Here is a 72,089-nt window from a genome sequence, read left to right as displayed (position 1 = left end):
CAAATCAGTTACTACACAACCCAAAAAGATAGCAAACAACACAAGTAGAACTAAAAAATAGTTACTACTTCAAAAATAGAGGGATAAGCTATTCGTTACTCACTCCTAGCTCCGCAACAGTTCTTTGACTGTCTTTAGGGTCCCTTTTTGTTGCCAACCTGTTACACCTCTTAAACTACACACTCAATACACGAATTAGTATAGTTTGGATAGCACAATAAATGACTATACTAACCAACAACCTATTCAACCAAGAATGTCACATGTAAGACAGACTTATACCAGAAACACAACTTTCAGTTTCACTTTTAGGCCAATGTGATCAAGATTATAGTATTCAAGTTCTGAACCCTCAAAGTAACAATCACTCAACTTTCAGATTGTATTTCAAAACTACATGATTGAATAAATCACAACATCAATCCCACTATAATCAAACAAAGATAAAACAGATCACATTCAAACAAGTTTCGAAAGTAACAATCTTGTTTCAAAAAACATATTTTAGCAAAACTTTGTAAACGATGGCAGTTTAACATCAAACAGTTCAAGGTTTCGCACAAACAGAGAACAAACAACCTAGATTAAGAGTTAGGGGAAAAAGAGTTTCAGTCATTTTAACAAAACAGAGAACAACTCTCGATTTTCAAGATTTGGGAAAAAAACAAAGGACAAATCACGATTTAATTTCTTTAACAAACATAAAACAAAACGAGATTTATCAAATTCGAAAAATAGTGAGTTAGCCACCTAAATGCTCTGATACCACTTTTTATTACTAATCCAAGATCCAATAGGCTATATTCTCTCGAAATCAAATCAAAATCGAAGAAAATTTAAAGAAAACTTCGATTTATTACGGAAGCAACAGTTCGGATTCAGTTTACCCTAATATCAAACCAACCGACACCGAACACACATCCAAGACCCAACCACAAATGACACGCCACGGAAACGCAATAAACACGCTAAACCAAAACCCAATCTAAGAAAACATTGCCGAAATTAAAGCCTAAAGAACATCGCAGACAAGTTACACCGCGAACCAACAATAAGGCACAAATCGAGCAATCAAACCGTAGAAAACACCAAAGGGAAGGCGCGCATCGAAGGAGAAGAAGAACTCCCAACGCCGGACAGATTCACCGGAGAATGCAGGCGTGACGACGAAGGAATCGCCTAGGGCACGAGAGAAGAATCGAGAGAAAGGTTCTGTTCTGTATTGTTCTCTGAATGAATGAATTAAGGGCTGGATCGGTTTAAGGGCTGCATTATATATATATATATGAAGCAGACCCGGTTCAAAGCCATAAACCGACGGGTCTCTCAGAGATTGGGTCGGATAGTGGGTTGCCGGGTCCGGGCTTCAATTTTGGGCGGGTCGGTTGTGTGCATTCTAGGTCTCAATAATCACAGGCCAAAATATATAACAATTTTTATAATTAACATTTTTATAATTAAAATTTAACAAATTAAGTCATAAAAAAAATGCTATATATGTGACCAATGTGATTAGGTGAACCAAATATTAATTACCAAGTATATAACAATTTTTATAATTAACATTTTTATAATCACACGTTTTTACATAAATAATTATTTTAATTTTAATTTGTACATATTAATATATAAGTATTTAATTTGTATATATTAATATATAAGTATTATGTGTGTATTATTGTTGAGTACAAAAAATGGTGGATAAGATTTGTGGGAATGGACCTGCCAAATTAGGTTAAGATTTATTAAAAAGTCTAGTGGGCTTTTGAAAGTCCAAATATAGTTGCAATAACTTGGTCGGACGAGCTTAAGGTCGTACGGTAAGGTCAGACCTGGTCGGGTTAATCCCAAAGGTTGGACGGATGATAAGACTGGACCTGGTCCGGTCAATTCCAATGGTTGGACGTAATGAGGTCGGGTATTGAAGTCGGACATGGTCGGGACCTAATAAGGTCGGACATTAAAGTCGGACCTAGTCGGCACAAATCCCAAAGGTCGGGCATAAAAAGGTCGGACATTGAAGTCGGATCAAGTCCAAAGGTCAGGCGTAATAAGGTCGGACACAAAATGGAGATAGTGCAAGGTCGGGCAGTAAAGTATTTAATCTGCAGGACGGGTGAAAAGGCAGTTCCTGATAGTGAAGGGTTGCTTCAACTGGTGAACGGTTTTCAAAGGTCGGACGTGGTAGGACGGTTGACACACGTGTCAATAGGAAAGAAATTATAAGGTGGTTAACAGCGGTTATGGTAACCGACTAGGCAACGGTTCGAACCACATCTTCAAGGGGTTATTTAAGGATTTCGTACTGTACAGAGAAGGGATCTTCAATCGACAAAAAATTCAAGAGAATTGCTTTTGGGGATCATCACTTTATTTTCCAGTCTTTTATCATATTTTTCTATTTTATTTTATGTATTCTACAGTGTTTAGAGATCCCTAATCTCAGGCACTCATCTATCAAATTCGAAAATATTTCTCTATTTTCGGATTTTACTTTTTATTGTTGAAAAATTGCATCAACAATTATATATGACATATATATATGTGTAAATATGATATATTATTTTAGATTATTTTAGATTTATTTTGAAATTTAAAATAAAATTATTGTAGTTGTAACAGAAATATGCCGCAACAAAAGAAAAAATGTTGACCATACCAAAAATACCATTTGTTACGGTAATATCTGCTACAAAAAATAACTTTTGTAGCAAGAAAATTGTAGCGACTAAGATTTCGCAACAAATAACTATTTTTTTTTTTGGTAGTGTTTAAAAAAAAGTTATTGTATTAAAATAAGTTGTAAATTGTGTTGTTTTTATTTGAATTTGCTCGAAATTGGTTTTCACATGCTCAGTTTCGGTCCATTTTTCTACGAGATCTGTTGCAAGTAACATTTATTATTACTTTTATAATTATTTTTCAATTTTTATTATAATAAATCTTACTATTTTTAATAAAAAATACAATTATTATGTATTCAAGAAGGAGTTACTTTCAACATAAAGAATCCATTTTTTATTGTCCTAAAGCAATATTTATACGGTTTTTTAGGTGATTGTTTTTTGTTATGAATTAACAAATTTGCCCTTAATTGTATGGTAGAGATTAAAAGTAATAAATGAATGAAGGATAAAAATGTAAAATTTTTATTTAAAAAAAGAAATAGGACAATAGTTATTGAACGCCCCAAATAAAAAAATAGGACATTAGTTTGCGAACGGAGGAGTAGTTAAATATTGTCCAAAATTTTTTGAAATTTCAAAATTTTATATTCTAAATTTAACATAAATTATCTATATATATATTGATTTATTTCAATTAGTTTCAATTTTTAAAATAATAAATTAGACGTTTTCAATATATTAAAATTTATATAAATTAATATTTAAGAATTAAAGTTCGAAGTTATATAAAAATATTATTAGACAATAAACATGTGTATAAATAAATAAATAAATAATACTTTCTCCGTCCACACACAAAGTAAACAATTATTTTTAGTGCAGTGTTAAAGAAATAATAGTATTTTAATTATAGTAGACCGTTAAAAGTAGTGTAATGACATTTTTGCCCTTGTTTTTTGGTGTAAAAATAATGATGTGATATAAAGTATAAGTATTTGTGGAAAAAACAAAGTGAGGTATTTAATTAAATGTTTACTTTGTAATTGGACGTCCGAAAATAGAAATATGTATACTTTCTAGCTGGACGGAAGAAGTATATATTATTATGTACTAAAAGTATATAGAAATAAATAAATTATTGTGGATTTTATAAAATATTTAAAATAATGTGTTGTTGAATGTGATTTACTGTAAAGGAGTGATAAATATAGTAATTTGAATAATGAGATTGATATCGTGCGGATGAGAGAGATAAACTACATAGTAAAGTAAAGACAATCACAACAGATGTTTTAAGCGTAAATCGTTTTTCATTGGAATAATCGGTTCGTACTTTTTTTTAAAAAAATATATACTAATATTGTCCCAATTTAAAGGGGTTATTTGATTATTTATAATAGAATAAAAAAATAATAATAACTTATTAGTGAGTAAAAATATATAAGATAATTTAATACATTTGTTTTTACAAAGTACAAATAAAATAAAGATATGTTTATGATGTGTAAAAATAAAAATATTTTGGTATTTACATATAAAATACTTTTACTGTATTAAAAAAAAATTACTTTCGAGTGGACAAACTAAAAATGATAAAAAAAAATATATATTTTGAATAGAGAAGGAAATTTGAACCTCATTGGTAAATCGTAGCAATAGCGGTGACCGGGCGAAGCATCAAGGTGGGTGGGTGAAAGAGAAAATAAATAAAAAATAATTTTTTAAAAAAAAATGAAAAAAAAAGAATTTTAGGCATCTTTGTTTGGGAATATGAATTTTGATTTGATATTTAAATAGTATAATTTTTGAATTTGAATAGTAGTATAATATTATATAAATATATATTGATGTAAAATTAATATTTAAGATAATATAAAAAATAAAAAATAAATATTTGATTTAATGAATTTTGAAAAAAAAAATATTGATGAATAGTAAAACTTTGTAAAATTTTACAACCGAAAATATATAATTAAAGAATATTTTTATAAAAAATATTTATAATTAAAATTATTGTATGTTAGTATTAAAATTTTGTAAAAATAAAAAGTTATTAATGATATAAAAAATAATAATATAATATTATTTTTCTATATTAATATTTTAAATATTACTATTATTTTTATTACATAATTATATTTAGGTTAAATTATTTTTTAATTTAATTTATGACTTTTTTTAGGCTGTAACTAGATCATATATTGTATTAGTTCCACAATTAAAAAAATTTAACATAAATAGTCATCAAATATCGGAGTTGGTGATATGACAGTGTTGTAGTGTTTTGACATGCTGGAAATTGTGTGAATGATATGTGGACAATGTCGGATTTAATACAAAATCTATTTATGGTCGTAAAATATTTTTCAGATGTTTTCCATATGTCATTCATACAATCTTCGACGTCCTACAATACTGTCACGTCAATAACTCTGACGTCTAAATCATTTCTACAAATCTTTATAGTAGTGAGACCAATCCAAAAGAGTCTTATGGTTTTAAATGTTAAAGGAGATCACGAAAAATCATGTCGACCTGAAATCGAAACGAAAAAAATGGGGTTGGATCAAGTCGAGTTTTGGATTGACTTGATTACCCGAAATATGAAAATTAAGTCACCGAATAACCTGAAACTCAAACTCGATCTGGTTTGAACCTGATTTTATAATTATTTTTTTCAAATTATAATATGATAAAAAAATATATATATAAAAAAAGTTAAAATTGTAATATATATAATAATAATAATAAAAAATAACAAGTTTTCGTTACACATTTGGTTTTTTAGATAAGTTTGTCCAGCTCCGATAGGACATATTCATATCTGATGTGCTGCCAGCATGCTCTCCCACAGAGCATACTCTACTCGTCCTCTTCGTTCATCACCAACGTCAGGATCTTTTTTGATATCATATGTAACGTTCTCGGAAGCCGATACGCCCGACGCCTAGGTCTCGCCTGCTTGGAGGCCCAAAACAACCGTCCCTTGTGCGCAACAAACCTAGGCATATTATAAAGTATGAAAGAATTATGTAGAACTCGTACATCTACCACAACATATGTCGTTAATCCTCTTTACCGAACAAATGACTCGCACACATGAGATAAGATTGACTATGTCAAAAAATTTTAGACCAAACTGTCAACCCGTAACAATAGACTCATTTAATTTGAACATGAGTTTTAACGTGATATCAGTGTTTATGTTTTGTATTTTTAATAAAAAAAATTGTTTAAAAAAAATGATTGAAAATAGTAAAAATGGTATGATTTAATTATTTTTCTTATAATATATATATATATAGAAAGCTAATACATATATTTTTTTTTATGATAAAATAGTATTTCAATTGAAAAAAAAAAAAGTATTTAAAAGTAGATTTTAGAAATCAAATTTCAATCATACACTCTATGTAAATGGAGCCAATATATATATATATATATATATATTGGTAAATGGAGCCAAAATATTTGTTAAATAATATTTTGTAAGAAATATAATATTTGACGATAGCATCTTAAACTATTATATGTTTTATATTAAACTATTATATGTTTTATATGTATTCGAAGGAGCTTGATATACTATTGAAAATTTTCAATATCATAAGATTTTATATTATTTTTTCACTTTTTTATTGATGATTGTATATAACTATCTTTAATCATTATTATTATTATTATTATTATTTTTAATCAAAGCTAGCTACACATTTAATTATTTTTCTTTTTATTTTTTATTTTTAACAAAGCTAGCTACACATTTAATTATTTATAGATAATTATGTATATTATAGTATCTTAAACTATTATATCTTTTATATATATTCGAAGGAGCTTGATATATTATTTAAAATTTCCAATATCATAAGATTTTATATTATTTTTTCACTTTTTTATTGATAATTGTATATAATTATTTTTTAATTATTTTTTTAACAAAGCTAGCTATACATTTAATTATAAATAATTATGAAATTTATAATGAGATTAAAATATATAATTATATTTTTTTTAAAAAAGGGACAAATTATGTGGAATGAACAAAAATTAAAAATATGGATAATTTATGTGAGATTGAGGAAGTATTATTTTATATAAAAAAATAATAATATATTTTTATGGAATTATGTTGATAATATCTTTTTATGAAATTATGTTGATTTAATAATTTTGATTTATGTTTAAAACGCAAATAAAAAATACACTTTTAATATTGCTTTTTTCTTTTTTTTTTTTTTTTTTACGTTGATTGCTCCATACATAACACAAATATTAGCGAGTACTACTAATTAAAAAGGCTGAACCACACCAGCCGCTGATCCGAACGGAAAGCCAGCCGTTCACAGTGAGCGACTGTTAGAAACCAAGTAGGCATGCCACCGTGAAGATAGAGACCTCATTCCAATTTAATGATATTGATTGATTTAATTTTCAGGTATTCCATGTTGGTATGAAATTTTGTTTAATGAATGGATGTTCAGACAACCAACTGATGTTAAACTGTCTACTACGCTATCCGCTGAAATGAAATATATAAGCTGTAAAAAGTCTTTTGAAAGATAAAAATACAATTCAAATCCTGCAATTTTTTAGAGACAAAAAACACAAGAGAAAATATGCTATAATTGACTTGGAAAGTCAAAAAAGAAATGAAAAAAAAAAAAAAGAAGAAGGGACACTCAATCCCTTTTGATCCACAGACAAATTAAATGATCAATAATCTGTTTGGAGAACTGCAACCTTGTTCAAGGTCTTGGTTCGAGGCCGAATGTTTTGGACAATAAAAAAAATCAAAGATAAGACAAAATGTGTATCTCACTATGATATTGTAACCAAAGACAAAATGACTTTGTCCAACAAGATTCTATGCAAATAGGAGGTCAAATATGAAGAAAGAAAATGTTTCTAACACCTATTATGAAAAGAAGTAACATTTGGCTCTCTTCCCCGTAGGACATTTATGACAAAATAGACATGTCAAAATTCGACTCTTATGGCCAGAAACATGTCTTAGGATATATCCAAAGTTGTTTGACCCATTAGAAGCTTGTGGTATCAATTTTTAATTCGCCAAATGAGGACTTGTATATTTTATATATACATGCCTCATTGGATTGTTTAGGTTAAGTTTTTTATCACTTATTTGAGAGAAAATTATAGTATTTTCGTGAGCATAGTGTGAGGTGAGAGTTGAGAACCTTGAGAGTTCATTCCACCTTGTGAAAGGCTGAAATCACATGTTTAAATAGATTCAGTTTCACTTCTAGTTGAGAAGGAGCGTTTTCATTTTTTTTGAGAAATTTTTGTGTGAGGTTAGACCATGTTTTGAGTGGAGAATTAAGTAGGATTTTTGTCTATTATATTGGGTCTAAACTTGATCGAAACTGCTGAAGATTTAAAGCTGAAAGAATATCCTGAAGGGATCGATGTTGTCTACTGTGTCGACAAATTGCCAAGTGTTTGTTTGGTGCAAGGGGATCCAAGGACAGTTGAAGGAGGAAAAGGCGAAAATGCCTACACCCTCGTCGCATCTCAGATCATAAGCCAACGGAGGTTGCGGCTATGCATGCTTGCCTTTGCGGAGGAATGTGCACTTGTATGTGGTAGGGAAACCAATACATTTTAGTTGAGCATTTGTAACTAGAGATTTGTGGAGTTTGTGTGAAAAGTTTTTGTATCTTGTTTCTGCTTTACTCACAATGGAATTGCAAGGGTTGGTACCCCCAGACGTAGGCCGGTTGAGGGCCAAATTGGATAAACAAACTTCAGTGTGTTGTTTGTTTCGTTTCATTTTGCACAGATCTTTCTTTAATATGTTCAACGTGCAAAAGACAAGCAGACGACAATATTTGAACACAACAAACTTTGAGAGTTTGCATTTATTATTGCTGCACATATCATTTGTGTTCAGTTTTGGTTTTTCAAATAGGAAAACACATTTTTGTGGAACCGTCACTCTCAATTCACTTTGGGTAGAAGAATATGTATGTATGTATGTATGGGTATGACATATACATAAAATAGCATATATACACAAAATCATCCATACTCGCACATAAAATAGCTACTTTTTACCAAAAATTTTACATATATATATATCCTTACATTTCACTGTGTCTTTATTTGCGTGCTTTCATCTTCTCATGTTTCCAGCCATTTCATTTCTTTGTGTCTTTATCTCTCTCACCCTCTCTCTATGTATATCATGCTTAAATCTTTTAGAGTTTAGGGGTTGAGGTTTAAGGTATAAGGATAAGAATTAATGAAAGGAAAAATAAAGCTAATAAAATAAGAACGAAAATAGAAATTAAACTGGAATTAATAAAAAGAAAGCTGTAAAAATCTAGAAAAGAAATAAATAAAAATAATGCATAGAAAAAATTAAAAGAAAGAAGAGGGTTACTATGAATGACGTATGTTCTTCTCTTCTTTATCTTGTTTTTATTTGAAACTTGTTAATTTTTTGTTTGGATAAAATATTATCTCACTTTTTCCTCCAAAAAATCTAACTACTTTTTCCACCTCTCAGCCAGGTCCTAGTCACCTCCATTGGGCTGCTTCCAGAGCTGGGTCATCTTGGTCAATGGGCTGGTTGGACGCGTAGGCCCATTTTTTAATTTGGGTCGCATGTTGGGCCGCGAACCTTCATTTTGGGTTGTGCCAGTATTGGGCCGGCCCAATTAAATTTTGGTGTGTAAAAGTGTCATCCACAAAATCATCTGGACAAGAATTAACTTTTGGTCCTGATGATTTTGTCAAATACTTGGTGTTTCCATGCTTTCTCGGCCTGTCCGACTATTTTTTCTGCTTCTGAAAGGTCATTGTTAACTTGTGCCTTCCTTTCAGCTCCCAAAGAGAAGTATAGAATATTGTAAGATGTTTTCCATTGATAAACACCTTTAGATCCTCCCCTTCAAGGTCCATCAATCTATATGCGCCACTAGATGACTTAGCCGATACGATAAACGGCCCTTCCCATGTGGAGACTATTTCCCGATTCTCGTTTTTTTGGGATCTTCTAGAAGGATGGCCTTCTATACTATGTCTCCTTCCTGGGAGTTTTGGGGCCTTACGTGCTTCCGGAAGGTCAATTCGGCCTTTCTTTTCTGATGTTGAATGTATTCAAGAGCCTACAACCTCTCTTTGGGCAAGGCGTTAAGATCCTAGAGCAAGGCTTGGTCCTGCTCTCCCATTGACAGTTGGTTCATCTTCAAAATTCGGAGAGAAAGCACTGTAATCTTAACAGAAGCACAATACCATGGTCGTAAGTATGCCTTTAAAGGGGCTTCCGATTACAGGGGATTTGGCATTCCGATACGCCCATAAAGCCTCCTCAAAAGTGTCATGCCAATCTCTCGGATTGTCCTCCAACGCCTTCGTGATAATGAAATCAAGATTTTTTTTTTTGTTGCCACGGTTTGCCCATTAGCCTGTGGGTAATACGGAGAGGAATGAAGCAGTTGGATCCAGTATTGGGCTGTAAAGGGCTTAACCTTCGCGCTCATTAATGTGGTCCCTTGGTCGGTGGTTATTGTCTTGGGAATGTCATACCTGTGAATAATGTTATTCTTAATAAAATGTATGACTTGATTATGTTGTACCTTGGCCAATAGAACAATTTCCGCTCACTTCGTGAAGTAGTCGGTAGCTACGAGAATGAAGTAATGCCCCTTGGAAGATGAAGGATGAATCTTGCTGATGATGTCCATCGCCCATCCATGGAAATGCCAACGTTTAATAATCGAATAAAGTTCTTCCATAGGGACTCATCGAAGCGGCCAGTGACGCTGACATGTTGGACATCTCCGAGCATAATCCATACAATCCTGCGAGATTTGTGGCAAAAAATAATCATAATTGAGGATTGTCCACATCATAGCAGGTCCAGCCCTATGGGCACCTCCAATACCTTTTTGGACCTCGGACATAACCGTCATAGCGTCCTCGTGACCCAGAAAATGTGCTAAAGTCCCATCGGATCTCCTCCGATACAACTCTCCATCGATCTAGGTGTATTTTAGGAATTGATGGCTCATTCTTTTAAAGCGACCATCCCAAGGTCTGTCTAGCAGTGGGGTTCAGCAATATGGATTCTGGGCCGACTGTACACATTCGTATCTTGGCCGTATTTCTTATCTTTTAAATCTAGGAGCCCACTGCGCCAAGTCGTTTACCTCTAAATTCTCTTTCCGAAGTAAATCCTCTAGCATCACCTCTGTGAGGTCCTGAAGCCATGGCTCTTTATACTTGAACTCCTTAAGTGCTTGAGGGCTACCCAGCTGAGAATATCCTCAAATAACAACCTTCTTGGCATATTTTGCGACCAAGAATCGAAATGCTAATAGCAACACCTCGTACTTAGCTTGATTCTTCGTAAAACCTTGCAGAAGTTAGTGGGAAAAAATGCCATACTTTTCCTTCTGGACTGGAGATCACCACGCCTTCTCTGGCTACTCCCAAGGTGTTGGATCCATCGAAAGTCACCAGTCAAGACTTCAATCTCACATAGTCCAAAAGAAGGGTTTGAACCATTTCAAGATGTTTGGCCAAGAAATCTGCGATGGTATGTCCTTTCACAGCCTTAAGGGGTTGGTATGTTAATGTGAATAATATCAACTTTAACGTCCATTTAACTAAACAGTCTTGGAGGACCGACCTGTTTAATAAATAGCGTAGAAGGTCGAATTTACATATGACTTTAGTTTCAACCGACATCAAATAATACTTCAATTTCGTGCATGCATTATATAATGATAAATAAAATTTCTCGATATACGAATAATGAGTTTAAACATCATTTAGGGTCTTACTATGATAATAAATAGCTCGCTCTCGACCTTCATCATCGTCCTAGGCAAAGAGACAACCCATTGTGTCATCCGTGGCGACTATGTACAGCTTCAACTCACTTCCATTGATTGACGACATTAACACCAGAGGTGATGATAATGCCTATTTAATCTGGTCCAGAGCTTCTTCCTGGGTTGTGCCCCACTCGAACAACTCTTTATTCCCACACAGTAGCACCGATCAGGCCTTCATTTTTCCCGGCAACGTTGGCGATGAAACTCTTCAAGAAATTTACATTTTTCATCAAGTTTTGTAGCTCCTTAACATTGCGTGGGGGCCCAAGGTCCTGGACAACCTTGGCCTTATTTTTTTCAACTTCGATGCCCCTTTGATGAACCAAATTCTAGGAAATTTCCTGTTTGTACTTTGAATGTGCACTTTGTCGGATTCATTTTGAGGTTGTGTTGCCTCATCCCCATAAAGGCCTTTCGAAGGTCTAGCAGGTGGTAATCAAATGCCTGAGACTTCACTACCACATCATCTATGTATATCTCTATGCAAGTATCGATCAGATCGTGGAATATTGCGTTCATCACCCTCTGGTAGGTCGCTCCGTCATTCTTGAAGCCAAAGGGCATAACTATCCATTCGAAGATTCTGATTGCGCCGAGGCAGCGGAAAGCTGTTTTATGGGTGTTTTCCCCGGCCAAATATATCTAGTTATAGCCAGAGTACCCGTCCATAAAAGAAAGGATCTCATATCCATCAGTGGAATCTACGAGCATGTCGGCGATGGACATTACGTATTCGACCTTCGGCGTTGCCAAATTGACGTTCCAAAAGTCAATGAAGATCTGGATCTTCTCCTTCTTCTTCACTACTGGTAAAATATTGGAAGTCCTCTCCGGTACTTGCATGTTCGGAGAAAGTTAGCTTTAAAAAGTTTTTTGACCTCCTATTTTACCTTCGACAACAATTCTAGATTGAAGTGCCTAGAGGTTGTTTGTGAGGCCCATACGATGCCTTGGTGGGTAGTTGGTGCTCCATCAGGCTCCTTGACAGCCCCAGTATCTCGTGGTAATCTCATGCGAAACAATCCTTAAACTCTCGAATCAAAGCAATTATTTTCTCTTTCTTCTCGACATTGAGCAGGGCACTGATCTGTGTCATCCGAGGGGTTGTTTCATCCCCTAGGTTGACCTCCTCCAACGGATCCTGTGCTTCGAAAGGTGGAGCAGCCCTTTGAATCAAAAAATAAACATCATCTTCAGCTTGATCGCAAATAGGCGGTTGGGAGGATATCCCTGCCTGCCAGCCGAAAGGGTCAGTGGCATGATGTCCAAACCATATGAAAGGACAACCGGACCTACCTGATCTTGCCTCCAAATCCTATAGAATTAGGTTTCCAGACATGATAAATACCTTAGTTACTAGGTCGTGCGTCGGCCTCGACTTTAAATTTAAACCCCTTTATGGTTATATTACATTCTTTCCACATTCTTGCATCCTCTAGTATCATGGACAACAGGTAGACATTGGGGGAATAATATACAACCTCTTTGGAATGAACCTCCATAGCTGGATCAGCCTCGGCCTCCATTTCAAAATATAAGCTTCTGGTGCAACATCGAGGGGATCCACTGGGTGGTGTGGATCCAGTCCCTCCCGAGGATGGCCGAGTAAGTTGGCCTTCATTCGATGACAAAAAAAGCCATCTGATCCGTCCTTGTTGTGACTGTCACATTGGCCACCAATACACTTGCTGTTGTATGTGCGTTTCCGGTGAAATAAGTCGTTCTTATTGTTGTTGGGACGAGATCATTCCTATTTTTTCCGATTTTCCTCAAGGTAGATAGAGTCAACACATTGACGGGAGCTTCTTCGTCGAATAGGACCTTGCTGACCGTCCGCCCGTCAAGATGTACCATGAGGAATAAGAGTTTCAAATGGCGAGTATTTTCGTCCGCCAACTTCTGAAAAATTACTGGTTCAAGACCCTTTTCTAGAATGTCGGCATCTTACTCCACCCAATATAATGGACCAGCTCCTTCCAACATCACATCCCCTAGAGATAATCAAGCTAAACCTGAGGGGCTTAGAATTCTCGGGGCAACACCCTTATCGTGTTAACATTGAAATCAGACTCATAGAGCAAAGCTCGTTCAAGGTCTTGGTTGGAAGCAATAATGCCCAAGCTAGCCTCCGATGCCTTATCACAATCAAGAGAGCCGATCATCGGCTCGTTTTCTGGAATCTGGTCCTTCCCTAGTGTTACAATAAAGTGTGGCTCGGTAAGATATTCAATCCTTGCTAAAACACCTTTTGGTCTCTATTTCTTTCGGGCATGAAGCTGGTGAGAAGGTCCCTCGACCAAGCTTCAGCCTTCCAGCGAGAACTTCTTATGGGTCTCGGGTCTGCTGCCCCCAGCCTGACCTTCATGGTCATCAGCCTGCTATCCCCCAGTGTGATCCTCTTGGGAGAAGCGAGCGGCCAAACATTGTCATTGTATTCTCTTTTTTGGTCATAGTAAGAGGTCACACCACCCGCTCCTTCTAGTTTCTGATCCAACTTCTATCGTTTGGGGCCTTCCCAAAAATACGGGTTTAATGTGTTGTAATTACCACCTAATCCACTGAGGTCACTAGCAAAACCTCACCGCCTTTTTCGAAGCTCACTTCGGCGACCGTATTGGTGGGAAAAATTTTGTCCCACACTGAGATCCTTCTCGGAGGTTTGATCAATTTTCTGAGTCTTTCGAACACTGATTTTTGAAGGTCTGCTTTCATATAATTTGCTCCAGACCCCAAATTTGAATTTCTGGACCTGGCTGGGTGCACTCAAATGACATTTATCGGCGCGGAGAACAACTCCGTGTCTACTTTCATGTTCGGCTTATCGGCCAGCTTGAGACAACCTTCTTTTATAGCCTTTTGGACCGTATTCATGAAGAGAATGCAATTATTGATCCGATGGTCATATACTCTATGCCACTTATAAAAAGATTTTCCATTTAGCTTCTCTTCAGTTGGAATCTTATGGGCCACTTTGAGGCAGAGCTGGTTGTCTTTCAATAAGTACTAAAAAATCTGCTCTGTTTTCGCAATGTCAAAAGAGTAGGATACCTTCAAATTCACCTCATTCCGTCGGGGCGGCTTAAGAGCCGGACATGTATATGCCTTCCCTTGAGAAATTTCGGCTAGGAAAGTCTCCTCATGTTTCTCCTCGACTTCGGCAGCCTCTTCTTGGGCATAGAAACAATGATTTCCATTATAGGACTTCTGATTTCCCGCTGTTTAAGCTTCTTTCACGAGCTGCTCGGCCTTCGCAGCTTTGGATGTCAGCTGTATTCTTGGAGGGCCAGTTTATCACGCAGCCGGTGCGTCATGTTGTCGATTTCCATGTTCACCACATAGTTCTCTGGTATGCGGACTTGACACCTATTTTTCAACCTCCTAAAGCATTCCAGGAACTGCTCCACATATTTTTCACCATGCTGACGCAAATTTGTCAAATCTGAAACGGTCACTTCTGGAAAAGGGTTGTAGAAGCGCTCATAGACCTGTCAAAGACAGAAAAAAAAAAAAGAAAAAAAAAAGCTGGAGTTTATACCAATTATTATTCATGTATTCTCCTCCGCACTGAGGCCTAAATTTAACATGCTCGATGGTGGAGCAGAAATCTTCCCCTAAAAACAGCGTGAACTCGGGGATTCGAGCATTGCAGGACAACAGATGATCCAAAGGAATGTAGTCCGAGAAAGGTTTTTTGTAGTGAGGCCTAGCCAGTAGGCAGATGGGATCATCATAAATCCTCTTAATTGCATCTCGATCGCCTGGGAATTTATAATTGGAGGCGGTGACGATGACACTTCTGCTTGCCCCCTAGGTTGTTAGGGAGCTGCCTGAGCGTGCAGCGAATTGCTCACTGCCGGCTGTGTGAAGGCCTGATGAATAGGTCCCATTGTGAGAAGCAGACTCTAGAGCCTTCCACAACTTCTCTAGAGACTGGAGCTTGCTGCAATGGTGGATTCTCGCGGGCTGGTTGGACCGGATGTTCGTAAGGTTGTTGTGCCCCGAAACCAGTTGAGAACCGACCTTCTGTAGCAGCCCCCTGCCCCCAGTGTATTGGGATATTACAGGGACAGCTCTCCCTGGTCCTCACATCGTTCCAGAAGGTGTTGGGACAAAGGAAGGTGCTGGAACCGCTGTCAGCGTTGCCCCAACATTGGAAGTCCCTTGTCCGGCCGTCGGATTTCCTTGGAGGCCCTGAACTGGAGCTGGAGTACCAAAAGAGGCTCCGGTGAATGACGAATTCGGATGCCGATGTGGAGCTGATGGGTCTGACCCGAAAGTCATCCCAAATCTGTCTATCGGAGGCAGCCTGAAGAGGGTTTGCCCAGCCGGCGTGCTAGATTCTCTGAGCTTCCGAGCGTTGAACGGAGGTTTTCCAGATCTGGTACCCTTACCGAATATAGTAACATGACTATATTTGAGCGCTTGGGAGGTCGGATCCACTGCGGAGCTGACTGTAAGGCTGGCGGGAGGCTAGATATCCGGTGGGTAAGAACTGGCCATCCGGGCCTTGCCTTTTCAAGCTTCCTCCTTCTGTACCAACGCAAATTCAGTCCGGATAGTGGGCTTCAGCATGTCGGTAATGTACCTAGAAAGTTCTAGAGCAGATTCGTGTAGGGAGGATTGAATTTTCCTCCGGATCTGCTTCTGGAGTACACTGGCCGAAAGGCTAATAATTGGGTCTGACCTTCCAACCGCTGTAGAGGCCTTGTCGCATGGAACAGCCTCTTACACGGGGCGAGATGATGAGTCGCCGACAACTTCTTTGTTTTTCGACATCTCTATGGTTGTCAGCAGTTTCAGTTTTCTCTTCCGAATTTGTACGCAAAATTCACGACACGTCGGTGTCTCACCAAGCGTGCCAATTATGTTGTCATAGAAAATCACCTCCGGCGACTTGATCGGAAGCCTGCTAGAATCGATTTATTTGAAAAGTCCCCCGACCTCCTCAAGTTAGTAAGAAAGAAAAAGATCATGATATTTGATGTGTGTTCTTCTACTCTTGATCTTGTCTTTATTTTAATCTTGTTAATTTATTGTTTGGATAAGAATTTATCCCACTTTTTTCTCCAACAAATCTAACCATCTTTCCCGCCTCTCGGCTAGGTCCTGATCACCTCCATTGGACTGCTTGCTAAGCCATCTTGGTTAATGGGCTGGTTGCCGTGACGAAACTAACATCTAAATTACGGAAGGCAAAATATTATTATTTATTTAATACTTATTTAGATAGTTTAGTGGGAAAATTATATATAAATACATAAATATTAATATTTTTAACACTAAAAAAATTATTAAAAAATTGAATTTGAGAGGTCAATTGCCCCTCAAGTTCTAAAGTAATTCCATTGGACGGGAAGGCTCACTTGCTGATTTAGGCCGGATGCTGTGCCGCAAACCTCCTTTCTAGATTATGTCTTTATTGGCCTGCCGAATTAAGTTTTTGTGTGTACAGTATAATTTCTCTTTAAAGTCAAGAAGCATTAAGCATTACCAAACAAGGCAGTCGAGTTCCCAGCACATCAAGTGCAGGTAATAATAATAGGCTCCAAAAAGGCTTTAAAAAAGAGCTTTCACGTAACTTTTGGTGCTTTCATCTACTACTACTAATAATAATAATAATAATTAATATTCTTGAAGCATTATGGCTGACATAGACGCATATAAAACAAACAAGTGGCAGACGACGACGGATAAATAGATAGATATAGCCAAACTTAATTAATTAAGGCGGCATGAGCATGACCTACGCTACACTACAGCTTCAATATAATATCAGAGAAAGTAAGGGTGTGTTTGTTTTGGGAGTATGGATTTTAAGTTGATATTTGAATAGTAAAAATTTTAAATTTAAATAGTTGTATGATGTGATATAAATAGGTGTTAATGTGATGTTTTGAATGTAAAATTTACCTCACAATCTTTTGTTTTACTTCCTCTTCGAAATATGTATTTATTTAGATTATATATGGGTTAATTAAGTAGCTAGCATCAATTCTTTTATTTAGTAATTTTTATTATAATCTCTATAAAAAATATTTTTAATATTCTAAGTATTTGGAAATTGATAAATTCTATTAATTAAATATAGATATTGCAAAAATGATATTTATATATAATATTAGTGGTGTTTTATTTATATTTTTATAAGCAATTTTTAAAATTATAATTTAGTAAAAATTGTGTCAGTAGAAAATTTAAGATATCTTAACAGATCTAGAGCTAAAGTCAAATTTCATTAACCTGTCATTGTCATTTTAATATAATTAAATTATAAAATAATTTTTTCATTCGAGATATTATGCCGTATTTTTATCCGTTAACTTATGCATAATTCATTTATGATACAAAATTATTCACCCACAATTTTATTATCCTTATTTCTTAGTCTCCATGTCCAGATAATATAATATAAAAAGTCCCAAAGAATGAAGTAAAAAATAATGTATAATCTACTTGTTTATTTTATATTGAACAATATATAGTTATATCGGTTAATTTAAATATTACTATAAAAAATTTAATTTATCATCTTCTCAGTATATTTATCTTTCTAATATTAAATATTTCTAAAAAAAAAAAAACATATAAATAAAATCACATTTTTATATATAGTTATTATTAGATTAAAAGTTTATTATTATTAAAATAATAAGATAAATAATATTATATTATTATTATTTTGCAGTTCACTCACTTGCCCTTCTTTTCTTATATTTTTTATTTTATTTTATTTATTATTTAAGTAGTGAGCTCCATAAGAAAAATAAAAATAAAAATAAAAAAAAGTATGTGATGCCACGTGCCAATACAAAATCAACGCTAAATATATATGTATACTAGTGGGGTGCCGCGCTATACACGGACATGATTATAAATTTTATTAAATTAATTATTATTATTAAAATCTTTTTTCTTTCCATTTAAATTATACATCATTTTTATTTGGGTCTCTCCTATTTAATTTATCTGTATTTAAAATATATATAATTATATATTTAAAATAATTTTTAATTTTTAATTAAATTATTTAATTATTTTAATTTTAAATTATAATTATTTTTTACTAATACATTTCTTAATTACTTGCTAATTATTAAAATGAACAAATTAATTGAGATGAAAAGAATAAAAGTTAATAACTTTTATTACAAAATATAAATTTTAATAATAATAATAATAAATATTGATATATATATATATATGATAGATTTCACATATATAAAATATGTTTATTTATTTATTTATTTGTTTTATTTTATTTTGCTGGTATATATATAAGAAAATCTTACATAGACAAATATATTAAGAAGATTAATAAAAAAATAATAAACTATAAATTAATTGATGTCAAAAATAATATTCAAAATTCAAATAAATAATTTGTATATTTATTACTCCCTCCGTCTCATATCTATATATCTATTTGCTTTTTGTATGGAGTTTTAGAAATATTAGTATTATATTGAGATAAAGTATAAATAAAGGTAAAAGGATTAAATTAACCATATTAGTATTGTATGATATAAAGGTAATGACATTTGTATAATATATTGTCAATTAGAAGGGTATTTCTAAGGTTAGATAAACTATACAATTACTAAAAAAGAAAATGGATAGTTTGTTATGTGACGGACCAAAATAGAAAAATGGATAGATTGACGGAGGGAGTATTCCTTTGCAATTAAATTATAAAAATAAAAATAAATTATTTATATTTGTAAGTTAATAACATATAGTAGTAATCTATCTAAATTTGATTGCATATAAATTTTAATTTTTTTTTACAATTTATATTTACAATAAAAAAAATAGTTTGACAATAATGCTTTTATTTTTTGTAAATTTTTAATTAAATGATAGAAATAAGTAACAAAATGTCAAAATTATAGAGTATTTGTTTATTTTATTTTCAACAATCTATTTTTATTGTTCGTTAAGAATAACGCATACTTCTCTTATTGGTTTGAAAGCTAAGACTTCTATAATTAATAACATTCCAATACAAAATATCAAATTCTTTTACTAAGGGGGTGTATTCCATTGGGATTTTAGATGGATTTCTAAGGATTTGATTGAATTCTTTATGGATTTATATGAATTTTGTAGGATTGTAAAATAATTTTTTTTGTGAATATATATTAATTATATAAATTTATATCAAACAATAAATTTTATAAATATAATAAATAATTATTAATAAGATAATATTTAATACTAATAAATAATATATAAGTATTAATAAATAATATATACGTATTTACTTTTTATGTAAAAAATTATATTAAAATAAATAAATAAATAACTTATGATTTTTTTAAAAAAAAAATATATATAAATTAACAGTTTAACAAAAAAATATATATTTTAAATATCTATTTTACCGTTATCATCATGTTAATATAGTGTACTCGATAATTGAAAAGAAAAGACGACTATAATACATATTTATTGTGATAATAATATTTTTTAAAATTATATTTATAATATAAAAATATATATTTTAAAAAAAATTCATAATAATTTGTTAATATATTTTAGTTTTAAATTACTATTTGTATTAAAAATAATAATAATAATAAATATTATCGTATTTATTGATCACGTATACAACAACAACAACAACAACAACAATAATAATAATAATAATAATAATAATAATAATAATAATAATAATAATTTTAACAATCCATTAAAATCTGTTATGGTTAAAAGAGATTCTTTTATATACAAAATTTCCACAAAAATCCATTAAAATTCATAGATTTTCAAAGTCTATGGATTCTTGAATATCTCAATATTTTAAAAAACTTTTAAAAGTCTACGTTGAATACCTCAAGATTTGAAAAGACTTTTAAAAGTCTTTGATTGAATACCTCTGAATTTTAAAAGACTTTGAAAAGTCTTGATTGAATACCTCTAGATTTTAAAAGACTTTTAAAAGTCTTGATTGAATACACCCAGATTTTGAAAGTCCAACAAAATCCTACAAAATCTATATTGAATACACCCCATAAGTGTAACTTTATTACATATCACAAATATCGTAAAATTTATTTTTATTTACATCAATACATTAAGGGTGTATTTGTTTGGGGGTTTGGATTTTGAGTTGGGATTTGAATAGTAAAATTTTGAATTTGAATAGTTGTATGATGTGATATAAATAGATGTTGATTTGATGTTTTGAATGTAAAATTGATTTTTTAGTATAATATAAAAAATAAAAAATAGGTGTTTCATTTGATGTTTTTTTAAGAAAAAAATGGAATGGAATAGTAGATTTAAAATCCAATTCCCCCAAACAATTGTAACAATTTCGATAAAAAAAATATAGTGGCAAAATAATATATACATACAAAAGTATAAAAAATTACTATTTCTTTCGTCTCACATATAATATCACACATTTCATTTATTTATGTTTCATATCTCATATATTCTCATATTTACACTTATTGTAACATTATATCGGATAGAGACAATATTAAAATATAATAGAAAATTTTCCAAAAAAATATACATTTATTTTTATATATTTTATATATTTTTCATTTAAAAATATCACTTTTATTTTATTTATATCAAATTCAATAATTATTTTAATTTAAAATTTGATACACAAAAGAATATCAAATAAATAATATATAACATAATACTCTATTTGTCCGTCAAAATCATATGACCGTTCTTTTTTTTTTTTTGTTGTCGGCTAAACTTATATACAATCTATTTATAATAAATAATTTTATTCATTTATAATTTTATTACCCTTATTTTAACAAATAATAACTAAATTGTTATTTTTTAAAAAATTATTCAACTATTTTTTTATCAATCATTTTAATAAATTTACCATAATACTATCATTTTATTTTTTATATACATCACTTTAATATTAAAATTTCATTATTTCTTAGTCTCAATTTCTAAACAACCTACAATTTATAGGACGAAATGAATATAATACATACTATCGCAACCCACATTTTAAAAAATAATCTGAATTATTTTTTTATTTGATGTGATTTTCAGGACTGCATTTTCGTCTCGAGTCTCATGTAGTATTAAAAGTGAAATGTCATGAAATGATTAGAATGAAAAAGGATATGAAATCCACATGCAATTTTTTAAAAAAATAGACAAATAAAATAAAAAATAAATCCCACACCACAAAAAAAAAAAGAAAAAAAAAAAAAAAGAAAAGTGGATCCTATACCAAAACATTAAATAGTACTCTATCTTTTGTATACAAATAATATCATTTCTATTTTATCTATTTTATAACAAATGATTTTTTTTTATATTTTTAGTAATATTTATTAATTTAAAATATATTTAACAAATATAAATTAATTTAATTGACTTTATAATATATAACAATCTACTCAAAATTCTTTTATTTCTAGTCCACTCATCAATAAATAAATATTTCTATTTACATTTAGAACTCTTTATCTTTAATAAAAATTAGTTTTTATTAATCAATTATATTTGTTCAATTTGTACTATATAAATTTTATTATAAAATATGTAGAGTATATTTATATTGAGCTATCATTTTTAAAATATTTAAATGCATATTCTATATTTCTAATTATATTTAATTTCTAAAATATTTAAATGCATATTCTATATTTTTAATTATATTTAATTTCTATTTTAAGATTACTAATAATATTTCTTATATAAAACATATAATAAAATAATACTTCATTGGTCTAATTTACCTTGTCTATTTTTCATTTTCGACTGTCCATTTATTCTATCATTTTTTTTTCTAATTATACATTTTAATCTTATTTTAAAATTTATATATATAATTCTTTTAATATTAATTAGAATAAATAGTTATTTTAATTTTAATATAAAATTATTTTTATTATACTATAATTATTTTTACGAATACATTTTTAATTATTTACTAATTATACTCATGTCTACATAATCAATAGAAATATAAGAAATTATTTTTATTATACAATAATTATTTTTTTAATATATTTTTGTGTCTACATAAATTCTCGTGTTTACAGTAGATGGGACACGTAGGAGGACTGTATTATTATTAACTAATTAAATATAATCATATTTAAAAAATTAAATTAAAATAAATTATATATACTGTTATTAAATTGTGGGGCCCACTATATTAAAAATTAAAAAAAATAAAACGGTGAAGGTAAAAAAATATAAAATAAAAAAATAAAATTTAAATTATATATTATTATATATGGGTCCCACATTCAAAACTTAAAAAAAAAAAGGAAAAATAGAAAGGGGCGACGTGCCGGAAAAGTTTCGTCCCCAATATTATATATATATATATATATATATATACACGATGCGATTAGATATTAGAAATTATATAATACTATGCTTTTTATATTAATTTTTGTTTATGGCATAAATAAACAACTTTTTAAGACTGTTGTTTTGGATAGTATACTACAAAATAATTTTAAATGATATAAAGTTATGATTAAGAAAAATCTATCCAATAAATAATAAAGAGAAATATTTTATAAAAAATTCAAATATTTGAAATATATATATATATATTGAGACCCACACCATTCTTGTCTCACACCATTCTTCCTATATATATACTTATTATTATTTTTGTTCCGACAAAATATATCTCACATGTTTGCAAAAATCGTTATTTCTCTACTTTGGCCGTGCGTAATGGCGCGTGGTGTGAATGTCACGTGCGGGTAGATGACATAAATAGCGACTTTTGTAAATATATGGGAATATTTTTTGCAATTTTCTCCTCTAAGGGCTATTGATTTAATAATTTTACAAGTAATCGTTATTGTTCATAGGTAATACTAAAAATACCAACATATCAAAACTTACCTCAATTAAAATTTTAAAAAATATAAGTAAACTAATATTTTCATTTTTTTAAAAAAAATTATAGTAGTTTTTATTTTATTTGACACCTTTTGTATATGGTATATACTAAACTCTAGTACAATGACGTCAAAATTGCATACAGTGATATACAATTTATTGGTTAAATATACAACAATAGTATATACCAAAAATCCTATATTTGGATATAGGATGAACCGTATACCACATTTTCAATACTTTTTTCCACCCTACATTTAACTTAAGCAGGAACAAAAAGCCTCGACTATGTGATGTGATGATTATAAATTGCAGTAATAAAATCTATGCACACCCAAAGTTTGGGCTTAACACTTTATAATAACATAAATTATTCCAATAACTTTATTGATGAAATGATCATTTAATACAGTGTAAAATAATCAAGTAAATACTTCCAATATTTTACTAAATAAATATAAAAATTCTCTTTCCCATCAACCATTACCAGGTAGTAATTATGCCCCAAATATACAGCATTGCAATATTTGTTTGGCTTTCTTTACAAAAGAAGACTCATCATCACTAAACAGAAACGACAAAGAAGCAAAGATGATACAAATGCCAGCCAAATATGTACATAACAATATTCATTCTTAGTTAAGTATTAAACTTGAGGAATGTTAGAAAAGGAGAAGCCTTTGTACCCTTTGTAAGCATAGTAGGCAATTCTTGTGTAATAGAATCCTGGGATGAACAGAATCCCACCCAATACAGCAAAAAACAACCCTGAATTCATTCGAAATTAAAAGCATTTCTCAGTTCTCGAAATTTCAAATCTACACCACAATCGAAAGATTGTAATTGAGGAACAATCGAAACTAGATTTCAGTAATCCCTGAACTTTATCTTATACTGAACTATATATATCTCCCTCGGAACAACATAACCCGTGAGTCATTACAGTTTGCCTGAAAGCTCAGTGTAAACCCGACATATGTAAGTTGGTGTCGGATAAACTTGACTGAGCTTTGGGTTGGAAAAATTGAAATTCAATCTACATAGCATAACATGTAGGAAAAATAAAAGACAGTGTCCAGCAAAAAGTCCACAGCAAGAGGTGTCATAAGTTTAATTATGTACTCCCACCAAGAATGCATCAAATCTATCCACACAAAAGATAAATGGCGAAAAGGGGATGGAAGCAACCAAAATCTTCAGCCCACGACAAAGTATTAACTATATACCATCAACGCATAATTATAAACTCTGCAATACCTAAACTACTCTCTAAAATGGGCATCTCGAAGACATGCTAGGTAAAAATATATCCAAAGTCAGATGCAAGGATATTCTTGCATATGTGCATATGCTAGCTAGTCACTGCTTGATCAATAATGGTAGCAAATTCATCTTCTATTCATGATTACACAATTCATCTTCATTGTCATTAACTTGTTCAAAAACTAAAGTGTCTCGATTATAAACATCTATAATAAGAGCCACCATAAAGTTTTGCATTTCTATTTGCACTTATGAACCATGCCCTCCATATCCATTCAGATATTTATCGTTTTTCTCCCTTCAAAGTTTTTTAACTTAGCCATAAAGTGCTCCCAAAGTTACTTAGAGCTGTTTAATCGAATCGGTGGCAGAAGAATTCACGTGAGTTCCAGAAATTCATATTTAGTGTGAAAATTAATGATTCAGAACCTATGAAACCTTTTTCCCCTAAATTAACAGGCAAGTGTCGAGAATCAACGCATTGCCTGAGAAACAAGCACTTACATTTTTTTTTACAGCATTATATACATTTTCAGTATGATAGTGCCAATTTCACCCCATTGAAAATTCTCCACGCATCACTACAGATTATTAGTTTAATTGAGTCCCCACGCGATCCACAATTCATCGCCAAAAGCCACAAAACAGCAGAAACCATCTCACGATGAAAAAAATTAACAACGATAGAATATTAATTAAATAAATAAATAATACCGTGCGCGCGGTCGCCGCCGATTCGATTGGCAGCCATGTAGATTCCGACGACAATACCGAGCGCGCCAAAGACGAAGAGTGCAACGGAGAGGCCGATCTCCTTGACTGGTGGCCGGTTCTCCACGGCGTGCGACGAATCCATCATTAAATCTTCATCCGATATCGAAAACGCATGATCCACGTACGCCATTCCGAGCTTCTACTGATTGGAGCAGAGAATTTTGCAGCAAAGTGGGTATGAAGTAAGGAATTGGGGAGCGAGTTTGCGTGGAGACGAAGGGATGGGAAGGGAAGAAATTGGTAAGGTAAGGTAAGAAAGAACGGAGATTTGTCTTCACTCTACTCTAGGGTTTGGTGTGGGATTTATATTTATTAATTATTTTGCTATTTTCTTTTGAATTAAAAAAAAAAAAAAAAAACACTGTTTTAAAATCGCAAATATAAAAAAAATCTATATATTAACAATCCAATCTAATATCTAATATATATATATATATTTACTGTTGATTTTGTGTCGTCACGCGACGATCCAATTTTTTTTCTATTTTTAGTGACTTATTAGAAGCCTTTCTAGGCTGTGAAATTTGAAGTTTAATGGATGTCCTGAAAAATGACTGTCGGAGACAGCTGAGATCCAATGTCACTTAAATTAGCAATGATGTAAGTTTCCTAACAATTCATTTCGTCAAAAAGAATGCAAGGTCGGGATGACAAAAATGGTGAACTGTGTGAATGTTTATGCCCCTAATGAAATTAGTAATAGAAGGACAGCGTGGGAAAGTTTGAAAAATACATGGAACCAAGGGAAAGGCTGGTGGTGCCTCGAGCGAGACTTCAACTCCACACTTCATGAAAACGAAACGAAAGGCAGCAACGATGATGCTAGATCTAGGTATGATTTTCTAGATCTGGTTAACTATATGGAATTGACCGATCTTCTGATGGTAGGGGGAAAATTCACATGGTGCGGCAACAAAGGTTGTTCTCTATTTCGATTCGATAGATTTTGTTAAGTGTGGATTGGATATTAGAAGAGAAAGGATGGGTGCAGAAAAACAAAAAAACATTGTCTCTCTAATTACATACCAGTTTCCCTAGAAGCAGGTTATATTGATTGGGGTCCGAAACTATTCCGTTTCTTTAATCACTGGCTGCTGGATAATAATTTTTGCAAGAAAATGAAGGAGGATTGAGAAGGCCTACTCGAGAAAGGAGAATGGTGCAGAGATTTTGGAAAGAAATTGTCGGATGTTTAAAATACTATCAAAGGGTGGGAGGATTATAGCAGAGGAGATTTTGCGCGAAAAATCAAACTGGTAGAGAGAGTGTGCGATACCCTGACTTGCAAGCCACGCAGAGCCGGGCGTGTCAAAATTAGACTGGCCCCTCTAGAGCAAGCACGTTAACTCTAAAGTTCTTTTAGTATAGTTCCTGAAAATGAATGTGCATATTGTTGACATGAGTAGTTTATTAAATTCATTTAATCTCTATTCAACCTCGGGGATATCACATCTTTCCCGACGCATATCACTATTGAACTCCGGGGGTATTACAGAGAGCTGGCAGTGTTGGATATTCAATTAGAAGAGAATCCAGTTGATGAAGCCTTGGAAAAACGCCTTTGGAAGAAGAAATGTGAGCTATGGCGGACTTTCTATATTGAAGAGAGTTCGTGGAGGCAAAAGTCGAGAGATATATAGATATGGGAGGGGGTTAGAAATACTAGGTACTTCCTGTCTCGTTGTAAATTGAGGTATGCGAAGAATCAAATTATGAAGGTGACTTGGAGTGGGAATAACTGAGAAGGACCCATTGGTATTAACGTGACGGCGTTTAATTATTTCAAAGAGCTTTTTGAGGAAAGAGAAGGAAGCTAGCCCCGAATATCGGAGCATGTGCCGAGGAACCTTGGAATGTAGTTCAAAGTTGTCAAGGTGATAAAGCCCCGGGTTTAGATGGATTTAAACTTAAATACATCAAGATTTTTTAGGTTCAAATGAGTAGTGTAGTTGGTGGATAATTTTCAGTAGAATCTTATAATTCCTCAAGAATTCGGGGCATCATTTATCTCTTTAATCTCGAAAGTGTCTTCCCTGAGTTCATTTCAGGATTTTCGGCTAATGACTCTACTAGGGAGCATGTATAAAATTGTGGCAAAGATTTTCAATCTCAGAATGCGAAAAAATATGCCGGAGATAATCAAACCTCAACAAATGGCCTTTTTTAAAGGAAGGAAAATTTTGGACTGCATCCTCATTGTGACCGAGACCATTCACTAGGCTAGAAAATAGAAGATTAAGGAGCATTTGTCATTAAACTCAAATTTTTCCAAGGCCTACGATAATGTCTCATGGAAAGCGCTGGAAAATACGCTCTATGTGATGAATTTTGGCGAAAGATGGATCTCTTGGGTCCTAGGATGTGTTAAGTCAGAATCGGCGGCGATAGCACATATTTTTTTTTTTCAGTTTGGGAGTGAGATACGTCAAGGAGATCCACTATCAATCTATCTATTTTTTATTGTGGCAGAGATTCTCAATGTTATGATTAACCGAGCTATAGATTTGGGGCTGCTGATGGGAATAAAGGTTGGATTTCAGGGAGTGTTATTTGGAGCATGTTATAGTGCTTAGGTGAATATTGAGAATATTTTGTATTTGCACTGGTTGAGATCAAGGGAGGGTGTATTCAATTATGATTCTATGGGATTTTTTTGAACTTTTTTTGAACTTTTAAAATTTTGGTGTGTATTCAATCAAGACTTTTAATTTTTTTTTAAAAAAATTTGGAGGTATTCAATTTCGACTTTTTAAAGTTTTTTTATTCAACAATCCATAAACTTTTAAAATCTACGGATTTTATTGAATTTTGATGGAAAATTAGAAAATTTGTATAGTATAAAATCTCCCATAATAAGTAGAAATTTTGATAGATTCTTAAATTTATTATTATTATTATTATTGTTGTTGTTGTTGGTGGTGGTGGTGGTGGTGGTGGTGGTGGTGGTGTTGTTGTTGTTGTATACGTGATAAATAATGTAATAATATTTACTAATATTATTATAATTTTCAATAAAATAATAATTTCAAATTAAAATATATAAGCGAATTATTTTTAATTTTTTAAAAACATATATTTTTATATTATAAATATAATATTTAAAATTTATTATTTTATAATAAATATATATTATTGCTATCTTTTCTTTTCAATTATTGAATACAATATATTATCATTCCAGTGTCGTTTTTTCTTTTCAATTATCGAATACACTATATTGTCATATCGGTGATAATGAAATAGATATATATATTTTTTAATTGAATCGCTAGTTTATATTTATTTACTTTTTTATTTCGATATTTTTTTAAAAAAATCGTAAATTATGTTTTTTACTTTATTTATATACATATTTATTTTTTATGTAAAAAATTATATAAATAATAATAACTAATAAAAAATATAAAAATAATTTGATATATTAAATAATTATATAATACTAAAAACTATAAAATTAAAATATTAATATACCATATAATAGTGTTATATATGTTACAATAATTTTTACATTATTAATAATTATATATTATTTATTTATTTATTTTATAAAAATATAATAATATTTAATAAATTTAATTATAAATATATTACATTTATAAAACTTATGTTTAATACAATTTTATATAATTATATATATGTTATCAAATATAAAGTATAAATATATAAGTATTTATTAACAAATATATGTAATATATAATATATATAAAGAGATGGGATAGAGAGAGAAAACTTTTAAAGATAGTAAATAAAAATTATATATTTATAGAAAGAGTGAAAGAGTAGTTGAGAGAGAGAAAAATTTTCACCCATCATTATGAATAATATCGTGACTATATATAGTCGATGTCAATTCGCTTATGATGCTGATTTAATCTGCGTCGTCGATGAAAAATGAAGTTAATAGATGAGATTTGAAGGAAAGATTAAAATGTAATTTTAATATACTAATTATAGTAACATAAATTTATTATATCAATCTTAATTCATATGATTTACATATGGAACAACAATATTTTGGAAAGAAATTAAAAAATATATATTAACAAACTTTTATACCATTTGTTTTATATTTATCTGTATGCTATTTTAAAATTTCTTCCTAAACTTTCATTGGTTGATTCTTTGTCACGTGAAGTAGATGAATAATATTTTAGGAGATGCACATCTTAGCCCTGCTATCGCATAAAACAATAATGCATCAACTTCGTCAAAATAAAACTATAATTAATAAGATTTTTTATAATTATGGTAGAATTTATAATTAATATCAACTAAATTTTTTGCTTTATTTGAACTAATTACTTCAAATAAAATTATTGGTCAAAATATTTTAATTGTAAAAAAATATGTTATATATAATAGATATAAAATTAATTCAACAAAGTACATGTACAGCAAACAGTGTAGAACATGACATCATATCATCAAGTTGTTAATAGCATATGTGTATACAACCGATAGCATAACATGAGTTAAGATTTACATAAGATTTATCAAATCAATTTCTTGTTTTATTTGAACTAATTACTTCAAATAAAACTATTGGCAAAATATTTTAATTTCAAAAAAATATGTCATATATAATAAATATAAAATCTAATTCAACAAATAACATGTACAACAAATCGAGTATGACGTGACATCATATCATTGAGTTGTTGATAGCATAGTTGTATACAACCGAGAGCATAACATCCTGTGGTACTATCTAGATAAGATTTAATAACATAATTAATAAGATTTCATACCATAATTATTGAGATCATTAATTATAGTAACGTTTATAATTAATTTCATATCAATATATTGACTTAATTAAATTAATTACTTAAGTTAAATAATATAATACCTTAATAAAATAATATTACGTAAATATAAAATATTAATTATGCAAGTAACCTGTTAAGTAGACATTATAAATCATGAATAAAGCATATTACAAAATCACATATATCATATGCATATCTAGTCGATAGCATATTGAAATATGAGACAATATTTGAATAAGATTTGAAACCATAATTAAGGTAATATTGATAATTACCGTAATGTTTGTAATTATTATTATATCAATTTCTTTCCTTAATTGAACTAATTTCTTTAAATAAAATTATTGTAAAAATTATTTTAATTTCAAAAATATTTATCATATATAATAAATATAAAATTTAATTCAACAAATAATATGTACAACAAATAGTGTATAACGTGACATCATATCATCTAGTTGTTGATAGAATATGTGTATAAAGCCGATAGCATAATATCCTATAAGACATCATATCATTAAGTTGTTGATAGCATATCTGTGTACAGACGATAGCATAACATCCTATGAGTTAAGAACTAAATAAGATTTGATACAATAATTAGTGTTATCGTTAATTATAGTAACGTATCTTATTAATGGAACATTATAATTGACTAGCTTAAATTATATATATTAAAGAAAATCATTATTAAATATCTTGTTATACAAATTTAACCCTGGTTATTGATGTCCATTGGATCGATAATTAAAATCAATCAACGGCTCCAGTGAAGTAAACACGGTGCTGATGATTAATTAAAATCAATCAAGAACCACCTAGCTAATGCAATAGATAATGAGTCATCTAAATGCTATTAAATGATTGACAACTAAACTACACATGTCATAACACTCCACATTAGGTGTCATTAATTTGCAATGAATACGTCTCGTTAAAACCTTACTATGAAAAAACTCATTGTGACAAAAATCTTAATAAAGGAAAAAAAATAAAAATGATATTCATGCATTAAAATACTCCCTATGATGTGGACATCCCTTGAAAATATGGCTTTCCCTGATATGGACATTATTTGGAATATCGTTTCCCTTGATGTGAACATCATTTGAAATCTCGCAATCGATGCATCCCGATGTTATTTATCAATTTTTCCGAATGTTGTAGTCGGTAGAGCCTTAGTCAATAAATATGCTAAATTATCGTTGTATCGAATATGCAACACATATATTTCACTATTTTTCTGAAGATCACGAGTAAAGAAAATTTTAGGTGAAATATTTTTCGTTCTATCTCCTTTAATATATCCTCATTTCAGTTGCGATATAGAAGCTGCATTATCTTCGTGTAAAATAGTATGAGGATTATTATTTTCAGATCTCAAACCACAATTCTTTAAAATGTGGTGAACCATTAATCTCAACCAGACACATTCTCGACTAGCCTCATGAATTGCTATTAATTCATCATGATTTGATGAAGTTGCGGTTAATGTTTGTTTAATTGATCTCCAGAATACCACTGTACCGCCGCATGTAAATATATAGTCAGTATTAGACTTGGCTCTATGCGGATTAGAGAGATACCCAACATCTGCATATTCAATCAATTTATGTCGAGATCCATTTGGATAAAATAGGCCGAGATCAATAGATCCTTGGAGATAACAAAAAATATGTTTGATTCTCTTCCAATGTCGTTGTGTTGGCATTGCACTAAATCTTGCTAATAAATTTACAGCAAATGCTATGCCTGATCTAGTACTGGTAGCCAAATACATTAGTGCTCCAATAGCACGTAAATATGGTACTTCAGGACTAAGTGCTTCCCCACTCTCTTCTTTTGGTCTAAAAAGATTCTTTATAGAATCAAGAGTTCTAACAATCATTGGAGTACCTTAATGAATATGTTTTATCCATTGCAAATCGTTTCAATACCTTCTGGGGTATATGCAGATTGATGTATCAATTTGTAGACCAATGCAACATTTCGTTTTCCCGAAATCCTTGATTTCGAATTCTTTTTTCAAGTATTCAATAGCTTCTTGGACCTCTCAAGGGGTTCCAATTAAATTCAACTCATCCACATAAACAACTATTATCACAAAATTTCTCTCATATTTCCTTATAAAAACACATGGGCAAACAAAATCATTGGCATATCTTTCTTTCAATAATCATTCACTGAGACGATTATATCACATGCGACCAGATTGTTTGAGTCCATACAAAGACTTTTGTAATTTAATAGAATAAAATTCCTTTGGTTTTGATTTGTATTCATCAAACATACTAAATTCTTCAAGGATTTTTATGTAAATATCACTAACCAACGAGCCACATAAATAGGTAGTTACAACGTCCATCATATATTGAAATTTTATTCCATCAATTACTGAAGAATATGTTTCATTAAAATCAATTCCAAGTATTTGTGAAAAACCTTGGGCACAAGTCTTGCTTTATATCTGGAAATTTCATAATTCTCATTTCGCTTTCGAACAAATACTCATTTATAATCAACAGGTTTAACACCTTCGGGTGTTTGAACAATGAGTCCAAAAACTTTCCGTTTTTCCAGTGAATTTAATTCAGTGTGGATCGCATCTTTCCATTTTGGCCGATCTATTTTTTTCAACGTTCATTAACTTATTTAGGTTCTGGATCCTCGTCATTTTCCATTAGATTAAGTGCTACATTATATGCAAAAGAATTATCCATAATTTATCATTTTGGTTCCAATATTTTCCAGTAGTAATATAATTTATTAAATTTTCAATAATTTCATTCTCTTCGGGAGAAATTCTGTTAGGATTAACATCATCAGCAAGTTTATCAAGATCAATTTCTTCAGAAATCTGATCCATGTTACTACCTATTTCTTGAGGGTTTTGACTAACATTCAAATCCTCAACCTTTTTATTTGTTCATCTTTTATTTTGAGGATTTTTATCTTTGGAACCTACAGGTCTGCCACGATTTAGCTGTGCATTTGATTAATAATCACTTTGTATTTGTCCTTCAGGGGCAATAATTTTAACATATACATTATCAGTAGCTATATAAGATTCAGTGACCCTGCTGGCATCACAAATAAAAAATCAGATAACTGATTTGCTATTCGCTCAAAATGTAAAATTATTTGTCCCTCTAATTCATTTTGACTTATAATATAATATAGAGTTGATGAAACTCATATAAAATTTATTTTTAAAAAACTTTAAAAAATGAGAAAAATTCTTTTGGAGTGGCCCATTCACACCAAATTATATATATATATATATATTAAATATTAGATTAGATGGTATTCATATGCGCAGCGTATATAATTAGTTTATATATAAAGTACAAATAACAAGAATATGAAAATCATTTTACATATTTTCATTAATCAATAATATCATATTACGTATTAATTTACTAAAAAAATTGAAAAAGCAACTTTAGATTAGGACAAAAGTGTTGTAATATTATTATAGGATTAGCCAATATAAATATTAATTATTTCTACCGCTAACCACTATTTTATATATTGTATAATATTATATATATTGTGCATATAAATATAAGTAAATAGATATAAGTGTGTGTATGCAATATGTAAATATAATATATATTAGATAATGTATGTATGTATTGTAGACACTAAAAATATATGTCTAAAATCAATTAAATATCATGTATTTTGGAAGAAAATAAAATTCCAATAAAATAAATATATGGTATTTAATTATGCACATATGTTAATTTTTGTACAATAAATATCAACCATTAATGCAAAATCTGCTTAAAATGGAAGATATCGTACAAATATTACGTGCATAAATAGAGCCATAATAAATTTGGCAGCAAAATAAATTAATCTTGTCAATAAAGGAAGTATATAAATTAATATCTTCCAAACAAGGCAATGATATAAAGATCTTGTCAATAAAGGAAGTATATAAATTAATATCTTCCAAAAAAGGCAATGATATAAAGATTTTGACGAGAAAGGAAGGTGCATAATCAAATCCGTCAAAAATGGAAAACGGCATCCGAGGGAAAAGGAAAGATTATAAAATCTTTCCATCCACGTAGCACCATCCGAAAAGGAAGCCAATGCCACCCTCCCCTATAAATAGGAGCCTTGGCCAATTCATTTAGACACCGAAGTTCATTTGAAGACTCGCGCAAGGGTAAGTCTCTCTAGACTCTCTGCAATGTTCTTCATTGTTCTTCGTGTCCTTCGAAGCGTTCTTCGTCGAAAAGTCACCGATTTGGACAAATGATCCAATATTGGTTGACGAATCGATGAAGTTAACGTTCTTCGTCGTATGTCCGAGCCGGAGGAAGGATCAAATCTCTCAAAGCTATCGAGGAATCCATCAAAGCCAAGGAAGAGCCTCCAAAGTCGCTCCCAAAGCTTGAAGATGTTCGTCGCGTTCTTCATAAAAGGCGCAAACCAGGCCCTCTTCGATCCAAAAGTCAAAGGGACACGCCGCCAAAAGCGTTATGGAGCACTAAATCTCTCCCTCAAAGATCAAATTCCGTCGGATCATCCAAAGGAGGCATCAATCCGAAGCCGACGATCAAAATCGCCAACATGGATACCAAAGTCCTTCAAAAGCCGGCGAAGTCAAACCGAAGACCAAAATCCCTTCGGATCAAAGAAGCCACCCAAATCCAAATTGGAAAAATGGATCGACCCGGAGAGAGAATCAAAGGATCCGAATAGAGAATAGGACCCGCATTAAATTTAAATACAAATATAATTTGTACAAATTTTGTGTTTATAAAAATATAACACAATTTTTTTGTCTACAGATTTTTGGCACGCCCAGTGGGACATCTCTACCTTTCATCTCTCTTTCCGTCGAATTCTCAAACGATCAATGGCTTCCTACAAAATCAAGACTTCCAATGCTGTGTCGAAAGCTGCTGCTCTAGCCGCCACCGCCAAAGGAGTCGCTGCTACTACATCAAGAACCTCAAGTGCTTCAATGAATGCTGGAGTGATGACACGAAGTATGGCTAAAAGAGTACTGTCATTTTCCGAGGATGCACATCCGAAAATCACAGAGCAAAACTCACTCTATGAGGAGGACGAAAGCTTCAAGAGTACCTCCGCACCGGGCACCCCTCAAGAAGTTGCAACTCGTTCGACCGCATCGAGTTATGCCCCGGTGATGACCACGAACGCTTCAAACATAGAAGACCAACTTGTTGCACTGGCCAAAGTTGTTGAAGGGATGTCTCAACACATGCAGCAACAATACAATGTCATCGCAAAACTGCTTGCAAAATTGGACAAGCCGGAACCAACCAACCAGAATGCTTCGGAGGCCCAAAATGAAGCAGAAACATCCATGGATCAACGCCACGGTAAAGAAAAAATGGCGGGACCAATGCCGTTTCAAACATCATCTGACTCTTTCATCCATCTATCCCAACTTGACGAGTATATCAAAGGAGCTCTCAAAAGGGAGTTTGAAGGAAGTTCAAGGCCAACAAATATGTATGCCAAGCCTTACACTTCAAGGATCGACGCCCTCAAGATGCCGTTGGGATATCAACCACCAAAGTTCCAACAATTTGATGGCAAAGGCAACCCAAAGCAGCATGTGGCACACTTCATGGAAACATGCAACAACGCTGGGACATACGGCGATCTCTTGGTAAAGCAGTTCGTACGGTCATTAAAAGGCAACGCCTTCGACTGGTATATCGACCTGGAGGCTGGTTCCATCGACAGTTGGGAGCAGTTGGAGTACGAGTTCTTGAACCGGTTCTACAGCACAAAAAGGACCGTCAGTATGACAGAACTCACCAATACTCGTCAATGGAAAGATGAACCAGCAATCGACTACATCAACCGCTGGAGGAGTTTGAGCTTGAACTGCAAAGACCGGTTGTCTGAGGCCTCCGGTATAGAGATGTGCGTCCAAGGAATGCACTGGGGGTTGAAATACATCCTGCAAGGGATCCGACCCCACACTTTCGAAGAACTTGCTACCCGCGCTCATGACATGGAGTTAAGTATGGCTTCAAGCGGGATGCACGGACCACCAGTTCAAGAATCTTCAAAAGCAAAAAGATACGAAAGATATGATGCCGCAAAGAAGGGGAACAACGCCCCTATCAAGTCTTTTGGAAAAGAAGCCTTGGCCATAAAAGCGACGACCAAAGCACCTATGAAGATCCAAAGTAAAGAAAAGGAAGTTGCGAGGAAAAGACAATCAACTCAGACAGAAAGACCGCCAAGGCCAACCCTTAAAGAGTTGCAATCCAAAACTTATCCTTTCCTGGATTCTGACGTCTCGGGAATCTTTGACGATCTACTCAGAGAAAACCTCATTGAACTTCCGAATTCAAAAAGACCGGAGGAAGCTGGAAAGGTTGATGACCCAAGATATTGCAAATACCATCGTGTCGTAGGACATCCCATCCATAACTGTTTCATCTTTAAAGACAAAGTCATGGAGTTGGCTCATGAAGGAAAGATCACCCTTGAAGACGATTCTGCTTCTGTTAATGTCACTTCAATCATGTTCGGGTCTCTCGAAGTTGACATAAAAGACAAAGAATCATATTGTCTCACTACCGAGAAAGGTGGCAAGGCGATCAGAGACAAATCGAGTGAAGAATGTGCCACGATAACTTTCACTGATGAAGATTTGGTGTTAGGATCCAAACCCCATAATCGTCCATTACTGGTCGTGGGTTATATCCATGAACAAAGGATTAACCGGATATTCTTAGACGGAGGAGCTGCAGTCAATGTCCTTCCTCTATACACATTGCAAAAATTGGGAATACCAGTAGATCAGTTGTTCGAGAGTCGTATGACAATACATGGATACAATCAAGAGGGGCAAAGAGCACTTGGCACCATAAGATTGAGACTCTTAATCGATGAAATGGAAACTAACCCTTTGTTCTACGTGATAGACGCAAAGACATCTTTCAACGTTCTTTTGGGAAGACCATGGATACATGAGAATGGTGTAGTTCCATCAACGTGGCACCAATGCTTCAAATACGCTCAAAATGGAGTGACAAAGAAAGTTCTTGGAGACACAAAGCCATATGCAGAAGCCGAGTCACACTTTGCGGACGCCAAATATTTCTCTACAGAAGCAAAAAAATCCAAGGTACATGAAGATGTCAAAGCACCACAACCAAACTTGGGGGCAAAGTTAAGAGATAAAGAAAAAACACCTGCCTCAGGTTCTGCAGACTCATTAATTGAGCCTCTAAAAGATTTGACTCTTCCGAAGACCCCACTCAACCCAATCCCCCCATCACAGACAAGGAATGGAAAAGAGGAAAAAATAGAGGCTATGCGATTGCAAAAGGACAAAAGCTTTGGCCCAAAAGCCTACAAACTTCTCACAAAAGCTGGATATAATCCAAATGAGGAATCACTGCTGGGAAAGTTACCACCACAGACAACCCAAGGTTCGAGGGCTGGTCTTGGGTACATGCCACAAGCTCCCGTACGCATCGCTATCAAAAGGGCTGCAAATCATCATATCACCGAAAGCGAGACTTTGTCTTCCAATTCACCTCAAAAGGGGAAGAATGCAAGAGTATCGGTTTTCGAGAGGCTAAAACCTTCTGTCTTCACAAGGTTAGGACCAAAGATCAATAAAGAGAAAAACAAGACGAATTCCACATCAACAAAATATGTGGAGATGGATGAAGAAATCAAGAGCCGCTTTCCATCCCGCATGACGCGTCAAACAAAAATGACGATACATTGCGGTAAAGTTTTAAAGGCTAAATGGCAAACCGTTGTCTTCACCAAACCCAAAGAAGATAATGAAGAAAGTGTTGCATCATCCTGCTACATCACTGAAGGGGGAGAAGAAACAATGATTGAAGAAGATGCAGGAAATGCACCCGCCGCGCTCGAAGAAGGTATCAAAGCTGCAGTGGACGAGTTAGAAGAAGTCAACTTGGGAAATGAAGATCACCCAAGACCTGTCTATGTCAACAAAGAGCTGGGTGAGGATGATATGAATGCCTACATCCGACTTCTCAACGAATTCCAAGATGTCTTCGCTTGGTCATATAAAGAAATGCCCGGCTTAGACCCGAAAGTTGCGGTCCACCATCTAGGTGTGAAGAAAGGAGCTCGCTCTGTGAAGCAAGCACAACGAAGATTCCGTCCTGAACTCATCCCTCAAATAGAAAATGAAGTCAACAAACTCATTGAAGTGGGGTTCATCCGGGAAGTCAAATACCCCCAATGGATTTCCAACATCGTGCCTGTAAAGAAAAAGAATGGACAAATCCGAGTTTGTGTGGATTTCCGAGATTTAAACGAAGCATGCCCAAAAGATGATTTTCCTTTACCCATAACTGAATTGATGATTGATGCAACGACAGGACATGAAGCGCTTTCTTTTATGGATGGATCATCTGGATATAACCAAATTCGTATGGCACCTGAAGACGAAGAGTTAACCGCCTTTCGTACACCGAAAGGTATCTACTGTTACAAAGTTATGCCTTTCGGATTGAAAAATGCTGGGGCAACCTACCAAAGAGCAATGCAAAAGATCTTTGATGACATGCTACACAAAAATGTAGAGTGCTATGTTGACGACTTGGTTGTCAAATCCAAGAGAAAAGAAGATCACCTGCAAGACTTAAGAAAGGTTTTTGAAAGGTTGAGGCGCTACCAATTAAAAATGAATCCTCTCAAATGCGCTTTTGGAGTCACCTCCGGAAAATTCCTCGGATTCATTGTCCATAGTCGTGGAATTGAGATTGAACAGGCAAAGATAGATGCCATCACAAAAATGCCTGAGCCTCGTAACATCCACGAGCTAAAAAGCTTACAAGGAAAATTAGCATATATAAGAAGATTTATCTCTAACCTCGCTGGACGATGTCAACCTTTCAGCCGAATCATGAAGAAGGGAGTGCCTTTCCATTGGGATGAAGCATGCAAGAAGGCATTCCAAAGTATCAAAGACTACTTGACAAAACCACCAGTGCTGACAGCCCCAATTCCTGGACATCCGTTGACGCTTTACATCGCTGCACAAGAGCGTTCAGTTGGAGCCTTGTTAGCACAGGAAGCCAATAAAGGGAAAGAAAATGCCCTCTACTACCTCAGCAGAATGATGACACCAAATGAACTAAATTATTCACCGGTGGAAAAGATATGCTTGGCGCTCATCTTCGCCATAAAAAAGTTGAAGCATTACTTCCAAGCGCACACTATCCGGTTGGTGTCCAAAGCAAATCCCTTGAAATATGTCATGTCAAAGCCTGTCCTTTCTGATCGACTTGCGAGGTGGTACCTGCAGCTGCAACAATTCGAAATCATATATGTACCACAGAAAGCTGTAAAAGGACAAATATTGGCTGACTTCCTTGCTGATCATCCCATCCCCGCTGAATGGGAGTTGTCTGACGACTTCCCTGATGAAGACGCGCTTTTTCTCGAAATCACCCCACCATGGAAAATGTATTTTGACGGCTCATCACACAAAAATGGAGCTGGAGCCGGAGTAATATTTGTCACATCACAAGGAGAAGTCCTTCCATACTCTTTTGCCTTAAAAGAAAAGTGTTCAAATAATGTGGCTGAGTATCAAGCACTCATCCTCGGCCTAAAAATGGCGGTAGATATCAAGCAACGCCAACTTCAAGTATACGGGGATTCCAAGCTGGTTGTAAATCAAATCACTGGAGAGTTTGAAGTGAAGAAACCAGAACTAATGCCTTACTTAAAGTATGCTAAGGCACTCATTGAGTTGCTCGGGGATGTCTCTATTGAATATGTCCCAAGGAAAGAGAATGGGCAAGCTGACGCCCTGGCTAAATTGGCATCGACTCTATCCATCCCGGATCAACAGGTGTATATTCCGATACGCAAAGTTTGGGTGGATTCCTGCAAGTATGAAGAAGAAGAATGTGTTGAAAAAGAAGTAAATCACCTCATCGAGGTGTTTGAAATTGAAGAAGAAGAAGAAGATTGGCGGCAACCAATATTAGATTTCTTAAAATATGACAAGCTCCCGAGTGACCCGCGCAGACGAGCAGATATCCGAAGAAGAGCTGCACGCTACGCCTACTTCAACGGCATACTCTATCGTCGGTCGTTCGAGAACATGTTCCTTCGATGCCTCGGCAATCATCAAGCCAAACAAGCTATGGAGGAAACTCATGCCGGAATCTGTGGAGCTCATCAAGCTGGCCCAAAGTTACACTTCCGAATAAAGAGGATGGGGTATTATTGGCCAACCATGGTTAAAGACTGTATAGAATTCGCACGGAGCTGCCAACCGTGTCAATTTCATGCTAACTTTATCAATCAACCACCGGAACCATTGCACCCAACTATTGCTTCGTGGCCATTCGATACCTGGGGCATGGACGTTGTAGGACCACTCACAAAGTCGTCCGCTGGACATCTCTATATCTTGGCCGCAACAGACTACTTCTCCAAATGGGCAGAAGCAGTTCCTTTGAAAGAAGTCAAAAAGGAGACGGTAGCTGACTTCATACGAGTCAACATCATTTACCGTTATGGGGTTCCTCGGTGTATCATCACTGATAATGGAAGATCTTTTGCCAATACTCACATCGACAAGCTTTGTGAAAAGTTTGGCTTTCAACAAAAGAAGTCCTCGATGTATTATGCACCGGCAAATGGACTCGCAGAGGCATTCAATAAAACACTTTGTAACTTGCTGAAAAAGGTTGTCTCCAAATCAAAAAGAGATTGGCATGACCGCATCGGTGAAGCTTTGTGGGCCTATCGTACTACATTCCGCACTCCAACACAAGCGACACCATACTCACTTGTATATGGGGTCGAAGCTGTCCTCCCATTGGAAAGACAAATTCCTTCACTAAGGATTGCTCTCCAGGAAGAATTGACGACTGAAGAAAATGTCAGATTAAGACTCGAAGAGCTAGAGGCTCTCGACGAGAAAAGACTACAAGCTCAACAAAGACTGGAGTGTTATCAAGCACGATTGTCTCGAGCTTACAATAAAAAAGTCAAATCACGATCCTTTCAAATTGGGGACTTGGTTCTTGCTGTGAGAAGGCCCATTGTGATCAACTTTCGTTCGGGAAATAAATTTTTATCCAAGTGGGATGGACCCTACGTTGTCACTCAGGTTTACACGAATGGTGCATACAAGTTGACATCTCAAGACGGACTCCGGATAGGGCCAATCAACGGGAGGTTCCTCAAAAGATATTATGCGTGAGACCTTCAAATCAAATCAAGACTCCTTAGCATGAGGATAAACTGCAAAATAACAATAAAAGCAAATTCAAGTTGCTTTGAACTACGTTATGACTTGATCCCTTTACCGGGTACGTAGGCAGCTTGAGATATACCTTCAAGTTCAGTCAAATAAATAAAGAAATAAATAAATAAGTGATAAAGGATTTGGGTAAAAAAAAAAAAAAAAAAAAAGAAGAGAGAATTTAAATTTATTGATTGGCAATCAAAATGAAGAGTACAAATTGATCTTAAACATTAAGATTATACAACTCTTCTTTGCTAATATCCAACAACTCTTCTAAGCTTTTTAAGTATTCTTCGTCTTGCGCGGGGACATTCTCTACAGCGGCGAGTTCATCCTTGACTTCAGCAATTTGAATGGTGATATTCTCATTAACTCCTTGACGTCGCTTAATAAGGGAAACATTCTCTCTTTTTTGCTCTTGTAAAGAGCGAAGCTTCACGTCAATATTCTCCACACACCCCTCTAACTCCTTAATAGCTTCGCACTCCTCAACATGCCTCGTCTCAAGGTGCGACAGTCGATCTTTGATCTCGGAAATCTGTTGGTTACGAGCCGCTAAGGATACGGCGTCGATCGAGTCAGAACATGCCTCATCAAAAGATGCAGCGTCATCAAAAAGGGCCTTGACTCGGCCCTCAATATGAGAAATGTCAGAATACTGAAAGCTTTTCATTGATTGGAGCACTACATCAACCTCGTCCTTAATCGAGGAAAGCAAACGAGCTGGTGTCCTCAAAAGCTTACCCCGAAGATCCGACCATACTTTTCCTATATATTCGCGTTGGATCTCTTTCACAAAATTCGCGCCACAGAATTCTGAAACCGCGGGCACAACGGAATGAACAACTATTGGCTTGGTTGGAGCATCCTTTACTTGCTTATTGCAAACACCTCTAGTTTCTCCAATCACCTCAACAATAGAATCTCGGCTCGCCATCTTTTCATCCATACTCGGGATTCTTTGCTCCAACTGAAAAAGGGGATAAAAAAAACGGATCATGTTAAAAAAAAAAAAAAAAAAAAAAAAGAGATAGAAGTTACCTCTCTCGCGAAATCGCTCGAAGAATGGTGTCGGCTCGAACGAGGACTTGACGGGTTGATGATATGAGGATCTCGACGAGCTCGCTTCCAATGAACATCATGCTCACTACTGCTTCGTTCAGAGACCGAGGGTACCGTCCGCTTTGAAGAACCGACATTGTGAGTACTTGAATTTCCATTGTTCCTCTCAGGAACACCCGAGATAAGTAGCGGCATTTTTCGAGCTTTATCCGATGGCTTGGTCTGATCGGTGGTCTTTTGTACCGGCGGGATATACTTATCCAAGAAAGACCCGCAAACTTGAGTCCACCACTTCTTGTATACGTCGGAAGAAAATCCCCTCGGAATCGCAGGAATGCGTGGAAGAATAACTTCGGCTGAAGATTTCAAGTAAGTACTTTGGTGCCAATGTTGATAGCCTTCCTCAAAAGCGCAGCAACGGACGTCTTTCAAAAGAACTCCGGGAATCTCTTGGAAAAAACCAAATTGACGGCAAAAACGGTGGGGACTATACGGCTCCACGAAGCATCGAAATCCATCCCGCAAAGTCAGAAAACAAGAGCGAATGGAGATGAAGTATTCTTGCTCGTAGTCTTCGCGCTTCCCGTCATCAACAAACCGTACGTCGAAATCTTTCGTGATCATGGTGCAAGCCCAACGAAAGTAGTCACCGCGTAAAATCTTTCGGCATGCAACATCTGCTCTATACGCACGAGCACTAACAGCCCCGGAGTGCTTCACCATCCCCGGACCACGGATTCCCTTCCATACGCCGTAGTGGGTCTGAAAATACTCAGCGATCCATCCGGTCAAAAAGTGGAGAGGAATTGTCGACCAAACTTTCCCAGGACATGATGAATCCGCGATCTGGTTTAGCCCCCTATAAATACTGGTTAAGACTGGAATGGCCAAGCTTACTGGAAATCCCGACGCTAGGACACTTGCCATCTTGAAAGTTGAAGGACGTATCAAACCAACATCGTCGAGCGGAAGCACAAAGATGCAAAGCCAACAAGAAAGGAACGCTGCGAGAAAAGTCTCCTCAAGGTGCTCCCGTCCAACTTTGAGTTTGGCAAAAGATGACTCTTGCGCCTTCGACCATGGCTCGTGGGCACCAATCTCTCCGGTAGGATTGTAAGTCGCATCAGGCCGAGAAGAACGAGTAGACTCCTTGCCACGACGAATTTGAGGACGCTCGTATTTGACGGTCTTTTCGCACCAAAAAGAAATCCAGTCGGTTGCGCGGACGCCACGTCGACCTTTGTCACGACTCCGAAGAAGGTGATAGGCATGCAACAGGTATCGGCACGAACGGGGAACCAGCTTCCTATCCTCTTTACTGCCATATAGCTCCTTTGCGCTTGGTACCACCTCCTCGTAAAATGAGCCGAGTATGGGGAGGCCCGCCAAGGACGCCAAGTCACGGAGAGAGATCGACACTTCACCGGTGGCAGTCAAAAGGGTGTTGGTTTTGGGACACCACGCCTCGCAAACGGCCTTGACGATCTCCGGAGAATAGTCGTAGGAGAACAAGGAAGCATAGACCGCATCGTAAATGCATCCTCTCTTTAGTGGAATCTCGCATCGATCCAGCACATCCTCCGCCCATTCCCAATAGCCGGCCACGTACGAAAAGTTGCCATCAAAAGAAGGAAGACCATTCCAAACGCACGCCCCATCCATGATCCGCCGCCCCAAGGTTGGAAGTGGAAGAACATCGTTTGACACGTGTTGATGAAGTGAGGATTGCAAAGTATGCTTTCCGCCAGCAACATTCCGAGACCACGTCTTTGGAAAATTTGGGACCTCCAAGCGAGGGCGAGCAGCTCCGCGTCCTATGAGTGGTGGATGCACCAATAGACGAGTCGCCTTGTCCAGCGGTTGACCTTCAAACTCGCAAATCACCAACTCGGCGTTTCCAGAGGGGGAGGAGACATCCTTGAAGTAAGCCATCTCGCCTACAAAAAAAATATATATATATAAGCAAAGATCAAAAGATGAAAAAAAAAAAAAAAAAAAAACAACACAAGAGGAATAAGCCTACCCTAGAATGAGAGAAATCAAAACTGTGAGAAGTTGAGAATGATAAGGTTCTCTCATGGTGAGGGGTTTATATAGTGTCTAAAAATTGAGATATGGAAAGACATGTATAAGGAAAGGAAGGAAGATAAAAATAAAAACAAAGAATAAAGGAAAGAATATATATATATATGATATGTGTATATATATATATATATTTTGGCAAATACGCCATTTAAAAAAAAAATGGCAAAGATGCCATTTATTAAAAAAAAAAAAAAAAAAAAGAATTTTGCAAAAAAAAATGTCAATTTTGCAAAAAAAAAAAATGGCAAAAACGCCATTAAAAAAAAAAAAAAGAAAAAGAGAATTTTGCAAAAAAAAAAAAAAAAATGCAAAAAAAAAAATGTCAATTTTGCAAAAAAAAAAAAAATGGCAAAAACGCCATTAAAAAAAAAAAAGAAGAGAATTTTGCAAAAAAAATGTCAATTTTGCAAAAAAAAAAAAAATGGCAAAAACGCCATTATTAAAAAAAAAAAAAAAGAGAAAAAAAAAAGAATTTTGCAAAAAAAAAAAAAAAAAACTTGCATAAAAAAAATGGCAAAAACGCCATTTACAAAAAAAAAATGCAAAAAAAAAAAAAAAAAAAGAATGGCAAAAAAAAGGGCCATTTAAAAAAAAAGAAAAAAAAAAAAAATTCTTTTTCTATGTTTCGAGACTCGTTCACGCCTTAAATATTTTGTGTCGGCTTAAACAAGTCTCGAGGGGGCATTTTGTAGACACTAAAAATATATGTCTAAAATCAATTAAATATCATGTATTTTGGAAGAAAATAAAATTCCAATAAAATAAATATATGGTATTTAATTATGCACATATGTTAATTTTTGTACAATAAATATCAACCATTAATGCAAAATCTGCTTAAAATGGAAGATATCGTACAAATATTACGTGCATAAATAGAGCCATAATAAATTTGGCAGCAAAATAAATTAATCTTGTCAATAAAGGAAGTATATAAATTAATATCTTCCAAACAAGGCAATGATATAAAGATCTTGTCAATAAAGGAAGTATATAAATTAATATCTTCCAAAAAAGGCAATGATATAAAGATTTTGACGAGAAAGGAAGGTGCATAATCAAATCCGTCAAAAATGGAAAACGGCATCCGAGGGAAAAGGAAAGATTATAAAATCTTTCCATCCACGTAGCACCATCCGAAAAGGAAGCCAATGCCACCCTCCCCTATAAATAGGAGCCTTGGCCAATTCATTTAGACACCGAAGTTCATTTGAAGACTCGCGCAAGGGTAAGTCTCTCTAGACTCTCTGCAATGTTCTTCATTGTTCTTCGTGTCCTTCGAAGCGTTCTTCGTCGAAAAGTCACCGATTTGGACAAATGATCCAATATTGGTTGACGAATCGATGAAGTTAACGTTCTTCGTCGTATGTCCGAGCCGGAGGAAGGATCAAATCTCTCAAAGCTATCGAGGAATCCATCAAAGCCAAGGAAGAGCCTCCAAAGTCGCTCCCAAAGCTTGAAGATGTTCGTCGCGTTCTTCATAAAAGGCGCAAACCAGGCCCTCTTCGATCCAAAAGTCAAAGGGACACGCCGCCAAAAGCGTTATGGAGCACTAAATCTCTCCCTCAAAGATCAAATTCCGTCGGATCATCCAAAGGAGGCATCAATCCGAAGCCGACGATCAAAATCGCCAACATGGATACCAAAGTCCTTCAAAAGCCGGCGAAGTCAAACCGAAGACCAAAATCCCTTCGGATCAAAGAAGCCACCCAAATCCAAATTGGAAAAAATGGATCGACCCGGAGAGAGAATCAAAGGATCCGAATAGAGAATAGGACCCGCATTAAATTTAAATACAAATATAATTTGTACAAATTTTGTGTTTATAAAAATATAACACAATTTTTTTGTCTACATGTATATATATATATTATCTTGGGTGTGTGCGTTAGTGTATATGTATATAATGATATGATAGTAATAATAATAGGGAGGGCAGGGTGAGAGCAAAAATGAGTGTGTTTATTTCCTTTGATTAACAAACATATATATAGGCATATAACCTCAACAAGAAGGTAAGGAAAAGCATACATATCTAATACGTAGCACCTTCGTGGGTGCTACGTGTATAACACTCCGTCTTGGATGCTTTTATACAGAGAATGTGCCTCGTTAAAACCTTACTAGGAAAAAACCCTATGGGACAAAAAAATCCTAGTGAAGGAAAAAGAGTACACCATTCTTGTATCAATTCGCTCCCCCTGATCTGAGCATTATTTGAGATCCCTTAATCGACGCATCCCAATTTTCTTCACCAGTTTTTCAAATGTTGCCGTCGGCAATGCCTTGGTTAATATATCCACCAAATTATTATCTGATCGAATTTGTTGAACATTAATTTAACCATTTTGTTGCAGATCATGAATAAAAAAGAATTTTGGTAAAATATGTTTCGTTCTATCTCCTTTAATGTAACCCCCTTTCAATTGGGCTATACAAGTCGTATTATCTTCATACAATGTAGTTGAGGGAATTTTATCATCAGGTATTAACCCGCAATATTTTCAGAATATGTTGAGTTATTGACCTCAACCAAACACATTCTCGACTAGCTTCATGCATTGCCAATATTTCAGCATGATTTGAAGAAGTGGCAGTTAAAGTTTGTTTTATTGATCTCCAAGAGATCTCTGTTTCGCCACAAGTGAATATATAGCCAGTCTGAGACTTGGCTTTATGAGGATCCAATAAATATCCTGAATCGGAAAATCTAATTAATTCATGTCGAGAATATTTTGAGTAAAATAACCCGAGATCAATTGTTCCTTGGAGATGGCGAAAAATGTGCTTAATCCCATTCCAATGTTGTCGAGTAGGCGATGAGCTGAATCTTGCCAATAAGTTTACATAAAATGATATATCAAGTCGGGTGCTGTTAGCAAGATACATCAATGTGCCTATAGCACTCTTATATGACACTTCTGGGCCAAGTGTTTCTTCGTTTTCCTTTTTTGGTTTAAAAGGATCCTTTATTGGATCGAGTGCTCTGAGGATCATTGGGGTACTTAGCGAATGTGATTTATCCATCAGGAGCTATTTTAGTACCATTTTGTTATAATTTTATTGGTGGATAAATGTTCCACTTTCCAAATGCTCAATTTGCAAACCAAGGCAAAACTTAGTTTTTCCAAAATCTTTGATCTCAAACTCTTTTTCAGATATTCAACAGCTTTCTGAATTTCATCAGGAGTTCCAATTAAATTGAGATTATCGACATATACAACGATGATTACGAATCCTGAGTCATTTTTCTTTATGAAAACATATAGACAAATAGGGTCATTTATGTAACCTTCTTTTGTTAAGCTTTTGTTGAGACGATTGTACCACATTTGGCCCGATTGCTTGAGCCCATACAAAGATTTTTGTAATTTGATGGAATATGATTCTTTTGGCTTTGATTTGAATGATTCAGGTATGTTAATCCCCTCTGGGATTTTCATATAGACATCATTGTCTAATGAGCCGTACAGATAGGCAGTAACCACATTTAATAATCGCATATCAAGATTATTGTGTAATACTATGCTCACCAGATACCTGAATGTTATTCCATCAATGACCAGCGAATATGTTTATTCAAAATCAATATCCGGTCTCTGGGAAAAACCCTGGGCTACAAGCCTTGTTTTATATCTTGTGATATCATTATTTTCATTTCTTTTTCTCACAAACACCCATCTGTAACCAACAGGTTTCACATTTTATGGTGTTTGGACTATAGAGCCGAATACTTGCAGTTTTTTCAATGAGTCCAGTTCAGACTTAATTGCGTCTTTCCATTTTGCCCAATCATCTCTTTGCCGACATTCATCAACTGATTTTGGTTCATAATCCTCGTCATCTTTCATTATATCGAGTGCTACAGAATATGCAAATGCATTATCAATATTTGTTTTCTTTCTGTTCTAATATTTTTCACTTGTGGTATAGTTAACAGAAGTTTCAATAACTTCATCATCACTTTCATCAGAATTTTTAGTATCAACCTCTTCAGGGGTTGTACTGACCTTTTTAGGTATCTGATCATTGTTGATCTCTTAACCAGTATTTACAATTTTCTTCTTTCGTGGATTCTTATCTTTGGAACCCAACGGTCTACCACGTTTTATGCGGGCAGTATGCTCATTAGCACTCTGCACCTTCCCTTATGGGATATTTATTTTAGCCGGTGCATTTGCTGCTGCAATATATGATTTTGTAACTCTGGCAGCATCATTGAAAACATCAGACAATTGATTTGCAATTTTCTGCAAATGCACAATTCTTTGAACTTCAAGTTCACTATGTTTCGTACGATGATCAAATTCAAGTGGTATTTTCCATGAAATTTCTTTTTTCAGTTGATTACTGTCTCCCCCTAATGTCGGGAAATGTGATTCGTCAAAATGACAATCTGCAAACCTCGCAGTGAATAAATCACCCGTTGTTGGTTCAAGATATTTTGCGATCGAGGGTGATTCATACCCGACATATATACCCAACCTTCTTTGAGGTCCCATTTTTGTGCGTTGAGGTGGCGCAATTGGAACATAAACAGCACATCCAAATATTCGCAGGTGAGATATATTTGGTATTTTTTCAGAAACCAATTGAGTGGGGGAATAACAATGATAACTGGTCGGCCTTATTTTCACGAGGGCTGCTGCATGCAATATAGCATGTCCCCAACATGATACGGGAAGTTTAGACCTCATTAATAATGGTCTGGCAATTAATTGCAATCTTTTGATAATGGATTCAGCGAGACCATTTTACGTATGTACATGGGGAACAAGATGTTCCACAGTAATCCCAATTGACATGCAGTAATCATCAAATGTATGTGATGAATACTCTCCAGCATTAACTAGACGTATTTTCTTTATCGGGTAATCTGGAAATTGTGCTCGCAATTTAATTATTTGTGCAAGTAGTTTAGTAAAAGCTAGATTGCGAGTAGATAACAGACATACGTGTGACCATCGCGTTGACGCGTCAATTAGTACCATAAAATACTTGAAGGGTCCATACGGTGGATCTTTTGGTCCACAAATATCACCCTGAATTCTTTCCAGAAAAGTTAGGGATTCAAATCCAACATTTGTTGAAAATGGTCTGATTATTAACTTCCCTTGGAAACAGACAGCATAAGCAAATTCATTCGGACTCAAAATATTTTTCTTTTTCAATGAGTGGCCATTTGAATTGTCAACAATTCGCCTCAGCATTATATTGTCAGGATGCCCAAGTCGATCATGCCAAGTTTTAAATTCGCTAGTAGCCATTTGGTCTACTAGGTGATATATTTCAATGGCACTGATTTTTGAGTAATATAAGCCGGAAGAAAATGATCGCAATTTTTCTTTCACAATTCTTTTGCCATTCACAATCTGAGTAATCAGAAGATACTCATTTTCTGCCTAATTTAATATTTCAATGTGATACCCATTTTTCCGAATATCATTGAAGCTCAGTAAATTCCTTCGAGCTTTGCTCGAGAACAAGGCATTTTCAATTGCCATTTTTGTCCATTTTGGGAGAAATACAGTAGCTTTTCCTGAGCCTTCAATCATTTTTTATGCACCACTGATAGTAATAATAGTGGTCTTTCCCATATTCAGGTGGGAGAAATAACATTTATTTTTCAAAATGCTGTGAATCGTAGCACTGTCGATAAGGCAAATGTTGTCATCGGTTCCAAAATATTTGGCATCCATATCTTTGCAAGAAAGTAAAAATAATAAAAGACATGTATTAGTAACGTAATCAAAATAGACTTATATTATAGGGGTAATACAAAAAGGGGGGCATAAAATATCAAAATAACAAAAGAGATACAACAACATTTTATCATTTAACATTATCAGCTATGTCAAGCAGATCATCGGCATCCAGGTGCGTGATATTTTCATTCATCACATCGTCAAATGTGTTATCGTGGGCAACGTGGTTTGTTTCGGCAGCAACTCTTCCCTGCCTTTCTTTTGAGGTCCGATACAGTTAAGCCAAATGACTGGCTGTGCGACAAACATGGGCCCAATGTCCTTTGATTCCACACTAGGTGCATTCCTCGTCATTGTTTCTGTTTCTCCCGGTGTTGAACCTCTATTGAGGTCTGTACGACCTTCTATCATTATAACGCCGATTTGGCACATATCGGGGCCTGTTTTGATAATTATTGTGACTTTATGCGTTTGCCCGGCTCCGTTCGCGATTCTAATTTCGATCGCGATCAATTCTTTGATTTCTGATTTGCCCACGGCCACGCACCGGATTTGCCGGTTGTATTGCATTTGCCTTTGGAAATGCATTTGCACCTATCAGCCCAGATTCGTGATTTTTCAACAGCAAATCATTATTTTGTTCGGCCAGCACAAGACAGGTGATCAGCTCAAATATTTCTGGAAGCCTCTTTCGCGATACTGCTGCTGCAAAACCATGTTAGAGGCATGAAAAGTGGAGAAAGTTTTCTCCATCATATCAGATTCAAATATATTTTCGTCACAGTGGCGCAACTGTGATGTTATTTTAAACATGACAGAATTATATTCTTGGACTGTTTTAAAGTCCTGAAGCCGTAGGCTTTGCTATTCACTTCGTGCCCTTGGCAACAATTCAACCTCAAATGATCATATCTTTCTTTCAATCTCTCCCATAATTCAAGTGAGGATTACAGCGTGACATACTGCATTTTCAATGTCTCATCGATGTGATGGCACAAAAAGATCATGGCCTTTGCACGATCTTGGCTCAAGGAGTTTTTATCCTGGGCAATGATATTTTCTAAGCCCATTAATGCCAGATGCATTTTAACATCGCGAGGCCATGTCATATAATTTTGGCCAGAAACGAGAAGAGGGAGAAATTCCTGTTTGGCAAGGTTAGACATAATAAACAGATAAAATATAAAATATTACATTGCGGAAAATAAAATATATAATCGTGATGATAATGTGTTGTAATATTATTATAGGATTAGCCAATATATATATATATATATATATTATCTTGGGTGTGTGCGTTAGTGTATATGTATATAATAATATAATAGTAATAATGATAGGGCGAGCAGAGCAAAAATGAGTGTGTTTATTTCCTTTGATTAACAGACATATATATAGGCAGATAATCTTAACAAGAAGGTAAAATTAATCATACATATCTAATACGTAGCACACGTGTATAACAGAAAGAGGTATTTTTAATATAATATTTTATGAAAAAATAATATATTTTTATTAAAAACCATATTTACTAAATAATGGTGATTTGAAACTCAAATCACAACCAAACAGTAAAAATAAATTTACATTGAATAAATTTTGGTTTTTTTTTATTTTTTTATTTTTTATTTTTAAGTTCTAAAAATAAATTTACATTGAATAAATTTTGGGTATAACATAATAGTCAATCGCTATACCACTTTTTACTTGGCAATATAATTTAATTCTTTTGGTAAGAGAAGTGATATTTTACATTTCTTTTTTACGGTTAAAATCAATTTTGGTCCCAATATAATCAAAATTAACCAATTTTGGTTCCAATATAAAAAAATTTATCAATTTTGGTCCCAATATAAAAAACTCATCAATTTTGGTCCCAATATAAACAATTTTAATCAATTTTGGTCCCATTATAAACAATTTTTATCAATTTTGGTCCCACCGTTAAAAAAATAACGGAAATTTCTGACGTGGACACGACGGAGGTGAAGTGGCAGTTGACCTGGAAAGTACACGGCCATGTACAATTATACACGGCCATGTTGTTACATGGCCATGTATATTTCAGTGTATAATTATGCATGGCCATGTTGTTAGACGGCCATGTACAATTATACACGACCATGTACAATTATACACGGCCATGTTGTTACAGGGCCATATATATTTCAGTGTATAATTATACATGGCCATGTTGTTACACGGCCATGTACAATTATACACGGCCATGTTGTTACATGACCATGTATATTTCAGTGTATAATTACATGACCATGTTGTTACGCGGCCATGTATAATTCTACACGGCCGTGTATCTTTCTTTTTCGGTCTAAAATTTTAATTTTTTGTTATATTTTTAATTTTTTTTTTTTTAATTTAGAATAGTTAATATAGTTAAAATGGAAAACAAAATAATAATAATCATAATATAATTAAAATATATCAATTTTAGTTCAAATATAAGTATTTATCGAGTATGTTCTTTTGGAAGATTTTGTCTAAAATTCTACTATTTAGCAAAAAAATTTCTCTTACAAATATCCAATTAATGTATTGAAATTTTTGCTAAATAGTATAATTTTAGACAAAATCTTCCAAAAGAACATACTCGATAAATACTTATATTTGAACTAAAATTGATATATTTTAATTATATTATGATTATTATTATTATTATTTTCCATTTTAACTATATTAACTATTCTAAATTCAAAAAAAAAAAAAAATTAAAAATATAACAAAAAATTAAAATTTTAGACCGAAACAGAAAGATACACGGCCGTGTAGAATTATACATGACCGTGTAACAACATGGTCATGTATAATTATACATTGAAATATACATGGTCATTTAACAACATAGTCGTGTATAATTGTATATGGCCGTGTAACAACATGACCATGTATAATTATACACTGAAATATACATGACCCTGTAACAACATGACCGTGTAACAATATGACCATGTATAATTATACACTGAAATATACATGGCCATGTAACAACATGGCCGTGTATAATTGTACATGGCCGTGTACTTTCCAGGTCAACTGCCACGTCACCTTCGTCATGTCCACGTCAGCAATTTTCGTTAGTTTTTTAACGGTAGGACAAAAATTGATAAAAATTGTTTATAATGAGACCAAAATTGATTGAAATTGTTTATATTGGGACCAAAATTGATGAGTTTTTTATATTGGGACAAAAATTGATAAATTTTGATTATATTGGGACCAAAATTAATTAATTTTGATTATATTGGGACCAAAATTGATTTTTTCCCGTAACTAAAGTTTATCTATTAATAATTTTTCATTATTTCATCTATCAATTATATAGTAATTAGATTGAACCCCATGTTATAAATGCATTTTAATAATGTTATTTTTCATCTGTTAAAATTATGACATAATAATTATTTGATTACTACTTTTATTAATTTATTATTTTTGATCATTCTTTCAATAAATTTCTCATTATACATACGTTTCATTTGATTTATCTATTTCACTTTCATATTAAAATGACACTATTTGCCGGTCGAATCGATTTTCGGACAGTGCCTATTGTTGACATATAATACAAATATTAATTCCTATGTTTAATTACACTAAAATAAATAAAGAAACCCTTGATTTAATAGTCATTAAAAATCAATTAATCACATTTTCCTTAATTAACATTAACAATTTTTATAATTAATATAAACGTCCAGGGGTGGTCCCGTCCCGGCATCCTCTCTCTCTACACAGCGGTCCCCAGCAGCAGCAGCAATTCAGCCATGGCGGATCTAGCCAGATCATCGTCGATCCAGTGAGCAAACAGCCAACGAACGACAAGTGAGAGGGCGGGAGGTGAGGTGAGGGGAATCCCTTTCTGCTTTTCCCTTTGTGGTCAGTCATGAATGATGGCACTTCACCAACCCTCAATTCCATCTCATTCATTCATTCCCCCTCATTTCGGAAAGTCAGCACCAAAATTGAAAATTGAATTCCCGGTCGGCCCACCCACCCTCTCCTTTTGTATTCTAAGCCCTCTCCCCATCCACTTTTCCCCGCTTTCGACGGACTGCCGGCTCGCTCCATTTCTTTAATCGCATTTAAAATTTTGCGGCTGGTTTCCGAATCCGAAGGGCTTTTTTTTGGGGGGATTGGAGGGAGGGATCAGTGAAGTGCAGAAATTATTAAGGGGTTTATGAATTATGTACATCGATCCTTTACAGTTCATTGTGTTGTGGTTGGTTCTTGAGAAAGGGATTTTCTTTCCTTTTGCTTGCGTTTTATTTTAGTTCTTGTTTGTGAATGGCACGCCTGTCAGGGCAACTCATCATCATTCCCTCCACTCTCTCTCATACAAACACGCACTTTTCTCGGTAGAAAAAATCTCTGTCTGTAGAATTTCTGTAGTGTTCCCTTTTCCCATTTTTTCTCGAGAAACATCTCCCATTTACTGTTTAGGGGAAATCTGGGGAGGTTTCGTGATCCTGGTCAATTTGAGATGAGTCATTGGATTGGATCTGTTTGAGGGATACATTTATTCGTCAGTGACCAAGAGAGGTAATTAGATTAGCCTATGTTGGATGATGGATTTACGAATTTGGATTTTTGCGCCTGACTTTTTAGTGATTGGGGAGATTTGAGTTTCTTGTTGAACAATTTTCAATTTGAATTTCTGCACTCCTGTGCTACATTTTCTGGCAATTCTTGAATCTGATTTGGATTTCTATAATTTCTCAGTCTTGGAGTTGGCTGGATTTCTCTAGTCCGAGTTTCTGTTGCGGCCGGCGGCCGTGTGTTGTGGCCTGAAATCCTGTAAGGGGAGGCGCACGACTCCGCATTGGGTTTCCGGCAACCTCTGGTGACGTGCAGAGCTCCGGGGGTTGGTTCCGGCTGTTTAGATTGGGCCTGCAACTTTGGATCTACAGCTGACTAGCGGATGATAGGAGCAGCCTGATCAGTGGCTGGCAGCAGCACCATCAATATCGTGGGTTGAAGAAGAAGAGGACCCTGAGAATTCAGCCGTTGTCTGAATTGATTTGGTGAACTTGTGACCTGCATTGGCGCTCGCCACAGCATTTGAGGTAACTAATAAACTCAATTGCAGCCTGAATTCATCTAACTGTGTCTGAAGTTCAATTTAATTGTAGAGGTAACATATTTAAGATGGATCTATGTGGTTCAGCAAGCTTGCGATTAAGTTGTCATGAGGTTTATGCTCATTGCTTCATGTTTCTACCTCATAATATTGAGGAACTCGGGACTAACTTCGATTAGTGAAGGTCATGTAAATTTGGAAAAGTTTGATTAGTTAACATTCTTGGCAAGTAGTAGGTGCATTCTATAATTATATATTGCGAGGTTAAAGTGGGTGCACCTGTCTCTTAAATTATGTGAAAAAGTGAAGTTATTATGTATTTAAGATGAACTGATGAATAGCTGAGTTCCCCATTTAGGATGAGAGCATTGATGAATGAGAAAAAATGTGTGATAAAGTTGTTCTTTTTTTTTTAATTAAATACAGTCCGGAAATGGGCTTTTGAATTATCTCTGGAACCTTGTCATATTGGATCTGAAGATATATTTCTGTTGCACCCCACATTGTTTTGCGTCCTTTTGGAAAGTCTATATGAATTTAGATTATGGGGTTAAGCAAGAAATCGATCTTCAATGATGTTTCTTGTATTTGGCATGGCTGAAAAAGTAGTATCTTTGAGTAAATATTACGTGATCGAGATGTTCTGTGTCGGGCTTATACTATATAGATTGTGCTGCTTAGAAGTTCTTGTTTCATTCTTCTGAGATTTTGTGTTTAATATGATGAGGAAGGAAATACTCTTGTTAGCGGGAAGATTTGATCTGAGTTGGAGCTATAGAGATTTTCTAAAAAGAATGTGCCATTGGTTATTACAGGTTCTAAGAGTTCATTTTCGGCCATAACCTACTCCTAAAAAGAAACACTATTAGTGAGTGCTGCAATTTTCTCCCCTTTCTATGCATTTTCTTGATACTTCTACCATAAATAATTGCCTTCTTCGGTCCTTTTTTAATGGATTTAATCAGGCTTTAGTGTAGTAAGGTCGCTGATATATTGAGATAAATATTCTTTAGATTGACTGCTTCGATGTCTCAAGTGTCTTTGATTCCACTACTTTTAGGGTTTATTCACTTTAGTGGATGGGATGTGACAAATCACATTGATTATTTCATCTTTGTCCTACTGATTATGCCTTTGTAATTATACAGGCAGATTCCATTATCACATTATTGTAAATTTTATTTTCAGGTGAAAATTTGGTTTTATTGAAGTTACAGAAGCAAAATGTCTGTGTCAATGAGAGATGTTGATCCTGCGTTCCAGGGGGCAGGGCAGAAAGCGTATCCTTATTTCATATTTGAATATTTGCATATTTTTATAAAGTTGTATTCTCTATGTTTTCTTATTACTCTCTACAAGGATTTTCTTAATCAAGTCGTGGTAGGCATGAGCAGTGCATAGAGATTAAATGCTTTTCATTTTCCCATTAGTGCTCCTGTTTTAAACCTCTCTTACAGATCAGTATCAGGCCAGTGCATATTATTGTATATTTTTCTCCTTGACATAGTTTAGTGGCATCGAGATATGGCGAATTGAAAATTTTAATCCTGTTCCAGTACCAAAATCAGCCTGTGGAAAATTTTTTACTGGAGATTCCTATGTGATTTTAAAGGTAAAATTGTCCTTTTCACTCTGGACTTATCCTATTACTCTCCATTGGTTGTGGTGTGGAGTACAACAAGCTAATCAGATGTGTCTCCCATCCCATCTCTATATCTCTATATTTATTTGCCTAATTGGTTCGGCATTTGTATTTGTGTGTTTGTTATCTATGCTTTTTCTATTTTAAAAGTAAATCTTTCAACATTTTCTTGTTTCTTCTAATGCATCAAACTTGTTTTTGATAATAAGCTATGAACCCTGTACATATTGGACAGGGTTTAATGCAATGCTGTATTCTTGTTGTTTTCTTGAGCCTGTGCAAGAATATTTCATGAAATATCTTCTCTACTGTTCTGTATCCATCCTAAGATTATTCTTCGTGCCTTTGGACATATATATTTATCATAACCGTTAGTTTCACTTCTGCAGACCACTGCATTAAAAAATGGTGTCCTACATCATGATATTCATTACTGGCTTGGTAAAGACACGAGTCAGGTAACTCCATTTATGTTACCTTTTTGCTATTTGGTACTTTGCAATGTATTTCCTGACTTTACCAAATTTGTCCCTTTCAGGATGAAGCTGGAACTGCCGCCATAAAAACTGTTGAATTAGATGCAGCATTGGGTGGGCGTGCTGTTCAATACCGTGAAGTTCAGGGCCATGAAACGGAGAAATTTCTTTCTTATTTCAAGCCATGTATAATGCCTCAAGTAGGAGGAATAGCCTCTGGATTCAAGCACGTCGAGGAAGAAGAGCACCAAACTCGTTTGTATGTATGTAAAGGAAAGCATGTTGTTCGTGTGAAAGAGGTAAGCTTGTACCTTATGAACACATGGTGATGTTGTTCTTATTACAGGCGGGGTGATACTCTCATTGAATGGTTACATAGGTGCCTTTTGCTCGTTCCACTCTCAATCATGATGATGTTTTTATTCTCGATACAAAGTCCAAAATTTTCCAGTTCAATGGGTCCAACTCATCCATTCAAGAGAGGGCTAAAGCCTTGGAAGTTGTTCAATACATTAAAGATACATATCACGATGGAAAATGTGAAATAGCTGCTATTGGTAAATATTCCCTTCATTGGATTTTTGAATGCTGATAACTAATGTTAGATCTCAATGGCTGTCTTCTCTTTCAAGTGCAGAAGATGGAAAATTAATGGCTGATGCTGACACTGGAGAATTTTGGACCTTCTTCGGTGGTTTTGCTCCACTTCCAAGAAAATCGTCGACTGAAGAACCCAAGAGTACAGACGTTCCTTCTAAGCTTTACTAGTATGTTCTTTTTGCTCCACTATTATTTTTGGCATGGAGGAACCATGGAATTCCAAAGTTTAGGTTCTGATAAACAATTGTCTCTAATGTTCAAGTGTTGAGAAAGGAGAGACTGTTCCAGTTCAGGCTGATTCTTTGACAAGGGAGTCATTAGACACACACAGATGCTATGTTCTCGATTGTGGGACAGAAGTCTTTCTTTGGATGGGCAGAAGCACTTCTCTTACTGGGAGAAAATCTGCAGTTGGTGCTGTTGACGTAAGGCTAGCTGAGTCCATTCAATTTTTTCTTCTAAATTTTGTACCCAGATGATTGTTTATTAAGTTATAGTTCATATCATTTGCAGGAATTGTTACGCAACCTTGATAGATCCAAATCTCATGTAATCCGTGTGATTGAAGGTTTTGAAACACAGACATTTCGTTCAAAGTTTGAATCATGGCCTCAATCCAGTAATGTAGCTGTGACTGAGGATGGTCGAGGAAAAGTTGCATGTAAGTTACATGTGTAGCTGACTAGTGCTGACATTCAAAATAGTTTATTAACGGCAAACATTCCTACCTTTTTGTGGATGTCTTATTACTTCCTGTTAATACTTTTTAGCACTTCTAAAACGCCAAGGATTTAACGTAAAGGGACTTCTGAAAGCAGAAACTCCTACAGAAGAACCTCAGCCACACATAGACTGTACAGGAGATTTACAGGTGATGTGCAAATGCTCGTCAGGGTGTTTTCGATTTGTAGTGTTTTTGAAATTCTTCTTCTTCTCCTTTTTCATTTTTCTTTGTGTTATGTTTATCTTACTAAAGATTCTCGAGAAAGTAGATTCACACATTCACATATAATTTCTGTCGAAGGAGATGCTGCAACAAAGTCTATTAGGTAGTCGAACAAAATCAAAATGTAAGATATAAAGCGGGGGGTGTTTTAGAAAGTCTCCCTCTGAGTAACTTGGTTGCTTATGACTTGTCCCTTGTGCTATAGAATCAGGCATGTAATTGATTACAGGTTTTTCTTGCTCTTCTACTGAATTTTCCTCTTGCTGGTCAATATGATTAGGTCTGGCGTGTGGATGGTCAACAGAAGACTCGTCTTACGGGTTCTGATCAATATAGATTCTACAGTGGCGATAGCTATATATTTCAATATTCATATCCTGGAGACTACAAGGATGAGCACCTTATAGGGACATGGCTGGGAAAGCAAAGTGTTGAGGTAAACTCGTGTTTTTGTATAAGCCTATATAATAGACTCATAGGTTTTCTCACTTCTGAAAAGTTTTAGGCAATTTTGAAGTTGTAATAATGAATAATATGAATATGCTGCCACGAAAAGAAAGGTGTGTTGCAATTACATCTCGTTAGACGTAAACACTGAATACTAAACGAAATCTTCTCATGCAGATTCTAGACATGACGAACGAGTTATGTACTAAGAAAGTTAAAGGCATACAGTTTTGAAAGTTAGGAGCTTGTATAAATTTAATCGCAAAAGAAACTTATATGATGCACCTGTTTGTACAAAACTCAAATGAGTCATAGGCAAACACTCTAAAGCAATTCGTCTATGATTATGATATTGTTGTAGTGGTCATGTTCTCTTTTAGTGATAAAAGAAAAAACTTGAAGGTATAAAATCTGAGCATCACTCCACACATTCATGAAAATCCTTTATCAAGTACTCATAAGAAATCAATGAAATGTGGCCAGGTAAAAAACACAACATTATGTGATTTTGGTTTGGATGTTAAATGCATATATGAGTCTATATTGATTTCTATTAATTGCGCTCAATAGGAAGACAAGGTAACAGCAACCTCACTGGCGAGTAAGATGGTTGAGTCTATGAAGTTCACGCCAACTCAGGCACGCTACTTGGTTACTCTCTTATGCTTTATGTGTCCATCAAAATTTCACCTTTTTGTTTGTTTCAACATTTTGATTTCCATTTGGCACTATGTACCAGGTCCGAATCCATGACGGGCACGAGCCAATTCAGTTCTTTGCCATTTTTCAGTGCTTCATTGTATTTAAGGTTTGGAACCCTACTGTTATTCTCAAAACAATTCCATTTTCATGCAAGTCTTATATATATATATATATATATATTTATATTTTTTGTATATATTGGGCATGAAATAATTTTGCTTTGATGTTGCCAGGGTGGTCTCAGTAAGGGCTACAAAAACTATATTACCGAGCATGGACTTCCAAATGAAACTTATACAGAAGAAGGACTTGCACTATTTCGAGTCCAGGGAAGTGGGCCGGAAAATATGCAAGCAATTCAAGTTGAACCGGTAAGACATGTCCCATTTTGTTTCATTTAGTCTTATTGAATAAACTCTGAATATGTCTTAGCATCCCTATATATTTTGGTCTATGCTGCTGAGGGCTTATGGACACGTTTAATGGTTCAGGTGGCTTCATCATTGAATTCCTCCTACTCTTACATACTACACAACGGGCCCTCTGTGTTTACCTGGTCAGGAATTCTAACATCGCCTGAAGCCCAGGAACTTGCTGAAAGGCAGCTTGATCTTCTAAAGGTATGGTGTGAATTTATGGATATTTTCTCTCATTGTGAGTTTGGCATAACTGGTTATGTTTTTGGCTTAAATATCATTCTTTCATTTATTTCTCAACTCGTGCTTGAATAAAAAGAATGAACTATAGACAATTGAACATTATTGCATAAATTGTTGGTGGATATTTCTATAGCACCTTTGCTCATCACATTTTGTAATTGCAGCCAAATGTGCAACCTAAACTGCTGAAAGAAGGTGCTGAATTTGAGCGGTTTTGGGACATGTTGGGTGGGAAATCTGAGTACCCGAGCAAGAAAATTGCTGGAAATCCCGAGAGTGATCCCCATCTATTCTCCTGCACATTGTCACAGGGTACGGAATCATCTTATCATTATGTCTGTGTGTGTGTTCTGTTTTTATTTTTCTCGTGTTCAATTCATTTTTCAAAATCATCTGACTCTTTTTGTTGATTTGACTGCGTATCTACTATGGCTCCAATTCAACTTGGCTTTCAGGAGACATCAAGGTCTGTATATCTCTAACATCTTCGAATTATCCAAGGACAACTAATCGTCGAATATCTCTCTGTTTTTATCCTTTCATGGACTCTTTGAAGTGAAACGAAATTTCTATCGCAGGTGATGGAAATATACAATTTTGATCAAGATGATCTAATGACGGAAGACATATACATTCTTGATTGCCATTCGGACATATATGTTTGGGTTGGACAACAGGTGGACGCCAAGAATAAGATGAATGCTTTAAATATTGGAGAGGTTTGTTTTCAACTAAATTTCTTATTTTAGTTTTGAAGATTGTTTCAATTTAATTCATGGTGTGTGAGTAGTTTGATCACTTGATGCGACTAATCTCATGTATTTTTTGCTTTCGGACAGAAATTTTTGGAGCAAGATTTTCTTCACGAGAAACTATCTGACAAAGCTCCGGTATACGTGGTTATGGAAGGGAGTGAGCCAATGTATTTCACTCGTTTCTTCTCATGGGACTCATCGAAATCTGCAGTAAGTTCCACCATTCTACATCCTTCTCCTTGATATACCGAGCTATACACTCTACTCAAGTAACTTGTTCGGTTACAGATGCGTGGAAACTCTTTCCAAAGAAAAATTGCAATGATTAAAAATGGGCGTGCCCCGGCAATTGATGTAAGAACTTTTAGCTATTGGTCTGTGCATTCTTTTATCAGAAGCTTTTATATTTTTAAGAAAATTTGATAAAGAGGCAAGCTCGTGGGAGGAGATGCATTTAGTGTTCTATCGTTTCACCTATAAGTATATATTGAGAGCCGCATCTGTTGTAGCTATATTTATTTCTTGGACAATATTATTCTATATGCGTCTTATGTGTTTGTTACAACAGAAACCAAAAAGGAGATCACCCACCACGCACACGGGAAGATCTGCAGTTCCCGATAAATCCCAACGTACGAGAAGCATGTCTTTCAGCCCAGACAGGGTTCGTGTTAGAGGCAGGTCCCCTCAGTTCAATGCACTTGCTGCAAATTTTGAGAAACCCAACGCAAGGAACCTGTCGACTCCTCCTCCGATGGTCACAAAAGTGTATCCAAAATCCGTAACACCCGATTCCGGAAAACTGGCTGCAAAATCTGCAGCTATAGCAGCACTAAGTTCAACTTTTGAGCAACAGCCACCGCCTGCTCGGCAAGTACTCATCCCGCGTTCTCCCAAAGGTATAAATTCTCAACCTTTCTTCAATCAACTCCTTTTATCGAGATACTCATCAAAATCTCCCATTTTTCTTAAAGTGAGCCCTGAGCTGCCCAAATCAAAACCTCCTCCAACAATGCTTAAGCAAAACTCAGTTGAAAAACCTAAGCCAGAGATCACCAAGGAAGACGTGAAGGAGAACAAAGTCGAAAGTGATGAAGGGCGTCCTATATATCCGTATGAGCTTCTTAAGACAACATCAACCGATCCTATTACAGATATTGATGTGACGAAGCGAGAGGTATGTGTAATAGAGTCAAAGGCATAGTTTTCTTTTTCGTTCCTTTGATACTAAAACTTTATTTTGCTTGTTCTTCAGACTTACCTCTCCTCGGTCGAATTTAAAGAGAAATTTGGTATGGCCATGGATGCTTTCTACAAGTTACCCAAGTGGAAGCAAAACAAGCTCAAGATGGCCCTTAAATTATTCTAAGTCTTTTTGAGGAACCCTATTCTTCTCAGCATCCGAAAGTAAGTTTACTTACAAGACAAATATCAAAATTTTGGGTTAAAATGTGTTTCTGCCTGCAAGAAGTTTATTTTCAGTTTTAATTTGACTGCCACTCTTTTCTTCCTTCTTTGGCCTCATTGGTTATGCGAAGAGTTTTTGTGATGAATTTTCTTATTAACCACTGGACTAAAAATTATCTAATTGAAGGTTTACTTGTGAATATGCCCTTTGAAAAGGGTAATATCGATTTTAAGTTTTTTGATTTTAGTGTTTGTTTAAAAATTTGAATTGGAAGTAGTATTTAATATGATATAAATAAATGCAGAGTGATGTTTCCAGTGAATTTTTTTAGTATAAATAATAGAGATCATAGCCTTAAAGAAACACTATCTTTTCTCTTCTAGACATGATATTAATTGTGGATTTCATAATAGTGTTCTAATGGTAGAAATAAGTTTCTTTTATTGATTAAATATGCCATTTTGCGACTCATTTTCAGCATTGATGCATAAAGATATTCTTTTTGCAGTGAGAGACTATTTCCCGAGTGATCATAGGGATGGACGGGACAGTGCCAGTGCATTTTTAGCTGCTGCTGCTCCCAGTATGCTGCTGCTGATGCTGCAATGTAAGTACATATCTCCCCAATGCATTTACAAGTTCATGTGCATATACACACTCTCCGTTGCTTGCTTGCTTGCTATTTTATTTTTTTGATTATTCTTCGTGTCGAATATTTGGTTGAAGCTGCTTTTGCTTTCTGTTCTTTTTTGTTTGTTTGCATCCGGCAATTTATTTAGCAAGAGTGACTAGAATTAGAACGTCTGAGTATCGTCTAAATTATGTATTGAATTGAGAATTTACGGGATATATTTGTGTACATGAATAACTACTTGTGGACTCGAATGTTTCTTTTGAGTTTGGTTTGTGAGGTTTTGATTTAAGTTTTTGTATTTAAATATTGTTTGATAGGATGTTTTGTGAGAAGAAAAATTTTCGGTAATAAACTTCGAAAAAATTATTTTACTATGGGAAATTTTGAATTTTTTAGCTGCTTGTAGTTTTTTGGTTTTGAATCATAATATTTGTATAATAATAATAATAATAATAATAATGAATCATAATACTCGAACGTGTCTCTTTTCCTTGCAAAGATAATACCTAACTTTGCTTGAGAATTTTCTTTTAAACGCGACATCTCATTCCTATTACTCTCTCTCTGATCTTCCCTTACCTCCAAATAGACCTAAATAAGAACCCTGAAACTTTTCACAATTCTTTGGACATACAACATTTTTCACATCATTATTAGAAATTGTAGTTCTATTATATACATATACATAGTATCTCTAAAATTCTCATATGAACTAGGCACTAAATACAGTAAAATTAGAGTTTGATCTTTATCATCTATTTTAATCTCAACCATTTGAAGATCAAGAATAATACGGTTAAAGGTATCAAGATGATTTACCGGAGTACTTTCAGACATGCGGAGGGTGTAGAATCGTTGCTTCTGATATAGCCTGTTCGTGAGAGAGTTGTTCAGGTATTTCTTACACAATTTATCCCATAACCCAGAACTATCGTTTGATCTACAATCTCCCGTAACACCTCATCCGTAATTGACAGCAAGATCGCAGAATGAGCTTTTGCCAAAATCTCCTTCTTCACCTCCTCCTTTGTATTTTTAGGAAACTTGCCTTTTTTTTCCAACGCAACCGCACATTACTGTTGAACCAAAACTGTCCTCATCTTGATCTTCTAGAGCGTGAAGTCATTCGACCCATTAAACTTCTCTAAATCAAACTTATACGAAGACATTTTCAATTAATCAAATATGGCTCTGATATCATTTGTTACAAGAAAACGAAAAAGAAAGCAAATAAATAACACTATAATCATAGGAAGTATAGCTATCTATTTATAAGCATCCAAAAAACACCTTAAACCTAAGCCATTTGTTATTAATTAGGATAAATCCAAAATAAACTCTGTCAATTGAAACAACCTTTTTGGCTTGGTAGATCGCTAAATCCAAATCACGATTAACAATATTAATATATACTTATTATATAATTTTAAAATATTTATGAAAAATCGTGTCACAGAAAAATAAGTTAATAAGTGAACAAAAATTTGTACAATGATATTCTTGAACCCGCATTCAATTCATTATTATTTATTTTGGGTGTGTTTGTTTTGTAAAATAATTTGAAAATATTTTTTGTATACGAGTTATAAGAAATTGTATAGGTAATATCAGACCCCGTCCTGACAATATAGTATTATAAATTTGTTTGAAACTATATTTAATGTTTTAAAATAAATAAATAAATTTTATATCTATTTTTAAATAAATTATTTTAATTTTAATTAATTTTTTACTTATGTATTTATTTGTATTTTAGTGTGTTTAATATTTATAATTTTTTTATTTTTATTGTGAGATATGGAATTTAGTAAAGTTATCATAATGAATTATATTTTATATATTTTTGTTACTTTTATTTTATTATCTATGTATATTTAATATTATATTTATTTAATTTTAAAAGACGGTGTATTTTATAATATTAAATAATTATACTGTTTTTTTAAAAATTTAATTTATATTTTTATTATTATTCAAATTAAACAATTTTTAATTTAAATTTTTTATTATTTTTAAAATACACAAAAATATTTTCGAACACGAAAATTATTTTTATTTAATTTAAATAATTTTTAATAAATTATTTTGACATACTTTAAAATTAATATTATCATAAAATACAATATATGCATATATGATCACACTATATATATTATAAGTATATTCTATCAACTCAAAAAAATAAAAATAAAAATTAACATTTCAACAAAAATATTAGTATTTTTTATATTATTGATATGTTTAGTCGTATTTAGCATAAAAAAAATATATTTTCAACTAAAAATATTAACAAATACACTCTTTTTATTTTAATATTTTGGTATATAAAAATAATTTTATTATTAAATTTAAATTTAACATTTTCTATAATTACATTAATAAAAATTATTAAGGCTCGTTTTTTTTTTTTTAATATTTTGATATATAAAAATAATTTTATTATTAAATTTAAATTTAACATTTTCTATAATTACATTAATAAAAATTATTAAGGCTCGTTTTTTATTTTTTATTTTTTCCCGAGCTCTATAATAGTTAGGAACGAGTTTTGATAATATAAAATGAATATGCATGATATATTATTGTTTTTTTTGAAAAATATGTGAAAAGATTTTAACTAAAAGAACACACTATTTTTTTTTTTGTTGGGACATCATTAATTATTATTTTGAATGTATTTAAAATAATAATAATAATGAACAACGTTTAAATAAAATTGCCATTAATATATTTAAGGAAAGCTTGCAAAATATGTCTTAGGTTTAGGTCCAATTATTATTTTCGAACACTTCTATTCCACTTTTGCAATTTAAGATATTATGTGTACTTCGGACATTATTTTTGCCATTCGGTGCCGGAAAAACGCATGTGACTGTTACGTGCGCCTTCGTGACATGGCCGGCGCATACGTGGACATCGTTGTTGCTGTCCTGTCGTTCGCGTGGTTGTCGGACAGGTGACGTGGAATTATTTTTTTTTGCTTTTGCAACTTAGGACATTATGTATACTCCAAGTATTATTTTTGCCCTCTAACGCCGAAAAAATAATTTGTGTTAGATTTTTTTATTTCAATTTGGTCTAATTAGGATAAATTAAAATTTTAAAAATATATAATTTTTTTTTAAAAAAAATAATTCCACGTCACCTATCCGATTACCCTAAAACAAATTATTTTTTGGGAACCAGAAGGCAAAAATAATACTTGGAGTACACATAATATCCTAAATTGCGAAAGTGAAAAAAAAAAATTAATTCCACGTCACCTGTCCGACTACCACGCGGACGACAACACAACAGCGACGATGTCCACGTATGCGCCGGTAATGCCACGAAGGCACATGTGACGGTCACTAGCGTTTTTCCGGCGCTGGAGAACAAAAATAATGTCCAAAGTACATATAATATCCTAAATTACGAAAGTGAAAAAAAAAATATTCGAAAATAATATTTGACCTACATGATATTTTTTTGCAATTTTCCTTATACTCCCTCCCTCCGTCCCATATATATATCTATTTACTTTTTGTACGAAATTTTAGGAATATTAGTATTACATTGGAATATAGTATAAGTAAAAGTAAAAAGACTAAATTGTCCTTATTAGTATTGTATGACATAAAGATAATGACATTTGTGTAATATATTGTAAATTGAAAGGGTATTTGTAACGTTAGATAGATAGTAAGTAACTAAAAAATGAAAATAAATACGTTGTGATGAGACTGACGAAAATGAAAAAAATTGATAAATTATTAAGGGACGGATGAAGTATTTAAAGTTAAAATTCCAATTAAAGAATTCAAGGTGTGTTTGGTACCTGTGATAGTGAAATGTGGAGTACTATTTAGGGTACCGTGTACTTTTTTTTTTCCCAAATTGAGCCAAAAGAAACAAACCCTAAAATATTTGACTATTTAATTAAAGAGGAGAATTCCAATCTTAAATACAAGCTACAATGCCATATTGATTGAAAAAAATAAATAAATAAATAAAAATACTTATTCAATGTTCGTGTGTTTAAATTCTCACTTAATTTTTTTTTCTTATAATAAAAGCAATTCACATAAAAATACAAAATATATCCATATTTTTATATAAAAACTATTTATTTTCTTTACTATAATAAAATATATCAAAATTATTTTACATATTTCTACGAACAAATAAAATACAATTATTTTTTACAAATCACTAAAAAGAACAAATAACTAATTTGAAATGAGACGTGGAAAAAGTATAATATAATAACAAAGCAAAGAAGTAAATAACAATAAACCAACCATATAATTAATGGTGTATAATCATTTGCAACTTTTTAATGATTCTTTCCACCATTATAATACTCCCACAGCTCATAAAAGAAATGCCTTATCGGAATTGATACAAAAATTTAAAAGATAATAGTATTTTTTTTTAAGTGAGTATAATATATAATGTAAATGATCAAATTATCCTTATTTTATGAACGGTTGAAAAAAATAGATTAAAATGATAATTACAATTTGATTTGTACCAAAATAAATAAATAAAATGTAAATACTAACAAAAATTTAAAATTAATCGCCCAAAATCGGCTAAATATATTTGATATTTTCAATTAACAAAAAAAAATAATTAAAATAAAATTACATTAATGTCGGAGCGGTCATGATAGGGAACACCAGTAGAACATTTTATGTAGATATACACGGCACAACAAGCAACTTAAAGAATGTATCAAGTTGGTCATTACAAAAACCTATAATATATTTTGATTTTATAAGAACATCGTGCTTCCACAAAAATTCATCAAAAAAATTATTTTTGCATAATGTTTTGGAGGATAAAGCATAAGAAACAATCCAATTATTGATATAATCATCATTATATCCCTCCAAACCCAAAAAAGAGCAATAAATCATTTTCCTTCAATATAAATTTATTTTTTTCCCCCTCAATAACCTTCTATAAATAACCAAGTAACACACAAATACCACGATTTTTAGTATAGAATAGCTCAATCAAATAGTTTTTTTTTTTTTTTTTTTTTTGTGGCAAAATTCATTCAATGCGTAGTCCCATCGTGGCAAAATTAATGAGGCTGCCAAAAATTTGAATGTTCAACTAGAACAATCAACTACATTTGGCAAAGAGCGAAAGAGCAATATAAGGCAAGTAACAATATGCCTTCGACATATCGGAAAATCGGCATAGGAAGGCCAAATTCATTCGATGCCAATAGTTTGGAAAAAAAATCCATTGCAAAAAAAGAGGTACCTATGGGAGCATTTCTAAAGAGTTAAAAGTAAACAAAAGTAATGTTGGGAGATGGTACAAAGATGGATTATTCAAAACATACACAAATACAATCAAATCAAACTTAATCGAGAAGAACAAGACAAGTCGGCTACGATTTGCCTCCAAGCATTGGAGGTTGTATTAGAATCTAACATCATAATGTACAAAAGCATGTACAACACCGTGCATACTGTGAAAAATGGTTTAACTTATCCGATCAAAAAACAAAAAATGGTTTAACTTATATAAGGAGAATTATAGATACTATCTAGAATTCATGAGATTGAACTGTATAGAACTTGTCAAAATAAGAAGTTCATTACCAATGTAGTGTTCCTTTGTGTCGTATCAAAACCCCTATATTGTTCCCACAGGGAGTGTGTGTTTAATGAAAAAATTGAAATTTTATTCAAAAAAAAAAGCGAAGCGTAATTCTAGTAACAGGGCTCCCGGAACAATGGAGATTAAACTATTCGACTCAATTACAAAAGAAGCCACCAAACAAATATTGATAGCTGAGGTAAACAACTTGTTTATTCTATTTTTGTTAAATGATGCACAACTCTTAACAATAATCCAATATTTATTAATTATCATTGTGTTGTACTTATAAGTGATTTCGAAAATTTAAAAAAAATGGCATAGTGATTCTTCTAAGACAATCTTACATACAACAAGATAATGCAAAGCTTCATATCGAGGACAATGATCCAAAATTTCAGGAAGTGACAAGAAGTGATGAGTTTAATATCCATTTGGTACTTTAACTGCCTAACAACCCATGTACAAATATAAATGATCTAGGGTGGTTTAGATTATTGCAATCTTTACAAGTTTCGAAAGTAAACTCCAATGTGGAAGAACTACTAAAAGCCGTTATCAATTCTTTTGAAGAACTATTAAACACAAATCTTAACAATGATTTCATTACATTACAAATGAGTATAACGGAGATTCTCAAGTGTCAAGGTGACAACGACTACAAGATATCACATATAGGCAAAACAACACTTGCAAGAAAAGTTTACTCCCTACCAATTCGAAGGTGGACCAAAAAATAGTCAAGTCCATATTAGAATAGTTCTTTGTGTGTTTGTTTGGGGGTTTGGATTTTGAGTTGAAATTTGAATAGTAAAAATTTTGAATTTGAATAGTTGTATGATGTGATATAAATAGGTGTTGATGTGATATTTTGAACGAAAATTGATTTTTAGTATAATATAAAAAATAAAAAATAGGTGTTTGATTTGATATTTTTTGGGGGAAAAAATGGAATTAATAGTATATTTAAAATCCAATCCCCCAAACAAACACACAATGAAGCCGCGGGCATTGAGCAGCTCGTCACATTCGTGGAGAGTATGACTTAAGATCGGTGTTTTTGTACGAAAAAATGATGATTTTGTACATACATCAAACCACTAGGTATGAGTATTTTGTAACTATGATATTTCAAGTATGTAAAATATATTTTCAGTATGTTTTAAATACTTGTAATCTTTTTAGGACATTGTGTAATATATGGACAAAATATTATATAACTCTCACGTTTGTTATCATCGAGCTACATGTCTACTTTCAAACTTTTTAAAGTTATCATCAAGTAGAATTTGATCGTATGCAACAATTCTTGGGTATGCAACAATTTTTGGGTTGGTTAAGGATGTGGATATTACTTTAATATAATACATGCATCGTCGAATGGTCAGAAAATAAGCTTATCCTATATTTAATCATCATATAGTGTGATCAAATCACTCTCATATATGGCTAACATGACACAAGAATAACCGGAAAGACAGAAACGTGCACACATCTACGAGTGAAAAAACATTATGGAATTGTCTCCAAAATCTCGTAAATTATATGACAACTTTATTTACTCAATCAATAGCATATTTCTTATCATAATATTCCATATATTCAAACTCCTAACAACCAAATATATAAGTTTCACGTAGCATCACATATAAGAACGTTGTAGCACATATAAAAGTATCAGTTCAAGCTATTTCAACTCCAAAATCGTAATCGCAGAACAAGTAGTGCTTGGAACAAAGCCCAGAAGTTCCATATTTTCAGCTTCCTTCAAATGATTTCTCGAACAAAAAAGAAATTTAATCAATAACTAAACATTTTAATAGGAATAGTAGACAAATAATGTAGATTTAAGAAAACAATGAAAAATCAATTTCTAAAACAACAACTAACTATGAATTTTTTACATTTTTTGTACTCCTCCAACTTCATAGCGAACGGACAAGGAATTGGAAGAAACATCAACAACCCATCGCAAGCGATGGAGGGCTTTTGGGGTTTACAGAGAAGATATTTTCATTCCTTCACCCCCAAACCCAACCCCTCTTCACTATTTGACTCCGAATCAGCGGCGACTTAATTGTCAACGACGGCGTCACCATAGCTGAAAATTAGAAAACTCAATTGGCGGCAAAGGACGCAAAAATGCCGAATCCGACAGCTTATTCGGCTCGCCTTGAAGAGGAGAAGCTATTTTTGAAATTTTTCGATCGATTCACCAACGAAAATAGCAACGGCGATAAAATTTTTACACGAAAAAAAAAATAAAAATGAAGAGCTCAAAGTACAAAGAGAGCCGCTCAAGAGAGAGAGAGAGAGAATAGAATTAGGGTTAGAGTGAGGGTGGTTGGTAATTAAGTAGGGTGGGTAGAATATTAATTAGGGTGGTGGGGTAATTTAATTAATTTGTGTGTTATTTAAAACTTTTATTATAGTGACATTTGTGTAAATATTGTGAAAAAATATATATAGTTTTATTGTATAGTGAATATGACAATTGTTTTGCGACAAACGAAAATAAAAAAACGAGAGAACTCTTTTGGACAGAGAGACTATTTTGTAATACATTCCTTTATTATTATTGTTATTATTATTTCATTACTACAATTTTAATTTTAACAAAGATTATAAAACTTATCGTATTAAATTTTTTTAATCTTTTACTTTATAATGTTAAAAATTGAAAATATAAAAGAAAATTATATTTGGAGTTTGATTTTAAATAATATCAAATATTACATCGGTCCGACTTTAAGGGTCTCATTTACTTTTTGCATGTTGATATTTAAATATTAATTACTATATTAAAGCGTAGTACAAATTAAAAAAAAATTACAAAAATACTTTCATTAGTGTCTT

General features: G+C 33.7%; 3 protein-coding genes across 3 annotated transcripts; 1 reads left to right on the top strand and 2 right to left on the bottom strand.

Moving 5' to 3' along the window:
* Positions 1 to 9,922: 9,922 nt before the first annotated feature.
* LOC127263951 (uncharacterized) lies at positions 9,923 to 10,339 on the bottom strand. Its single transcript, XM_051293272.1, has 2 exons — positions 10,260 to 10,339; positions 9,923 to 10,181 (listed from the first exon to the last, which is right to left on the bottom strand). The coding sequence occupies exons 1-2, from the start codon at positions 10,337 to 10,339 to the stop codon at positions 9,923 to 9,925; spliced, it is 339 nt and encodes a 112-aa protein (XP_051149229.1).
* A 13,469-nt stretch (positions 10,340 to 23,808) lies between these two features.
* LOC127263410 (uncharacterized) lies at positions 23,809 to 25,660 on the bottom strand. Its single transcript, XM_051292421.1, has 2 exons — positions 25,328 to 25,660; positions 23,809 to 24,118 (listed from the first exon to the last, which is right to left on the bottom strand). The coding sequence occupies exons 1-2, from the start codon at positions 25,515 to 25,517 to the stop codon at positions 23,997 to 23,999; spliced, it is 312 nt and encodes a 103-aa protein (XP_051148378.1). The 5' UTR covers positions 25,518 to 25,660; the 3' UTR covers positions 23,809 to 23,996.
* A 28,355-nt stretch (positions 25,661 to 54,015) lies between these two features.
* LOC127263716 (villin-4-like) lies at positions 54,016 to 63,924 on the top strand. The gene is made up of 25 exons (XM_051292892.1): positions 54,016 to 54,828; positions 55,009 to 55,352; positions 56,555 to 56,646; positions 56,879 to 56,978; positions 57,398 to 57,466; positions 57,547 to 57,783; positions 57,864 to 58,041; positions 58,122 to 58,251; positions 58,347 to 58,509; positions 58,598 to 58,745; positions 58,855 to 58,955; positions 59,311 to 59,466; positions 60,048 to 60,116; positions 60,217 to 60,285; positions 60,413 to 60,550; positions 60,671 to 60,799; positions 61,003 to 61,150; positions 61,294 to 61,304; positions 61,417 to 61,557; positions 61,678 to 61,803; positions 61,882 to 61,947; positions 62,162 to 62,492; positions 62,568 to 62,770; positions 62,849 to 63,000; positions 63,510 to 63,924. The coding sequence occupies exons 3-24, from the start codon at positions 56,591 to 56,593 to the stop codon at positions 62,960 to 62,962; spliced, it is 2,883 nt and encodes a 960-aa protein (XP_051148849.1). The 5' UTR covers positions 54,016 to 54,828; positions 55,009 to 55,352; positions 56,555 to 56,590; the 3' UTR covers positions 62,963 to 63,000; positions 63,510 to 63,924.
* The last annotated feature ends 8,165 nt before the right edge of the window (positions 63,925 to 72,089 follow it).

This window comes from Andrographis paniculata, unplaced genomic scaffold, assembly GCF_009805555.1.
Source record: "Andrographis paniculata isolate CXL003 unplaced genomic scaffold, ASM980555v1 Contig69END, whole genome shotgun sequence".
In the NCBI taxonomy this organism is placed as follows: domain Eukaryota; kingdom Viridiplantae; phylum Streptophyta; class Magnoliopsida; order Lamiales; family Acanthaceae; genus Andrographis; species Andrographis paniculata.
The sequence above is the reverse complement of the archived record's forward strand: the minus strand, read 5'-3'. Positions and strand labels throughout refer to the sequence as shown.

What these genes read in the sequence shown, in the direction of transcription:
- LOC127263951 (XM_051293272.1), bottom strand. Translation starts at nt 10,339, where the DNA reads ATGGACATCATCAGCAAGATTCATCCTTCATCTTCCAAGGGGCATTAC. An exon ending in GCTACCGACTACTTCACGAA is followed by an intron (nt 10,182 to 10,259) that starts GTGAGCGGAAAT and finishes CATTATTCACAG; the next exon opens with GTATGACATTCCCAAGACAA.
- LOC127263410 (XM_051292421.1), bottom strand. Translation starts at nt 25,517, where the DNA reads ATGGCGTACGTGGATCATGCGTTTTCGATATCGGATGAAGATTTAATG. An exon ending in CGGCGGCGACCGCGCGCACG is followed by an intron (nt 24,119 to 25,327) that starts GTATTATTTATT and finishes GAATGAATTCAG; the next exon opens with GGTTGTTTTTTGCTGTATTG.
- LOC127263716 (XM_051292892.1), top strand. Translation starts at nt 56,591, where the DNA reads ATGTCTGTGTCAATGAGAGATGTTGATCCTGCGTTCCAGGGGGCAGGG. An exon ending in TTGGTAAAGACACGAGTCAG is followed by an intron (nt 57,467 to 57,546) that starts GTAACTCCATTT and finishes TGTCCCTTTCAG; the next exon opens with GATGAAGCTGGAACTGCCGC. An exon ending in ATGTTGTTCGTGTGAAAGAG is followed by an intron (nt 57,784 to 57,863) that starts GTAAGCTTGTAC and finishes ATGGTTACATAG; the next exon opens with GTGCCTTTTGCTCGTTCCAC.